The 72,089-nt window shown below is 34.8% G+C and overlaps 5 protein-coding genes and 1 long non-coding RNA gene across 6 annotated transcripts; 1 reads left to right on the forward strand and 5 right to left on the reverse strand.

The window, feature by feature from the left end:
* Positions 1-3,259: 3,259 nt before the first annotated feature.
* LOC145600085 (RNA-binding motif protein 25-like) lies at positions 3,260-10,869 on the reverse strand. Its single transcript, XM_081655935.1, has 7 exons — positions 10,123-10,869; positions 7,793-8,040; positions 7,509-7,661; positions 5,674-6,115; positions 4,872-5,546; positions 4,240-4,754; positions 3,260-3,815 (listed from the first exon to the last, which is right to left on the reverse strand). Exons 1-7 carry the CDS (start codon positions 10,739-10,741, stop codon positions 3,564-3,566), a joined length of 2,904 nt encoding a protein of 967 aa, XP_081512061.1. The 5' UTR covers positions 10,742-10,869; the 3' UTR covers positions 3,260-3,563.
* A 1,924-nt stretch (positions 10,870-12,793) lies between these two features.
* Positions 12,794-33,475, forward strand: LOC145601594 (ubiquitin-like-specific protease 1D). The gene is made up of 14 exons (XM_081657639.1): positions 12,794-13,324; positions 14,239-14,290; positions 16,259-16,359; positions 16,440-16,699; positions 17,819-17,864; positions 18,384-18,457; positions 18,567-18,599; positions 18,718-18,813; positions 20,491-20,593; positions 22,817-22,911; positions 26,532-26,654; positions 31,477-31,591; positions 32,601-32,708; positions 32,830-33,475. The coding sequence occupies exons 1-14, from the start codon at positions 12,932-12,934 to the stop codon at positions 33,004-33,006; spliced, it is 1,776 nt and encodes a 591-aa protein (XP_081513765.1). The 5' UTR covers positions 12,794-12,931; the 3' UTR covers positions 33,007-33,475.
* Positions 33,145-35,634, reverse strand: LOC145600740 (serine/threonine-protein kinase 52-like). Its single transcript, XM_081656610.1, has 7 exons — positions 35,508-35,634; positions 35,295-35,407; positions 34,701-34,843; positions 34,415-34,589; positions 34,183-34,293; positions 33,942-34,086; positions 33,145-33,422 (listed from the first exon to the last, which is right to left on the reverse strand). The coding sequence occupies exons 1-7, from the start codon at positions 35,632-35,634 to the stop codon at positions 33,145-33,147; spliced, it is 1,092 nt and encodes a 363-aa protein (XP_081512736.1).
* Positions 35,635-36,196: 562 nt separating this feature from the next.
* LOC145601097 (uncharacterized) lies at positions 36,197-48,529 on the reverse strand. Its single transcript, XM_081657032.1, has 27 exons — positions 48,268-48,529; positions 48,091-48,164; positions 46,840-46,942; positions 46,400-46,497; positions 46,099-46,229; positions 45,895-46,003; positions 45,258-45,449; positions 45,037-45,173; positions 44,560-44,791; positions 40,975-41,012; positions 40,858-40,880; positions 40,204-40,310; positions 40,084-40,135; positions 39,915-39,999; positions 39,696-39,786; positions 39,272-39,310; positions 39,089-39,156; positions 38,929-38,991; positions 38,663-38,718; positions 38,508-38,581; positions 38,306-38,398; positions 38,105-38,206; positions 37,926-38,006; positions 37,767-37,858; positions 37,653-37,668; positions 36,977-37,087; positions 36,197-36,890 (listed from the first exon to the last, which is right to left on the reverse strand). Exons 1-27 carry the CDS (start codon positions 48,476-48,478, stop codon positions 36,786-36,788), a joined length of 2,583 nt encoding a protein of 860 aa, XP_081513158.1. The 5' UTR covers positions 48,479-48,529; the 3' UTR covers positions 36,197-36,785.
* Positions 48,530-49,136: 607 nt separating this feature from the next.
* LOC145601730 (uncharacterized) lies at positions 49,137-55,989 on the reverse strand. Its single transcript, XM_081657796.1, has 2 exons — positions 54,039-55,989; positions 49,137-49,509 (listed from the first exon to the last, which is right to left on the reverse strand). Exons 1-2 carry the CDS (start codon positions 55,826-55,828, stop codon positions 49,503-49,505), a joined length of 1,797 nt encoding a protein of 598 aa, XP_081513922.1. The 5' UTR covers positions 55,829-55,989; the 3' UTR covers positions 49,137-49,502.
* Positions 55,990-61,194: 5,205 nt separating this feature from the next.
* LOC145601471 (uncharacterized) lies at positions 61,195-64,139 on the reverse strand. Its single transcript, XR_014104404.1, has 2 exons — positions 63,523-64,139; positions 61,195-63,415 (listed from the first exon to the last, which is right to left on the reverse strand). It is a non-coding gene; the product is annotated as an uncharacterized LOC145601471 (long non-coding RNA).
* Between the last annotated feature and the right edge of the window lie 7,950 nt (positions 64,140-72,089).

A 72,089-nucleotide genomic window follows, 5' to 3' on the forward strand; every position in this document is an offset into this window, starting at 1 on the left:
TCTTAGGATTACGGTCGTGATGTCTGTGTTGACAGGGTGACAAGGTCTTCTCTTTGACACAGTCTGGGTTGTCTAACTTTGTGCCTGGACGGGTTGTGGTTGATGCGGCTCATCGAAAACGAGTTAAGTACAAATCTAGTTGTCGGGCAATTGAATATGGCTTCCTTCCTTTTTACTTTCTCTTCACTTGTAGAATTAGAAAAGGAGGCGGTTGCATTGCTAAAGCGGATCCAGCGATTCTCGATGACTGAAGACATTAGGGCACGTGTTGCTACTCATATCTTCACTAGGATAGGATTTGCTAAGCTCGAGGAGTGGGGGCTAGATTGTATCTCGGAATCTCACTAATTTTTTGTAGGTTGTATGACATTGTTTATTTTTGAGATATAATAATTTTTTGTAAGTTGTATGACATTATCTATTATTATTATTTCTGTGTGTTGGATTCAACAGGAGCTTCTGGAAGTTATTGAGGCTTTGGTTGTGTGTCATATTCAGATGGTTCCAAGGTCTACGGCGGCTCAAATTCACTGTTTAGCAAGGATGGCGCGTCGGCGTGATTTACTTTGTTTCCATTTTAAGTGTGTTTGTTGTTTGTTTATAAGTTCTTTTGTAAAAAATAAAAAAAAAAAAAAAAAAAAAAAAAAAAAAAAAGAAATTAAAAAAAAAACGAATTTTTATAAAATGTGTAGCAATTTTTAAATAAAAAATTTAAAATTAAAATTGATAGTGTGATAGAGACGTGACTGTCCACGTAAACAAGCACGTTTTGATCATTTCACGAGAGAACTTGAATGATTTGAAACTACTCCATACTACTTACAAATTACCTTGATCATACCCTTATCAGTTATCACCTTATCCTATAGTTCATGAGGGTCCAGAAGGACTATAAGAGTATACGTGCATACATTTACGACTTTACGTACATTGATAGAAATAGTATTATACATATAATACTCCCACCATTCGTTTTTTCTTCCTCTAATAACTTAACGTCAAGCAAACTGCAAACTACAGCTCATTCAGAGGGAACTAACCTTGACAAACTGTCATCGTGCCCGGCCAGTTGCCCCCTTACCCGCCGCACCATGCCATGTACTCCCTTCGTCTCTTTATTAAAAGACAATTTCTAATATTCATTACTCACATAATGAAGAGAAATAAACTTCTAATTTAGGGACAGAGGATACAAGAGATGCCGAAAAGATGTACACAGAAGAAAACTTTCTAAAATAATACTTGCTCCGTTTCTTTATAATGGCAACACACACTTTATCACGGATTCATGGTATTTAAGAAAAGAGGACATCACATGTTATTATACGGTTAAAATGTTGTTAGGAGTATAATCAAGTGGGTCATCTGATTTAATTAAAGGTAATAATACAATTTTCACCATAAAAATCTTCTTTTTATGGTGTTAACTACGGTGACATTTCCATTTTACAGAAATAGAGGAAGTATATGTTATAGCACTAGTATTAAAAATCAGATAATATATAAGAAAACTTTCTAAAACTTTCTTGCATAGATGTTATTAATGCTATACGAAAACTAGTATTAAAAATCAAATAATTATATATATCTAAAATATAAAACAAATAAAACATAACACATATCTTTTTAATTGATTCAAAATGTAAATAATTATGATCCGAGCCCAACAAATCACGTTGTGTCCTTAAGTCAATTTGCTCCCTCTATGATACCCAAGGTTATTGACCAATTGTCTTCCCGGATAAAACGGGCCGGTTTCGTTTCTTATAAAATGGTATTGTAATTATATGAAACCAGCGAACAAACTAGATTAGAGTAACCGCAACTATATGCATGTATATTTAAAGAGAGTAATTAAAACTAATATTCAGTACTCATAAATCAGAACAACCAACAAATATTTATAAAAAAAAGAAACATGGATGAAAAGGTGCAAGTAATAAAATGACACAACTATTCATTATAACTAATGAAGAATTAATGAAATAACACAACTATTCACATTAACAATTACCAATGAGGGGGGAGGGTGGAAAACATGGGGCAGCTTCTTCAACTTTGCATTGTGAAGCATGGGCTTGCATGGAAGCGATGAAATGTGCCCTTTTATTATTGGACAATGAATATTGCCTTATCATCATAAACCAATAATTGAGATACATGTGCAATATAGAAAATTTAAATTTGTTTGACTATGGTAATTTGCATAAATCATATAGAATGTATCTTAAATTTAAAAATTCCAATTTTATGTACTAAAATAATTGGAGAACAAAATGTGTTAAAAATCCATTCAGATGAGAATAGAATAAATTTTGTTACCTACTTAATTAGATGTCTTTATATACTACCTGTGATATCTATTAAATTAATTGTTATCTGCAACTTTGTGATATTATTTGTGAGATATAAAAAATTCCAAATTTACAACGGAGTTATGATGTGTTAACTTGCTTCATTGCCAATAATTGCATGCATGGCAAAACTATAAATACCGGAAAATAAAGAAGAAAACATATACTTATGGACTACAGTGGAGACCATTAGGTCCATTACCATGGTTAGTTAGACATTGACACAGGACTTTTCTATTGTCTGACCTCATAACAAATGATATGAAATGTGAATCACATGGATGGAGATAATAGAATTAAGATTCTGTTTTCGGGTTTTGCTATTCTCCAGATCGAACTCCTAAGTGTGCAGTGTGCTGGCTTGGGGCTAAACAATCAATATTGCATTCTCTGCATCTGAATTAGTCTCTCTGAAGTCTGAACTTCTCAAAATCACAAATTACTAGTACTGGATTGCGCCATTTGAAGCCACTTTATAATCTGAAATCTCTGTTCTTGGTGTCCTTCAAATGACATTATAAAGTCCAGTTGATTGATGACCTACATATATTATTGATCATCTGATAAATATAATGGGATGACTCATTGGGTTGATTACTCGCGACTTCGCGAGTTTTAATTTCTTAGATTAATCATACAATTGTACTATATATCTTGACGGATATATGCCTGTAAATCTCAACTTTAATTCTTATTTTCTCAAGTTAACTACATTTCTAACTTAAAAATCAACAGGGTTTGGTAAATTAGTTATCAAAATGAGTTTGGTAAGGCTTATGCCTTCCAAAAGTCATTTGCTCATTGACTTTTCATCTTGAACTACGGGATTAGAGGGATTTTTCACCTTGTTTGTAAACCATACCCAAAGAATTTGATAAATGTGTTTACGAACAGTACAGCGTATATATGAACTATGGAAGTATGAAGGACACTCTAGTATTGCTTAGCTCAAAGTACAAGGAGATGTCGAAACAATGTACATAGAAGAAAACTTTCTTGCATATACAGTTCATGATACATTTTTGAAGACAAAAACAATGATAAATCTAGATTTCATTTAACTAATTTAAGTTGTAAACTACAAAAAGAAAAATAGAAAACATACAATAACAATAGAGCTTAAACAACACATTTCCCTACAATTTCTTTTACTATGGAAAAATTATAAAGGAGAAATTTGCCAGCAGGAACAAGAAGATCCAAAATGCTTCACGCTCCTGGCCTTGTTGTCAAACCTGTCTCCACCTTTTTTATTTCGAAGATAAGCATCCTCCACATCTTGAGGACAAACATTTCGGCTTCCTCATCCAAAATTCGCTGTAGCACGTCCAGCATTTTCTCAGCCTTAACATGTTCCCGGAATCTATCTACTATGAACTCCACCAAAGTGGTTTCTTCTTCTCCCAAAAACTCTGTAATCTTCTTGGAAATCCAGGGTCTCATTCTTTCATGCAACCGATTCTGAACATGTACATGAGTTAGTGTTAGTATTGTCTATGAGCACGCATTCAGTTGCCAACTAATAATCAAAAGAAATTTCCACCAAAACAAGATATCCAACTATGGCAAGGGTGATTTCTGTTAGGTCCATATGAGATGAGGGATTACATTTAGAATCAAATGCACGTGCTAAGTGCGAAACATACAGGCCACAGTTTTTGACTTTCTGGGGTATGAACAAAATATGCCAAAGGTATAAAGCATACAAAGTATACAAAAGAAGTAGGAACTAGTGAACCACACATGCTAAGAAATGAAGCACAGCAGTTTCCAAGATATGAACAAAGTATGCTAGTTATGAAGAATACAGCCTACATCTAGAGACAGAGAGCGCATAGTTGAGATTTATACTAAAAAAATATCCAGCAGAAAAGTTAAGACTTACCTCATCATACACGACCCAATTAATTTCATATGAGAACAAATCTTCTTTAGTCTTGGGAATCATATCAATCAATTGTTTAGCATCCAAAATCTCCCGACCTCGCGGAGCCTCGTCACCATCACGTTCATGTCCACGGTCCCGATGGCTTGACCTATCATGAGAACGCCGACTTCTATCCCTTTCTACATCAGACTTTGCTTCTCTTGGATTAATATGCTTACCAGATTCAGCAGAAGCAGATGAAATTGGAGGTGCCTCTCCATCATTTGTGTGTATGGCTTGAAGTTCTTCGGTAGAGTAATCAATTGGTACAAGAGGCCTCATTTTCTTTTCCTTTTGTGCATCATCATCCTCTTCCTCATGGAAGACAGACGGCACAGCTGTTCGTTTCCCTGAGCCCACCAAACCAAATCCAAGCTTTTTGGCTGGGGCATTACCCACATGCTTGACATCTGGTGTTGAGCCAGGTGCTATCGTAGGTTCGTCTGTACTGCCATTCTCAATGACCCCATCACCTATCAAAGAGAAGCCTAATAACAATTAAATTTGGAAATAAGAGTGGCATTGAGAAGCAGAAGCCGAGATCAATAATAAAACATAAAGATTAAGACTAATAATGTACAACCACTAACCAGTATGGCTTGCAGGAGCAGGGGCAGGGGCAGGAATGGCTTCAGAATCATGATCCTGTTCCATATCATCTTTGATCTCACTGGCAGTAACTTCAAGCAAGGGTGAAGCAGGTTTCTCACTTCCATTATCAACTGGAACAGAAGGAGGCTCCAGTGCCTGTTTTTCTTGTTGCCTCTGCTGCTCCTCTTCGGCTCTCTTCTTGGCCTCAACAATTTCTTCCTCTTCTTTGAGTTTGTCTGCCATATCATCCTCCTTCTCCCTCCGTCGTCGCCTCCTCTTATCCTCAATTTCAGACTTCCGTCTCCTTTTCCTAGAATCATCATCGCTTTCATCCTCTTGCTCAGCAACCAACCGCCTCCGTTCACGCTCCCTTTCTTTCTCCTTCTCCCTCTCACGCCTCCGCTCATATTCTCTCTCCTTTTCTCTAGTCTCCCATTCCTTAACGCGCTCTTTGTAAAACCGCTCAGCCTTTAGAATCTCCAAGTCTCTCTCCTTCTCTCTCCTTGCTCTTTCACGTTCTCGTTCTCTCTCCAATCTATCAAGCTCTCTCTCCTTGTCTCTTCGATCACGGTCACGACTCCTATTATCATACCTTCTACTTCTATCAGGTGACTCTGTTCCAGCTCTATTAGAAGGTTTAGACTCACTTGTCGTCTCATCGTCCATTTTATCTTCTGCAGTTACCTCAGAAAGGTCAGCATAGTTGAGAATACTGAACATACTAAACTTACATTGATTCCATAATAATGAAAGTGCATACATGACATCATCAAGTCACAATAAAACCTTACTTCTACTTACCGTTTTTCACAGGGTTAACATCAGAGTCTTTGTCCCCGGATTTAGCAGGCACATCGGAGTTCGAGTTGTTTGTACCATCAGCAACCTTCTGTGCTGGTGGCGGAGGAGGTGGTAGAGGTTTAGTCTTTATGCGCTCTTCTATCATATTAGTGAGCTTATCCAAAGCCTCTCGATCAACATCACGGTCCTCATCTGTAACAAGGCCAAAACTGGCCATATCATTTTCCTTGTTCTCAGTTTCATTTGCATCCTTCTTGGGTTCTTCTGCAGCAATTTTAGCAGGTTCTTCCTTCTCTTTAGTTTCACTCTTCTCAGCATCAGGTGCACTTTCTCCCTCTTTCTTGGCTTCCTCAACTTCATTCTCACTAGGTTTATTTAAGTTCTCCTTCTTCTTCTCCACATAACGTTCTAAATACTCTCTTGTTGCTTGATTAACATTCAGCTGTACAATGGCAAACACATTAAAATTCTGGTCAACTAAAAGCTAGGAACGTAGTAAACCAGAAAAAAGTCAAAACTGCAAACACAGAAAACTACAAAAAGTGGTTTGGACTTTTTTGTATTCAGTTTACAAAATAATGATGAATCTAATGACTGACTATTTTTTTTATTATATACTTCCTCCGTTTTCTTTTAGATGCAACACACCCTTTAGCGCGGTAATTAAGAAAGGTGGGGTTTACATGATATAATAAACTTTAAAATAGGATGAGTGGTTGTTAGGAGTGTAATTTAGTGGTCCATGTGTTTTAAATAAGGGAAATAGTATAGTTTTTCCCAAAGTAACTTTCCTTTTATAGTGTGTTGAAAGTATTGTGACATTTTCTTTTTAGGGAAGTGTTGCAAGTAAAAGAAAACGGAGGAAGTATACCATATGACGTTCAAAATTTTTAAAACACAAAAAACTGAAAACTACAATGATGCCAAACGGATACTCTGGAAAAATTATACTCATTTGGAAATCTAAATTAATTATATACAGATTCTACACATAAAATAAAGATTGCTTATATCACAGCAAAAACTTTTGCAGCAGATTCAGAATTTTCTGATACAGATTATAGCTTCAACAACCGCTTGTAATTCTATGTTCACTCATCAGAAAACCCTATTTCCCAAGAAGTGAAATGAAAAAAAAAAAAAAAAAAAAAAGGAAAAGAAAAGAGAAAAAGATACCCCAACTAATAACCATTCATAGTTGCCTGATCTTCTAACCTCAACCCCCACCCTGCAAACCCCAACCCAGAAAAGGCGAATTAATACATAAATGTGGTACATTTAAGCCTAATTTAGCAATGGTAAGCAATGAGTAACAAAACCCCTATCCCATACTAGTGAATCGAGTAACACTAAACCAAACTGTAATACACAAAGCCATCTTCCTGAAAATGACATTAGCTTGAAAATGAAATACTAGAAGTGAAATGCTCTGATTAGCTACACCTCTGTTTAGAAGTAATGGTAACCTCTGGCCAAAAAAATAAATAAAAAAGTTTGCACTTTACAACCCAGACAATTATATAACTATAATTTTCCATAACTGCTTACTAGTAGCTTAAGTAAAAAAATAAATAAAAACTTAACAGTACAAGATTGCTTCATTGCAGTTATAAAAATTAAAAATTAAAAATTTAAAAAAAAATTTAAAAAAAAAAAAAAAAGAGCCTTTCAGAAGCAAAACTCGGGAAAAAAACATTGGCATTACCAAGTACTCTGTATACGTAGTATAATAAACAAGAGATTGGACGACAGAAGCAAATTAGAAATTAAAATAATTATCAACATTTATAGATTCCTACTTCAAGAGATTTAATAACAAGCAAAACAGAACATACCACCAGCTCTTCACCGTCAACATTGCATTTACTTAGCAGTCGTAGAGCTCGGAGAACCCCTTCAGCAGATTCAAACTCACAGAAGCCAAATCTTCGTGGGGTTCCATCTGATGGATCCTGAGCACGCTTCCAACTCTTTATTGGTCCACATAGCTGAGGATATACAAAAAATCACAAAATCAACAATGGGACATAAATTTGAGATAAGAAAATTACAACATGACAGCATAGGAGAGATATGATACAAAATTTTAAAAAATTGCACCTTCCATAATTTTACATACCTCAAGGAGCGAACGAATAAAATCATTCTCTACTGAAGGAGCTATCTTGCCAACATAAACAGTAGTTTGTGGTTTCTCTGGCGGTAAAACAACTGGAACAACAGGAGGCCTAACAACTGGAAGAGTCACTGGTGGACGAAGTCCCAAAAAAGGAGGTCTTTGCAGTTGGGGAATCATGCCAACTGTAACTCCAGGACGAGCGAGAAAGGGAGGACGAGCCATCGGCGGATAAGGGTAGCGAACAACTCCTGTAGTATCATGTAAAAACCACATCTATGCAAACACATCAGCATAGGTTCGTAATTAAAATATCATCATAACACCAAATAAACAAAAACAAAAACATCACTACATTAAAAAAAGGGCAAAAAAACTTTCACAAACTTTAAAAATGTTACCACACATCACAAATAAGAGATATGGCAGCATAGCAGGGCAACTATGAGCAGCTGAACAAACCTGGTCAAGATTAACAAAACAATACAACGTTCATAATCAACAAGTCACCAAGCAAGCTTACCTTGCAATATCCAGTTCCAACAATAGTAGCCTTGACAAATAGCCAATGCACCAACTAACATGTTTCGCTAATGAGTAAAACAACAATATCACCATCCCAACTATACTCAAGGAATTGATGACATAAAGCCGTAATTTAGCTCGTCAACCTTTTTTTTATGTCAACTGTTAATCGCCCAATATGCATAATGAAATATAAATGGAAATAACAGACAGATAGGAAGGGAAAAATAAATAATGTTTAAAGATAATGATACCTTGCCAAACAAGGGCACCAAGAACTCAGCAGGCCTCATGATCTGCTCCGGAGACTCAAGAACCCAGGAAGGAAAGAATCCTTAAACTACCAAAAACACCCTACTCAATCGACATACAGCACCAGCCATTATATAGCAATGGAGTACTGCTGGATTTTGCAGTTTTAAGGCTTAACTAAATATATAATTGTCTTTAAAATATTTTCCAACTTTGAAATATAAATTGACAAAACTGAGGAAGTTACGGATATGTGCATACCAAAGTAGGAAGTTGCAGAAGGAGTCTCTAAACAACTGCAATAGGAAGCCTTCTGAGCTTTCTCACCGAATTCAACCAAGACACTGTAGGAGAAAACATCCCATCATCGTTACCCCGTCAACTAGTCAATATTTATTTTCAGAATTTTCTCCAATCTTCTCCCAACCAAACTCTTCCAGCAAAAGGCAAGTTAATAACCTCTTCTACTGTTAGAAAATCTATGCTTTGCTATTCAAATTAAAACTCATCTCAGCTATCTTAAAGATATTAAATAGCCGGACTTTCTAATACCCCATAAATTTTAAATCAATACCATCTCAATAGCTTCAGGCTTATTTATATTAGTCATATAACATTATACAATTAGCGGCAAACCTATGGCACAGAACAACATATTACACCTCCAAACACCCCCTCATAAACATATTGATCTTTAAGAAGCACAAACAAACTGCATAAAAACGCCACTCTTATATTAGTGTGACTTCAAAAAACTACAAGACAACAGCAACAAGGACTTGAAAGTCATTCTCCCAACAATAATAATATAGTATAATCCCATGTTTTAATAGTAATAGACTGATGGTACCTATGGTTGTGGACTTGTGGCGGTCTATGTTTATGATGATTCTCAAATGGCTATGGTGATAGTGTAATATAGGCTTGTGGTGGTTGGGAAGTAAGAAGTAAAAGGAAGAAGGAAAGCTCGCATTGCTCCAACAATAACCCAAATAAGAATCCCACCTAAGACGGGAATTGATGAAGGGTGGCAAAGAAGTACTCCTCAATTTGTAACTAATTCCTTAATACTTCCTCCTCAATTTAAACTAATTCCTTGATACTTCCTCCTCAAGCGAACTAATTCTTAAATAATTCCTAGATGGATGAAATTAAATCCTTAAAATTTTTCCTCAACAAAACCAATTTCTTAATATTTCTTCCTCGGGTGAAACTAACTTCTTGATCTTTCTTCCTCGAACCTCAATCAAGATGCAAAGCTGTCATCTTGATGCATACCGTCACCATAAGTTAGACTAAGCAAATGAGATAAACCTAAAAGATACCTATAATTACCAAGTAATGGTCCTTGCCGCTAAAGTGCTATAAATCAGTATCAATTCAACAAAACATCGATCACAGGATAGAGCACCATCAGAAAACACACACCATAAATCCTAATTCCAAAAAATAATTTCATCCCAAGTGCTACATTCTATCTTACCACAATTGCAATTCCAATCAAAACACCAAGATACAATAATTGAAATCATGAATAAAGAGAAAGGAAAACCCACCAGGAGGAAGAGATCCATGAGGAGGAGGATGCATATAACCATTAGGCATCGGCATATACGGCGGTCGCATCGGCTGCTGCCCAGGCATCATTGGCTGCTGCTGCTGCCCGGGCATCAATGGTTGCTGCTGTTGCCCAGGAATCACTGGTTGCTGCTGCTGCTGCCCAGGCATCAATGGTTGCTGCTGCGGCGGAGCAGAACTCACTCCAGGCGGTGGAACCCCATGATTTGGCTGCTGTTGATAACCCTGCATATTAGGGTTTTGAGGGATTGGAGTAAACTGAGGGACGTGCATCGGAGGAGGAGCACCAGCAGGCCGAAACGACGGCGGCGCAGCGTATGGGTTGATCGGCGGCGGCTGAAACGGCGGTGCAGAGGTCGGAGTCGGGGTTATGGCGGGCGGGCCGGGTGGCGGAGGCGTTGAAGATGGTGGTTGGGTTGAATTGGGTTGTGATTCGGAATTGGTAATGCTAGGGTTTGGATTAGGATTAGGGCTAAGGTTAGAATTAGGGCTAGGATTAGGGTTAGGGTTAGGATTAGAGATTGGGGATTGCGAAGGGGGAGGATTGGAGGATTCTTGAGTTGACGGAGATGGCGAAGGGTCCGCCATGGCAGCCATGGCTGCTGGTGTTGAGGTTTAAGAGGAGAGAGAGTGGGAAGAAAGTGTGTTTGGTTTTCTTGGTGCGCGTACTCCGACGAGAAATTAAGCTTTTCTTTTTTCTTTTCTTTTTTTAAGATTTCAGATAGATAGGGAGTACGAGTACAGGAGTATATAGAAAGAGAAGTTCTTTTTTAGTTATTTGTGGTTCGCCACAATAAGGAAAGTTATTGACTGAATTGAGCTGAACTGAGTTGAGCTGAACTGAATATTTTATATGAGAAATAAATTAATAACTAAACTGAATAGAAAATGATCTGTAGAAAACAGGCCCTTAGATTTGGTGGAAATTTGGTAGATATGGAGTGCAAGTAAAGGAGCATAAAGAAAAGGGAGTTCTTTATTTACTTGTAGACACTTTCGAGCCATTTATGGAAAAGCCGTAATAAGTAAAGTTAGATTTGGTGGTAATTTGGTAAAGATTTAGCCTTTAAGGGTTTAGATTTTCCTTGTCCTTTCCTCCTACTCTGTTTTTTTAATCCAGTCCGCAAACTTTATGTCTTTATCTGTTTAACCTAAGATGAGTTTTAATCGATAGGGCAATTCATCTTACTTACATAAAATTAAATTATTAAGGAAAAAAAAGCAATTTCCCCGGGGTTACGTTGCTAAATTTTCATGTTTTGTGCTAAGTCAAATTTTTAGGATAATTAATTTCCTCTATTTCATCTTTTTAATCTTAACCAAAGAATCACACAAAGTTGCATCTTTCATACAAATCACATTTCTCCATTTCTTTTGGTTAACCAAACAAGAATTAAGAGTAAGCCCCTTAAAACCTACACTTTAGAGCAATTTTGGTCTTTCTTATGCGCTTAGTTTTATGAGAAATTGGAGAAAATATTAAAATATGGAGATAGTAGGGTTTTTTTTTTTTTTTGAGAAGGAGATAGTAGGGTTGGAAGAATAGAAAATTGTATTAATAAAAGTAGTAGAGAGAATGGAAGGAGAAAGAATATGAAATTAATAAAATATTATTTATGTTGGGTCCACTAGCTGAGAAAAATTAATTAAATATTGGTAAAAGCTTTCAAAATAAGGAAATGAAGCAAATATTTAAAAACGACCGGAAATGAAAAGTGGAGCAAGTATTCAAAAACGGAGGGAGTATTGTTTATATAGATTTAGGTTTTTTTATTGAAATAAAATTAAAAATTTGTACTAGGCTAGCAATAATACTGTCATTTATGTATTGAGAGATGAGTCAATTTGTCATATATCAAATTCACATTGGAGTTTGTGCCAAGTAAAAACATATAGAGGAATACTGCATGGTACGAGTAGTCGAGTACGTAAGGTGTTTCTAAATTTTAAGTCCAATGGGCTACAAATTAATTAGGTTTTTTTTGTTGTTAATTTGCTTCATTGGATCTGACATAGAGGGGCCAAGCCCAGACCAACCCCTTGGAAGATCCGCCCCTGTATGCATGTACATAGCCTACTTATTAGTAATTTAGTATACCACTTTTTGAGCATATTTCATGATATGTTTAGTTATTTACTACTTTAATTCAATGAATTATCTTCTCGTAAAAATATCTTATTCTATTGGGTTAGATTCATTACGTTTGTGTGATACTTTTTACATCACATGCAAATAGGATTGTTATGTCCATAAGGACCATAACTACAAGAGTCTGAATTTATCACACTTGTAACGTTTTACCCTATACTCACTCAAGTAGCAATTTTGCCCTTAAACTGCTGTATTATCGGTTTTTCCCTTATATTGTGCTGTGTCGAGCAATTTTATTTTATTTTTATTATCATTATTTTTTTTTTACAAATGCCACTTAATTTCATGAATTACTTTGATGATAAACTTGAATTTTCTCGCTAGTAATAAATAAACATACATGGTAAAACTGTTTATCCGAATTTTAACATGTGCGAAAACCCGATCGACCCGGGCACAAAGCCTGGCCCCTCTTGCCCTTCCAAGCAAAGAAGAAAATTGAAGAGTAACGCCCGAAAAATTTAGAATGCCAAACAAACTAGGCTGTTTGGCTCCACTACCACAAGTCACCAACCTCTGTAAAACCCTTATTTGTTTTTATAGTACAAGTACAATATTCCCGCACCATTTTCTCTCTCCTCCATTTCCTTTGACCTCCTTCACTCTCACTACCCTCACTTCCTCAAGCTTCATCAATGGAGGTCGGAGAGAATCCTTCATCGGCGGCGACTGACACTCCTGTCGCTGTAAACTCCGGCGAGAAGCAGCGGTTGAAACTCAATTTCGTGGAACTTTTTGGCGATGATCATGATGAACCGACGCCGGAGATTAAGGTTGTTGCCACCGAAAAACGGCGGAAAAATCGGGAGAAGGAAAGGAAATCGGCGAATGATGATCCTCCTCCGGCGAATTCTCATGGTGGAGATGATTTTTCGTTAATGTCGGACATCGAATTGAGAAGTACAATTGAGAGGCAGACTAAAAATCTTGCTTTGGCGAGTAGGTTGCGTGATAAAGGTGAAAAGCTTAAGGCTAAATTGAAGTGTTTGGAGGAGGAATTGCAGCGCCGTGAGCTTCGTCAGAAAGAGGTTCATTTTCTGTTTATTTTGTGGAATTTAGGGTTTTATTTGTTGTTGTTGTTGCATATTTTAGTGTAATTGCTTATTTTGATGATGGTATACTTTATGAAAATTTGAGAAAGGAAATGCTAGTATGGTTATACTTGATTGTTGCATTGTTGGTTGATAATCGTTTTTATTTCGAGTTTTCGATTGCATGCATGTTGTGCAATCATAGGAGTAACTGTGAGGTGTGGATAGGATGGTTGTTTTTTGGGGGGTAAAGATTTTTTCGAAGGTCAGCAAATTCTGATTGGCAAGGTTTTGTATGTAAATACATCATTAGAATTTAGAATTGTGATAAAATACATTGAATTGATGGGAGGGTTCATTTTTTGCTTCTGGAGCTTGTATTGTGTGAGCTTCAATGCAGATTTTGTTTTGTTTTATTACTTCTCTGGAGCTCTAGCATTGTCTTGGCATGAACACAAACTGCATGATAAGCATTGTCCACAGTTTTTCTTTCGTTGTTACTGTTGTTATTTTTTGTTTGCGAGGACCGAAGAGAGCTGGGGAGGTAACATTACCTTGAGGGGGGTTATGCTATGCATTGACGTGATGACGTGTAGCTGCCTTAATGATTGTCATGCTGTATGTTTGTTTAATGAGTCTTAATTGTTATGAAGATAAGTAGCTTTTCCATTTGCACGAGAAGATTTTGAGAAAGCCTGTATGTTGGTGGCAAAGAATGGTTCTTATTATTTTGTATTTATTTTTGACATAATGACCAACTCATTAAGCATTACTTTATACCTTGAATATTTCTGGCTATGCTAAGCTGTGCTATTCTCAATATATTTGTGCCACAATGAAATATTGAACGAAGCATTTTCTTCATGGAAAAATTCAAGAGTGTTCGTTATTTTTTCTCTTAAAACTAACAGGTTGCTAATGGATTTGAGAAGCCAATGCATGCAGAGAGTTCACGTAACAATGGTGATGTCATTTTTCTTGCATCTCTTGCTTTTATGTATACTTGCAATGCCATCTGCACATTTTTGCATTGACTCTTGAGATACTGGAACCTTTTTCTGTCTTTATTGTAGTTAAGACGTGACATTTTATTGGTGATTTTCTCTTTTGGTTGAAACTAATCTGTCATACTTCTATTCTCATGCTAGAAGTATAGAAGATTTGACAGGTATACATGTAGTAAGATGAATTTGGATAATGTAGAAAAGCTGCAGAAATTTTGGGCTGATTCTCGAACACATTAGGGGACATTATTTCCCAAATTTGTTGTCTGAGCTATAGTTTTGGTTTCACCGCATGTGTTCGAATGTATATCCTCATTTCTTGTCATAGTCTTCTTAGAAAGATCTACTGATAATACAGAAATTTTTCTTTGATAGGAATATCATTCAGGGACCTTCATCTAAAGAGGCCCCTACATGATATGGAGTTCGAACAGCTTAATGTCTTAATTTTGTGTTTATCTGAGGCTGGTAAGTCCTGAATGTGGATAAAATATTCTTAGAGAGGATTCGATTGCAACTTTTTTCTTAAGGTTGTTAGTCATGTCACCTTAATGTCCCTCTTTTAAATGATGGGTGACCAATATTTTCAGGATGGTTAAGGTTCTTTTAAATTTTGTCCCCTAGAAATGAATGCTAAGGCAGGCTATTTTACTGAATATATAGTTGCTTTGGCATGCAGATAGCAGATCTTGTTTGCATTTCTTCTTTCTTGTAGATGCCTCAATTCCCGTGAGCATGTTGTTTGCGTTGCCTAAAAAAAGAACCTGTTTCCTTACCTTTGGCCATGAGACCTGTTTTACATTACTGAAAACAATGTATACATTGTGTACAATAGAGGTTTAATTGAGTTAGTTTAATAATTCAATTAAGGAGGAGAGGAAGAAATAACACTTTAAAGCTGGAGTTGAGGGAAAGTATCAGATTGATGCATAGAAAAAGGAACACTGGAATGGAAGTAAAATGCATTTTTTATAATGCAATATATGTAACTTTGAACTTAATAATTGTTCCTTAAACTCACTGATGTCTTATTTATAAAATGTTAGTTGTCGGGAAAAGGAACTACAGAATTACAATTATTTGACAAAACCAGTAATTTTTATTTATACACGTAAGATAATATAGATGGACATAGAGAAAGCATGTGCTGAATACCAAAATTTGAGAAATCTGATTCAATACTATTCATAGATGAGCGTAAAGGTAATATTTCTCTTATATAGTGATGGCAGATCTAAGGAATAAAATCGGCAAGATTGGGACATTTGGAATTTTGAATATGGAAAAATTATTGTGCATGAATTTTCACTTTAATGAAGAAAACTGTTACTTCACAGTTCACTCTCTGATGTTCCATCATTATTTACTAATGAGAGGGGATCGAGAGCATGTAAAGCATTAGCTGCATCAATTAAAAATAAGAAATCTATTACATAACAATGAGTTTGGTTTGGATTGGCAAAAGTGCAAACTTCTAGTTTTTTCTGTTCTCATGTGGAGACGTTGCCCATGTTGGAGCTGATGAATAGATGCTATTTTTATACATGTAATATCAATTGTTTATGAAAATAGCCACTATTGGAGGAATATATACAGAGCAGAGAAAAAAGTTATGAAAGAGAGGGAGAAGAGCAGAGAGTATGGATTAAAGGCAAGTGCATATAGTGAGTGGAAAAGTGAATGGTTTGTAGTAATTAACTAATTATTTTCTTTTCATCATTCTTAGACATATTATAGACAATGACTTGTATCCTTTTCGTGGTTTTAATTTTTCATTGTTTTGTCAAATAAAAAGTATCAACAAAAGAGGATTTTGGCTTTGTTGTAACATAGGTTAGACTACTCAAAATACACCTGTTGTGGCTCCTATCCCCTTCCTTTTTAGGTATCTTTGGAAGAGGACTAATCAAGGAAATGCCAATTATAGGTTTTTCACATGGATCCATGCAAGAAGCACCATCATCTGAATCCTCTACCTTCGCCACCTATTTTTTGAAGACGTTGGATAATCCGAAACTAGAACAGAATGTATTGCATCTATCTTACTATCTACTCTTTATAGTTCATTGATGATTACTGCTCCCATATTTAGTGTGAATGTTTTGCAGACCAGTAATCAAGCAAGCAGCGCATTTGTTCGTGAAATTTCTTGTCTGAACCCTTGCGACAAGTCTAAAAGGAAAGCAGCTGTAAAGTTACCACAAAGCAAAAGAGCCAAACCTGGGCTGTCTGCCAAAGATTTTTATGCATGGAAACCTAAGGATAAGTTTCCTTGCAATGGTGTAAAGAATGGAAAGCAGGCCAGTAGGGTTTCTTCTTTTGGCTCACTTCCTTTGCTAAATGAGAAGACAGCTGACACAAATAATAAGTATGCATATCTATTTTACTCCTCTAGCAATTTTCTCTTTTTCCTAATTTTGAAAGGCATAGGTATTACAGGATCTTTGGATCCAAAAAGGGTGAAGTTTCACCCCAATCTTTTGGTACTGCAGCTCCTGAATTTATCATAGTAAGGCCTAAGCGCCAAAAATGAGATGGACGCCTTATAACACTATGTCCTTTTTGTTTCTGGCTGATGCTGATGCTGCTGTTTTCTGCTCTTGTTTATTTGATTCAAATAGATTCTCTTATTTTCAGTTGCTTTCATTATGTCCATTTTTTGAGGTTGACTGTTACATTTTCTTGTCTTTTAGCAATTTCGTCTAACAATCATATCTATGATGGATATGCTTGACTTAGATTATATACAAAGTACATTTTAATTGTTCAATGTTGCTTTTATGGATATTATTTTTGGTGACCTAGTAGGGTTGTTAATAACATATAATAAGCTCAGATGGAAAGCTTTTGTTTTCTGTATGGCATTCTGTATATTCTGATGTCTTGGACACTCGTTTTACTGATTGCCAGCTTTTTAAAAAATAATCTTAGCACAATTGTCTTCACTTTGAAGTTTTTATTTTTATTTTTAACTTTTCTAATTTTTAATTTTTGATTTTTAATTTTTGTTTTTTGCGTACTATCTGTTTCACCTTGTATATCATTGCATTTGCTTGTCCTTATACTCAATGCTTGACTGGATTGAAAAGCATTCAACTTTGGAGTAGGAGCTTAGCTCATGCTATACTTCTAGGCTTGAATTTCTGATGGAAAGATATTTGGCATTGTGGAAATCAAGTGTACATACCATGTAACCATGCATTGAACCTATGCTCTTTTGCTCTGCTTTACACTGATATACTGGAAAATTGGGATTAACATGGATAAAAGCTGGAAGACAGGGTCATGCTTAATCTATTTTAGAACAAGATGGATAATTGTTCTGTTGTTTTTAAGCCTGCTTAAAAAAATATTGTGAGATTTCATGTACGTTTGTGGTTTTTTGTATCATATAATGTCTCTTGAAGTGTTCTTTTTGGTTGTTCAGATTAAGGTTTTTGCATATTTGACTGTTGACCAATTATTATGTCTCTAAACCTTCTTACAGTGAGGATTCTCAAGCTTTGAATACAAATGGCTCAATTAAGGATAAGGTAAATTAGATCTTTACCCCTCCAAATCCAACTAGTTTCAGGTGGAGATGATATGTATTCGACATTACAAGCTTCTAACTTGTTGCTTTTAGTCATCCAAACATCAAGTATGGGTTTGGTTGGTTCTAAACCCATACTCTATAGTCTATTCCAAGGTTGAACCAAATACACTCTACACACACATAGGGTCAAATGAGATATATTTATAAATGACAAGGATTGATATGCAAGATTTTAAATCTGAATGTGCATATTTATTTAACAAAATGTGCACAATCAATAATTTTCCAGTAAAAAGAAAAATAGTCTCACCTCAAAAAACGAAATACACACATTTGTTTAAAAATATGCCAATTGAATTAAAAAAATGCATATGTATCTTTCTCAATTTAATTATAATTGGCATAAGAGTAGAGGGCAGCCGTGTATGGGTCTGTTATTGGATCGGATCTTATATTGAGGCAGGAATAGGGAATAGTATCTGATTTATCTATATCTCTACATTTAAATCAAGTGCAGGCTGTTGTTTTGGTGGATGAGGAGGCACCCGAGCTTATTGAGAAAAAACAAAAAGCTAATGATCCAACGTCAATGTATGATGATCTTAGGCTCTAAGCTCATATATTTCTGGATCTGTATTTTCTCTTTCATATCAATTTTACACTGCTAATGCCGAAGTTATTCTTTTGTGCTTATTTACAGGCCTAATGATGGCAAGATCTACTATCCATCTAGGTATCAATGATCTCTAAATTATGTCATATTCTCACTTTTATTTTCTTGATGCATGCATACGTGAATCTCTTGTTGTTTACTTAATGTTTGTACTTTTTATTTATTTATTTTTATACAGGGAGGATCCTGAGTCTCTTGAAATCTTCCGCTCAGAATTAAAATGCCTAGAACCTGAAGAGTGCTTGACCTCCACTATCATGAACTTCTATATAAGGTATATATATTCTCACTTTGCTTTATAAAACAAATTTATTTTTTAGGTCAGGCGTGTGGCGTGTCTGTAACTCGTCTGGTTAATTAAAAACTCGGAGAGCCCTCAATGGACGACATAGAAGTTGGAAAATTGTATAATTTTAATATTGTATACCTTCAACCTCTTCAATATTTGATATACTTGGAAACTTTGGGAGCTACTGAGTTCCACGCGAGTAACAGAAAAACCGGTGATGAGGTTGAAGTTTGATACTTTGGCTCTGTCACGCACCACCAAGAGGTGGGACAGTTTGTTATTTTTTTTTTTTTTATTTATTTATTTTTATTTTTTACTTTGGACATCTTGATAATTACAAAGGCTTTGTGTTTCATTGAGATCTCACTGAGAAAGTGAAGTTTCTATCGATGAGGATTTGGCTTGCTGAAGATTAGCATACTGTTTATTAAGAATTTTAGGTTCTCAAATCAAGTCATGCTTACGAATACGCCCTCCGTCCCCGAAAAAGCCTCATTTGGCTTTTTCACAAGGTTTTGAGAAGGTGAAGTATATAAGTTATAGGGTTTAGTTGATTAAAGGTGAATATAGAAATAGGAAGATAATGGGGTTTAGTCGTATAAAATTGAATTAATAAATAGATAAAAGTGAAATGAGACTTTTATTTAGGGACAAAGGGAGTATGTGTGTTTTATTTTTTACCTAAAACACTGTTCTGTACATGGAAAATGATACTTCCATGCAATATGAATCTTAATGAGGGATACAAGTAACATTCCCAAAGACTTATTCACTTTGATCCCTCATCTATTCTTAATTCTCCTCAATAGTTGAATAAAAATGTTGATTGCTTGTGAGATCTTGTCTCCTCTGAATGTGAAGCCCTATATCCTTTGATTTGTGAGGCTTTAAATAGTTTTAGATAGGATTTCCATTGTGAGTACAGATATGATGGGATGTTCATGGTTTTCCTCTTGGAATTGAGCCTGATATCATGTGCTCCAATGTTGTGAAGCTGTAATAGGTGTGTATTTAAATTTGGCATTATGCTTTGCCTTACTAAGCTTCTGAGTCTTTTATCTGTGTAATGCTCATGTAAAAAATGTTTATTTGGATTTATTGTGGTTTTATGAATGTATCACTTGTGTAATGCTCTTGTGAGTAATGGTTTTTTTAAGGAGATCAAGAGAGATCCAATGTAATTATAGGCCATTGGAGGAGGTGCAGTTGTTCACTGAAGTATTGTTACTTTTTCTAATCTGATTGAGGTTCACTTGGAAAGATGGGATATGCAGGTCTGAGAACTATAAAAGTATTATCTGAAATGCATAAGGTAGAATTTTGTTGGTGGTTGGTGGAGTGGGAGAGAACTATTATGTTTGTACAAATATATTAGGTGATAGCTGATACTTTAGAGTTTGATGACAGAGTTTTGTGGTCCTAGTGGATGGAAGCTAGGTTGAGCTACAAGAATTAGCATTCCTCTTCTTTTTCTGCAATGATGTGAGCTGTATAAGTTAGTATCTATTCTATTGGAGAAATTGGATAAAACTACCTTGTGAACTGTAGCACCTTTTTCGCATAACTACCTTAAATACTAAATCTTAGTGATCCAGGATCTAAAGTAAATTATTTTTCTTTTGATTAGCCATTTGTTGTCTAACTTGCTATTCAATCTGCTAGATATCTCCAGAAGCTGTACTGTTCAACTGATTCGTCACAGCACAATTTCTACTTTTTCAATACATACTTTTACAGTAAGCTTCAAGAAGCTGTATCCTACCAGGTACCCCCCTATGCTCTATGGTCTCCTTGACCCTAGAGAAATTATGGGTTGAAATGTTCTTTTTGATTTGCATGTGATTTTCTTTGGTGACCTGTGCCTTTTGATACTTGACGAATGTCTTAAGATGTATTATCATAGCACTTTTTTTGATTGATTTTAGCTTTGTAAAATTATTCTTTCCTGCTGGTGATTTCCTGAGAAGTTGAAGGAAGTTGATGCTATCAGTATTGTCTGTTGAATATTGTTCATCTTCTCCCTGGTAGACATTGGAATAAATAGAAAACTTTAAAATGAACAGACATTGGTCAAGGTCCTAATCATCATGTTTTTTTATAAAAAACTATGTTCTAAGCTCGGCTAAGTTCATTCTATCTTATGTAGTATATGGTAAGGTCATTTATTAATATAGTATTAGCTTCCCAAACACACTGTTTTGAAACTTCATATTTTGGGTAGCTTCACTTGAGTAGGATTTCATTCCACATGTTGATGAATCACATGAATCATTCTTGCCCAGTGTTTAAGTACTGTGCTCTCCACTCACGTAAATCTCTTCAGTGTTTTGAACTTGTTTCTCATTCTTGTTCCAAATTGCTGTGATGCACAAACTACGAAAACCCTAGACAATACCATCTATATGATTGGTACTGCATAATTATTGATTGTTATAGCGGATAGCTGTTCAAACTGCTTATTGGTGTTTTACTAGCTATTTGTGAATAGATCATGATATGTATTTCTAATTAAGTTTGCTCAATTAGGTTTTGGTTAAAAAAAAGTAGTATAATGCAAATTGTTGTCAAGTAGCGGTAGTTGGGGGAGATAAGTATTTACCTTATGTAGCTTTTAAAGAAAATTTCCAGTTTTACTCCTTTGTTTTTTTTTTTTTTTTTTTTTTTTTGTTATTCCCACTTTCCATTTTTTGTCCATTCTTTTATGCTCTACGGCTCTACCTTTTTTACTTTATTCTATTTGAGGCATACCCCCTTTACCATCTTATCCCAGAATAATCACACATCTCCACACTCTGATTTTATTTTCCTCTTTTCTTCAACCCACTCGGCACCCACCTTTTTACACCCTCTCTCACGTTATCTTACTTTTACGTTCACTCACCATTTTTCAAAATGTTCTCAATCTATATATTTAACGGTTAGAACATAAAAGAACAGAAGTATTAACTGCCATCTTATTGAACAGTACATAACAAATTTAGACTTTTCTCGAGTTTGAACTAGGTCCAAAGATTAGCTGCTGTTTGAATAGCTCTTGTTTAACCATGCTTAAATTCGTTTCTGAAAAAAAAAAAAAAAAATTATCTGTTAATTTTTGTTTTGGATGTGAGTCAAATAAGATGCTGTGAGGTTTATCGTTGTGCTGGACCTGCCCTTCACATTGGTTGTCGATTTGTAATAACTGACGATATAGAAGCTTTGATCATTGTGTTGCTTGCTTTTTCTTATCGTGTCTCTGTTTCTCTGTCTAGCTATCTTCTTGTCCTAATTGTTATTGTTTTTTTGTCTTTTGTGGCTGGGAAAGAGAAGTCATTGGCAGATATTTATTACAAAGAAACTTGGGGTGTCGGTGATGTAGCTGTTTTGAATTGTTTCTTTTATAATCTGAAAACTCAGCAATAGCAATTGTGGTTATAAACTGTGACTTGCTTGATTTTCATTTTTTGTCATATGCTGCCACCAGTTTATAAAATAGCGCGTCTAAGAGGCAGCAGGGCTCCCATCCCTTAGTGTGCCCTGCCCTTTTACTATGTTGGTTGACACTCCAAATTCGAAAGGTTACATCCACCCCTGGCACTCAGCAGAAAATGGATGTCAAAATGCTCATAGCTTTTTTTTTTAATTGTAGTTTACTTCCCCCACCCCCTTATTTCTTCCAAGACAAAGTCTGAACATACATGGGAAGGGGAGGCCTGGAGGGGTGGATGCTTGATGTGAATTATTGTTAAATGTGTTTTTTTTAGCTATCGCCCTTTAATCAACCCCTTATACCGACAAACCGCATTCCACAGACCTATGTAATGCTGTTCTAGCATAGAAAAGCAAGAGAAGAAAAGGTAAATAGTTAAACAATAAATACGGCAGCATAATGCATGTTGTTAATTATTAGATGCTCAATATTGCCTTCTGCTTGTTTAGATTCTTGATTGAAATTTGTTCACATTCTATATTAAATGTAAGCTTGTTTCTTTCATGTAAATTGCCGAAGCGTGACAAGGAAGCTTTTTTCTTGAAGTTTAGAAGGTGGTGGAAAGGTGTCAATATATTTCAGAAGGCATATATATTTCTTCCCATAAATGAAGAGTAAGTTGAAATTTTCGGACATTTGAGTTGGAGTTATTTGTCTGGTTCACAGTTTCAATGTTAGTAGGTAAGGGCTAGTCCCAATTATTGTCTTGTTTCATTGGTGTTAGGTGTTACATTTGGATTGTGTTTACATGTATTACATCTTGTTCATTTTGAGTAACCTCTATGTCATTGCTCTTCCGTGAGGTTCCAATTAGCAACATGAAATTCATTTTTTACACTCTAACTTACATTCATTAAATATTTCCTGACATGAACGAAGATTGTAATTTGCACCAGTGGCCTTGTTAGAAGGGAGAAATTTTCATCAACAATCGTTTTGCTCTCCCAATATGGGTCATGCTGGCTATAAGCAAGGACCTTTTCCGTTTGGAAAGGGTTTTGTCTTTGGATAGAGCAAAATTTCTTTAACTGTTCATTGAAAAATATGTCTTGATGCTAGTATCATGACATCATGGTCTTGGGATTAACATATAGCTCAAATATAATGAACATTTAGCTTGAATATAATTAGCTTATAGTTTATATAACTCAAATAAATATGTTGATTCATGTATTTAAAATTCAACCCCATGCAAAACTTGAGTGATAGAACCATTGAATTTCTTGAAGGTTTGTTAAAAGTTTGAAGGTGAGGTTATTACAGTGAAGGAACTATCTGGGCGCCATAATTGAAAATTTAATGTGAAATTCTATATTTTTTTATGGTAGCCCTCAACTTTCAAAAATCCTATATGGTGGCATTGCAAAACTTTTATTCCTTAAAGTGACACCCTACTTTTTAATAATACACATTGTGACCTTATTAAGCTAATTTATGGCAAAACCATCATTAAACACCTGTTACTAACCCTGATATGTGATTTTACTAACCAGCCCCTCTAATTACATTCCCATTTCATTCTTTTCCTGTCATATCTTTTTCCTTCACACTTTTCCCTTTATAAGAATTAGGAATTAATAAGTTTATTACAACAAACTCCCAATCACCAGAACAATACTTGTTTGATATTTTTGCTGGATTCGTTCATCAAAATATGTACTCTGAAATTCTAAATATTTGAGTATGATACTGATAAAGAGGTTATACTGTAAGGAGAATTAAGTTACCCTATAAACTCCAATTTACCACTTTCTTTTTTTACAAAAATTTCTAACAGGGGACCAGTAATTATTTGAACAATAGCCTGACTAATCTAGGCACTCGTTTCAAATGCTTTGATCTCAAAATCTGAAATCTGTCCATTACCCAGAAAAATTTTAATTTTCCAGTGAATCCAATTGACACAGTGACCAAAAACTTGGACTTAATCCAAAAAATCATACATTCAAAAATGAAAGATTGAGATTAGAATGAGGGAGATGATTTAGGGGTGTGATGATTTTTAATTACTGATTTAACTAAGGATTTAGGTTAGTATATAGGTGATTAATGATGGGATAGCCTTCAAATTAGCTTTATTAGGTCATTATGTGTATTATTAAAAAGTAGTTCATCACTTCATGGAACAAAAGTTCTGCCGTGCCACCATATAGAATTTTAAAAAAACCGAGGGGTACCATGTAGAATTTCCCAAATTTAATTCCTTTATTTGGTACTTGGTTGTCCTATTCTCAGAAAAAATTGAAATTAGGTAATTGTTGTTTTTCATAAAAACAAGAAAAAGCTGAAAACTAAAAGGTAGTGGTTTAGAGGTTCACCATTGTCCAAAAAAGAATATTCCTACTCGTATGTTTTTATTTACTTAAGTAAGATGCCATCCTTCTCCACTGCCCCCATGCACCACCTTGTGCACTGCCTTGGTCACCTCCATCACCTTTGTCCACCGTTGCCACTCCAAGGTCAACATCAGTGTACTTCTTTTTGAATCATCAGGCATGTTGATCTTCTTCACAAAGAAGCTTTCAAAAGACTATTAATTATTTAGACGTGCAACCCTATTCTGAAAATATAAATTCAAACAGCTTGTGAGATACTTCTGTGAGAACAAATGAACAATGGACCCCCAAAGCAAGGAGTAGCTAGTGCTATTCATAGTGCTCTCTACCTTAATCAGGCTAAACAACTAATTACAAAGTAGAAATCCAGATTGATGATATTTCATTTAGATTAAGAGTTTGTGCATACTGTAAAACATATTTCTAAATTCAATTTTTTTTATTTTTTATTATTTATTTTTAATTTTTAATTTTATAGTTAAATTTAGTAGTTGAAAAGTTATTATTAGAATGACGAAAGAAGGGCGGCGGTAGTCATTGGGGGTAGTAGTGGTGGGCAGGGCAGTGGTGTTGGCCAATTGGGTTGCTGGGGTGGGGCCTCTGTGGGGAACAATGAAGGGGAAAGGAAGAATGTTTTATTTGGGTATTTAAATAATGTTCTTGTTTATATTTTTCTGGCAGTAGATTCTACCAGTGAGACATTTTTTATGGCTCGATGGTTGTGCGGATAACAATTTCCCAATTAAAAAATAATTCCTCATACTGTTATGAACTAGCATAACAGGACATAATCGATGGCAATATTAATACAAAGTAGATCGAAAGCGAATGTGATTAATATTTTGGAAAATAGAACAATATATTGATTGACACAAGCTTTTGAGACATTGAGTGGCTTGTTTCACTCCCAAGGCTAAAACAAAACTAATGTAACATTTCTGAATATTATTTTCTTTCCCTACTTTTCTTTTAAAGTAGCATTTCTGAGACCTTTATCTCTCCCTACCATCCTTCTTGTGTCGCATTATGATTCTCTTTTCTCTTATACACCCAGCTGTCTTTCTCCTCGGCATACTACTTGCAATATTAAATTGGACTACCAGTAATGCCCTTACCTCTTTTGCTGATTCATTCCATCACTGGCTGCTCAAACTGCCACCTTGTCCTCAAGCTGGAAAGTATACGGCACTCGATTCTTGGCCTCACCAACAATTATTCATATTTTAATTCTTGAACGAGCCAAAACTGAGAGCGAGCTGCCACCTGACTTGCTGTGCATCTTTGGTGAGAGTTAGTTCACTATTCAGATTCTTAATCACAGATGAAAAATACAACTTGTTAAGCAATAGTATTGATCTGGTGGAGAGGGTGGTATTAGATTGAGATGGAAATTGTGCTAGCTAGAGAGAAGTGAAAGAGAGTTTGGTGTGAAAGCTTAGATTGGGTTATTAAATGGTTGGGTGGTGTGGTGAGTTGAAGGCTGGGTCTTGAAATAACTGCTTGAACTGCTTCTAGTACACTACTATCTGTGATTGTAAAGGACAAACAAGTACACTACTATTGCATATCTTGTTTGGGAAGGATACTCTCAACCCTTGAGATTTTTAATCCTTATGTTTGATTAAAGAGGCTACAGAAATGTAGATAACTATGGGGGATTGTGAGGCTGTTAGAATACAAATATGTGTCCATGTGTTGTGGTGAGCTATATGATTTAATAATACGAAGATCTGACCAAAACTGCATGAATGTTTTAGCTAACATTACTTTTTTTTTGAGTTAATTGTTCGCTTCCAGTAAACTTGCTACCTCTGTTCAAGATATTGTTATATGATGTTGTCTTTGTAACTGGGATAAAGGCCCTCTAAATTTGATGCATAATTTCATCTTGTCCTCAGCAATCATTGGAGCTTGGCGATAATATGCATCCCTGACGAGGAATGTGATTCTGGATTGATGATACTTCATTTAGATTCATTGGGAGTGCACTCTAGCAGTTCGATTTTTGAAAACATCAAGTGGTGAGAGCACTCAACCTTAGCAGTGTGGCTTATAATTTGCCTTTTGGTTATTTACCTGTCTGTTTTCAAACATGTGACTCTATGTAGTTGCATGTTGATGAGAGACTTCATGGTGCTGACTTTTGTATCCTTGCCTATCTAGAGCTGTGGGGCTATTGGCGTATGAATTTGTCAGGCATGTGCCATTTGTAGAAGTTTAGATCAGTAAACTCAACTAGCTTTTGGTCCAAGAGATGTCTTGTGTGATGGCATGTAACATGACATTATAATTTAGATGCTAGATCTTTGAATACTCCCTCCGTTTTTTTTTTAAGTGACACACTTTCCTTAAACGACCGTTTTCTTTTGACACACTTCCTCTTTTAGAAATTCCTTACTTTTTAATAATATATCTTCACCCCACTATCTCTTACTTTATCATTTCTCACTCCTTTCATGGTCCCCACTTTCTCTCACATTCTTTTACTTTATCATTTCTCACTCCTCCAACCTACCCCACCAGGCCGTCTTAACCATATTAGGGCCTTGTTCTAAACTTAAAAATAGGCCCCATTAAAATTTATTTATTAGGTATAATTTCAATAATCATATTACAACATTTTTTTTTGACACAACATTTTATGTACTCCGTACAACATTTTAAACAGTACATATCCCAATTCAATTTCAAAAGAAAAAAATTTCTAGCCATTTTTGTAGCAAATTCATCAACAAGTCTACATACTGCACCTTCTCCAGATATAATTAAAAATAAAACTACATTAATATTTAATAATTAAACAAACAAAGCACCAAAAAAAACTACTATAATATTTAACAATTAGGTTAATAATTGAAAGTGAAAAGAGGATGGAAACAACTTAATAAAAGTTTACCGCAACTCCAATGGCCGAACTCACCGACTCATGGGAGTACCCATTAGGCCATTACAATAATTTTCTTAATTTCCAACTTTAAAAATCTCACATATTGGCAATGATAGCTAAATAACTCCTAGAAAATTTGAAATTCTATACATATTAGCCTTTGATATATGAAAATCAAGGGTTTTATTTGGTGGAAAACGAAGTAATTAATTCCTCCATGGGAAGTAATTCAGGTATTGAGAAAATCCTCCTCATAACTATTGTGATTGATAGAGGAAGGCAAGAAATTTATTTGGAAAAATGAAGAACTTGGGGTAAAACAAGAAAATTAATGATTAAAGAAGGAAGGTTTTAGATTTTTTAAGCAAACTGAAAACATTATATGAGGTAATTTGCTTGATTTGTGGGTGTAATTACATCGGGAAGAAGAATGGCCGATGGAAAGTTACTGACTTAATTCACGCTTGATTGAGCAGCGGCATTTTTTTTTTTTTTTTTTACTTAGGGTTGGGCTCCATGTATAAATGGGCCCTCAACAATTCGGGGCCATGTGCTAAGGGTCTGGTTGCACAGTACCCCACTAACATCTTATTTTATTAAAGTCAATAAAATCTCCTAAAACTCCGTGTCAGTCAAACTGTGTCACTTAAAAAAATAACGGAGGGAGTACAATTTTAGGTCATATTGAGATGAATGGTTTGATGATGATTAAATCATAATAGATGATGGGTTTATAATGTATTGTAATATCTTTTAACACTGTACAATACTCGTTGCCTAGATTTATTTGTTCTGGTTTAAACAAATATAGTCCCTTATCTTAAAGATAATTGATATTACATTATTATAGGTGGGTGTGATAAAAAAAGCAAGTATATGGTATAGATCATCTAGTAAGCTCTTAGATTGCAAGTCACAAATATACGCGGTTTAAGCCTTGGCAGACCCCTGTTTTTTAGGATTTTTTGACTTTTACCACAAAAAGAAATCAAAAAAATGTTTTTTCCTACCGAAACTTCTAAAACTTTTATTTTACCACCAAATAAAAAATTAAAAGTTGTTTTTTACCACATGTCGTCAAAAACCTTACGGAATTTTTTAAATTCTGCGATTTTCGTGTCAAACACATGCTCTTTAGGGGTTTTGGGGGGGGCACTTTGGTCCTACGATTCCAATTTGAGGTCAGAATTGACAAAAAATGATCGGAAATGCCTCGTTATGCGTGTTTAAAAAAACCTCGATTTGCGTGAACACGCAAAATTAGGCATTTCCGATCATTTTTTGTCAATTCTGACCTCAAATTGGATTTGTAGGGCCAAAGTGCCCCCTAAATCTATGAAAAACATCTTTTGCGCACGAAATTTGAAGAATTTTTTTTTAAACCGTTAGATTTAACGGTTTTCTTGACGTTTGGTGGTAAAAAACTATTTTTAGAAATTTTTTTGATGTTAAAATAAAAGTTTAAGAAGTTTTGGTGGTAACAAACAATTTTTTGATTTTTTTTGGTGGTAAAAAACTATTTTTAGAAATTTTTTTGATGTTAAAATAAAAGTTTAAGAAGTTTTGGTGGTAACAAACAATTTTTTGATTTTTTTTGGTGGTAAAAGTCAAAATTTCCTTTTTTTTTTTAATATTTTTTGTGTTATTATACTACCTCCGTTTCATATTAAGTGCAACAAAAGGGGTTGCGCAAGTCCCAAAAAAAATTTCTTAAGCAAGGATTAGAAAATAAAGGGCCATGTGATTTATTTTAGATGAGAGAGAAAGTGGGGAATGGATGTTTTTGTTTAAATGAAACCAAACAGTGCTGCCTCTCAGCAGCAACACTAGCCCACCACCACATTAACACCTCCAACACATTGTGCTGACTCTCAGCAGCAACACCAGCCCTGGTAGCCAGCACAACCACCACACCATGCACCCACGCCATCTTAACCGTAACCACCACAACCACTCAAAACCACCCCCACCCACCCTGCAGCCACCATAAACTCACCCGTCACCTATGTTACCCACTGCAAAGCTACCCCACACCCACCCCGTAACCAATACTGAACCTACTCGTCGTGGCACACCCTTCCCTGCAAGCACCCCCGAATGTATAAGCACCTTCTTAAAACAGCTAGATCTATGTATAATCTCCCTTTCTCTTTCTTCCTCCTGATTTTTTCACTTCAATGTCAAAACTCTCCTAAATTACCTCCCATCTTTCACTGCTTTTGCATTAGATCTGACTTGTCACTTACATTCCCTTCATCAGTTTCTTAGGGTTTCAATTTTGAAGAGGGGCGGCGACTTTGACAAGGGAGGAGAAGGTGGCACGAGGGGCGACAAATCGATTTGACGAGGGAGATAAGGTGAAGGGAGGAGACACTGAGCGGTGGTGGTGGTGTGGTGGTTGTGTGAGAACAGAGAAAAATGGTGGTGGCTGAGGTGGAGGAGAGAGAAAACATAGTGGTGTTAGTGGTGGATGTGGTTGTGAGGGAAGAGAGAGAATGTGGGTTAGGGTTTTAAGTAGGTTGATTAGTTAATAACATATGATTAAATGTGTTTAATGAAGTTAAGTGTATGTTTGTGATTTTATTTTAAAAAGTTTACTAAAATAGAAAGTTTTAGTTTGTTGCACATAATATGTAGCATTCATTTTTTGGAAAATGTTGCATATAATATGAATGGAGGTAGTATATGAGTAGTTCATTTGAGTCATGCCAGCTTTGTATAAGGGGGTGATATAGGGAGGAATGACATGTGCCCTTGTGTCTTAGAGATAGTATAATTCTTAGATATTCTTGCAGATATATTAATGCTCCAAAACTACTTGTAGAAAGAGTTCTATTGGAGAATAGTCAGAATACCATGATATAAAATTCTGATATTTTTAAAAAGAATTAGCAGTATTAGAGAGGTGATTATAAATTAAACAAATTAGTGCAAGCAGAATCACTAAGAATATTACAAGTCTTCAAATTGTAGTACTTCATCCCTATCTACCCATTACAATTTTAATGAGGAATGGAATGTAGGAATTTTAAGAGGTGGCATTTTATCAAAGGAAACTAGGAAGAAAAGATTGTGGAATCCAGAATAAAAGGAGAAGGGTAGGAAGTCTCTGATTATAGATGGAAAATGTCAAAAGGGTTAAGTTAGCAAATAGTTAGTACACACATTAGTAGGTGAGGCTGGGGAGGGATAGTAGTGGAGTTACGGTCACATTTGATGCCTTGTCCTAGAAAATTATATGGTTTAGTAGTGTAGGGTCAATCATTCAATCAATATTAGTCTATAGAGCTTCACAAATATTTAAGCATGTGGTTCTTTGTTAGCTATTGATTAGTCTGATGTACCTGTGGCTTTCCCCTTTGTTGAACTCTTGTACTTGTTTCACAATTATGATCATATCACGATCCAACTTTGCCCTAGAGATTTCCACTACCATGGGGTCAAAGTACCTTTTTTGCTCAATGAATACTCTTTTGTTCTTGGGTTATTGTTAAAGTTAACACCCTAGAGTTCTCTAGACATAAATTAGAATTAGTATTATCTAGCAACAATGTTATCATTCTAAGTTTCTAACCTTTTCACTATTATTTTTTTCTTTGGGGGAGAGGGAATCGGATGGGAAGCGGTTGATATTTCTAATAGTTTTTTGAAGGATGGCCTCCATCAGTCCTTGGTTTGGGACTTTGGTTGGAATAATATACTGTATTTCTTATATAATTAGAACCTTCATGTAGTGTGTTTTCAGAAGATACTTAAGGACTGCACAATTTGATTTCTGGGTGCCTTTTTGTTTTGGTAGCTCAAATTGGGGCCAAATTTATATGGCCTGAAGTTTTCCTATGATTTTTTTTTTTTATTTTTTTTTTTGCAAAAAGTGAATTCTGATATAGAAAATCAGTTAGTGTGCATACTCACATGCTTGCAAACGTGATTTTTATGCTATATGTTTTCTTCAGTTTGTTGATTAACGAGTGGAGGATTCTGAACAAAGATGATGATGTTGATACTGGCCCCATACCTGAGAGGATTTGGCAACATCTTCCTCGTAGAATTGAGAATAAATATATTATGGTAATTATGTTTCTGGCTATGGTATTACTTTCATTTATTTAATTTATTATTATTATAAAAAATAATTATTGTTATTGTTGGGACTTGGGAGCAGGTGTGTGTTTGCCTTTTCTTTTACACTGCTTTAGATACTCTTTTCTGTATTATGAAGTAATCAGTTATAATTGAAAATAATTCTTGTTCTCATTGGATTTCTTACCTCTATTATTGTTATTCAATTCTTGGCCATTATTCTGCTAATAAAGAATTTGAATCCATATTATAATTGCTCGTAAATAAGTCGTAATTTGACCTGTCAAGTCATTTAGATTGGGTTGGGGTTTGGTAATTTGGGTCAATATCATTTGCATATGGGCTTATTTCGTTTTAAAATGGGTAAATGCATGTTTGTGAATTAGTGATCCAAATTTTCAGTTTCAAGTCAACCATATAGACCAATAATGCCTCTTTTTCCCTTAAATCTGGATACAGTGTGAAGATTGTTTACATATATGTTTAAGAATTATACTCTGATTCTAGATATGATATGACATGATAAGTTGAAGTTTGAAAAATTCCGGTGATTTCTAACACTTTGGCCTTTTAGCAATTAGCTAAGCTGGCTCATTTTGCTGTTTGACGAGCTAAAAGCATGTACCTTATGCAGGTGTGTGGTAGATTTAGTGGTTGTTCTTATGCTCTTAGCATTCAGAATGACAGTGTTTTAGGCAGAACAGTTTTTTTAAAATTTTTGATGCCAATAACCATTGCTTAGAATTATTTATTTTCTTAGCTCGCGTGCTCTGGTTGGGTTTTATTTATTTATCTTTGTATAATTATTGTTTTTTAATCTAATTTTAATGAACTACAGTATCTGGTCATTCCAAAATAAGCTGTGCTGTATAACCTTAAATTATTGAATCATTTTGGTTGTGTCAACTTCTATCTTGACCCTCCTAGACTTAGTTGTCATTATTTATCTTGAACTTTGACATATCTTGTCTCTATCTGCCTCCTTCGATCCCAACAGGTTCCACGGCAGACTAATGATTACGATTGTGGCCTCTTTGTGTTATATTACATTGAGCGATTCATACTTGAAGCACCTAAAAGGCTTACGAGACAACTTTCAACTATGGTACTGTCTTTACATCTAGATACACTATTGATCATTCTGGGTTCAGTCTCACAGTTTTTTTTTTTTTCTTTTTCTCTTTTTTAATTTGTTCTATGTGCTCACTTGCCTTTTCTATTCTCAGTTTGGGAAGCACTGGTTCAAACCTCAAGAAGCCTCTAGTTTGAGAGGGAAAATAAAAAAGATACTCCAGGAGGAATTCAACGAGGAACCAAAACAGGATAGCTGGACCTGGGAACCTGTGTGTTTGCCTGCAAATGCTGAAACAACAAAATCCATAGACCGTGCTGAAGTTTCATGACAACTAAAGCTTAAAATATTGTTGCTGTGTCCCTATATTTGGTACAGATTAACTACTGCAGGTTAGAGCTTGGAGATCTTTCTCCCTACAATTTATAGTGGCAATGAGGCGCATAGGAGCTGCACGTACATTTCCTAGTTAGTTTTGTATAGATAGAAGTAGATTTGGAATCTTGTCATTATAATGTAGGAAGTTACTGGGCAGAATATCAAGCCTTTTTAGCCAACTTGCTATTCCTTTCTGATTACCAGGAAGTAGCTTCTTAAAGGTTTTCTCGTCCATTGTATAGAATGGGGTAGGATTTCTGTAACCAGCAATTGTGGCTTTTGAAAGCCTTCCCAACTTCATATTCACAAGGTGCAACATTTTGTAAAGAAGACAAGCAGCAAGTGGTAATAAAAATTTACTTCTTTGCTCTGCAGAATTGTACCATTTTACAGTGTGGTATGCCAGTATCTAGCTATTTGCTGTGTCGTTTTTGAGATTTTGGATTATGTTAAGGGACATTTGTCCTACAATTTGATGTGTACAATTTCTTTGTTGAAACTCTAATTTGCTCTCGCGCGCGCACACACACACACCCTCTTTTTCCTTTTTGGCTGAGAAAACTCCTGGTCTCGGGTTGGTATCTATGAGCTCATTTTATTCCCCTTTATGCACATGCCCCTGTTTTTAATAAATTTGAGGGAGAATGTATGTATGTAGTAAAACTGCTGAAATCACCTTGTCATTTCTTGGCAGATGCTTAGATACAACATATAACAGTGAAAATCAGTACATTAATGTCAGAAAATAAGGCATTTCAGCTTATCATATTAAGCTATGTATTAATCCATAAATATGCAGGAAGCATCAAGCCATAGTTTGGCTCGCTGGGTCTTAGTAGATTTGTGGAAAGAAGCACGAGCAATGAGCTTGATCAGTGTATTTCATACCGCTTCCTTTAAACCTATCTATACATTCCAAACTGGAAACTATATCTTTCATCTCCGGCCTCTTCATCGGGTTTGACGACCAACATCTTTTCATGATTTTAGCTAATGACTTCGGGCAACACTTGGGAATACCAGGTCTCAAGTCCTACAATTATCACATATTAATGTATATGGGTTTATTCTTGAAATCATTTTATAATATATACCTAATAGCTGATTAATAACATTAAAAGTTACGTACCTTACTAAACTTTGAAGGTGAATATGGCATCTCGCAACAATATATCTCCCATAAGCAAATTCCAAAGCTATACACATCACTTTTGGTGTCGTAAGATTTTCCCTTCAGTACCTGTAGAAAACAAAATCAATTAGGAAACTAATAAAAGGTGAAATGTCTTAAACACCGTTAATCAACAAACTTTTGTCAGTCCGACATAAATTGAGAACACAATCACTAGTTTTGCATTTACCTCAGGAGCCATATAGCCCAGCGTTCCAGTCTGTCCTATCATTTTCCCTTGTACCAAAGAGACAAGGCGAGCGACTCCAAAGTCAGCCATCTTTAAGTGACCTTTCTCATCGAGAAGCATGTTTTCAGTCTTCACATCTCCGTGCACAATCATTTTTGAGTGAAGATATGATAACCTAAAATACAATTAATATAAGAGCAACAGTCCATCAATGACATGCATTTAATTAACGACATAAGAAGTTATTTTGTACGTAAAATTAATTATGGTAATTAAGGAGTCTTACCCTTTTGCCAAATCCAACGCTAACATAACAACAATATTTAGAGAAAGTTTTGTCCTTGAATTCCTTTTTAAGTATGACTTGAGTGTGCCTCCCGGAAGATATTCTGAAAGCATGTAATATAGATCTCTTGATGCTCCTATGAACTGCGCCCAAAGAGATCAAAAGTTGAAGAATTTCATAAACTTCAATTTCTCTAGACAAAATCTACTAATCAACACTAATTATATTCATTATTCTCAACTCCACAGTATTATAGTTAATAATATTGTCTAATACGCATGCATGTTCTTCAACGAAAAAGAATATATGCGTGCATGTGCTTAAGATATACCTAGAAAGCCCTAATTTTAGACAATCACCAATAAGAGAAGAAAAATAAATAAATATAACATGAATAATCTAAACTTTTGACAGTAACTAAGATAATTCCAACTTTTATCAATTTCTTGAATTTACAACATTTCAAAGTTCAAAACCCCTTTCAATAATAAGACAATCACAATGTTAAGATTATTTCAAATTACAGGAATCAATTAATAAATCTCTAGAATTTCAATAAGATTAAAAATAAAAAATAATAAAGATTCAAGTTACCTTGATGATATTAGGATGATCCAAGTTACTCCACATTGAAACCTCCTGATCAAAAAGTTTTTTCACTGAATCTTTTACCCTTTGGCATACTTGTTCAACTACAAGTACTTTAACTATATTTCCTCACCAAAAAATAAAGAAAACAAAGGTTAATTTAGTTGGGTGCATAAAGAATGAAAAAATAAGAATAAAAATTGAATTGTATGTACTGACCTACAACTTCTTGGCCATAATAGGATGCTTTGAACACAGAACTAATAGAGCCTTGGCTAATCACACTCTTCACTTTTAACATACGTAAATCAATAGTTTCGGAGTCCAAAATTGTTGTAGCTTCCATTTTTCTACAGAAGCTATTAAAATTGGAGCTTGGTGTAGGTTTTTTTGTTATTATGGGCTGTATTCTAAAGATAATACCCTTAGGATTTGAAATAATTAACGAATTAGATTTTTCTAAGTTTTTGGTTGATATTTATTTTTGAAAAGATAGATTTGTTTTTAAATTCAAATCTATCAAAAGATAGATTTGTTTTTAAATTCAAATCTATCAAAAGATAGATTTGTTTTAGTTTAAGATAAATTAAGAAATCTTTTAGTTAATATGGTGTAATTGATAAGCAATATATACTTAGTCAAACCGATAAATATATATAATCACTTTAAAATTTTCAAATTGTTGTCAAAAAAAAAAAATAAATAAAATAAAACTTTCTAAATTTTAAAATTTACTGGGAAAAGTAGCATAAAGAAAAAATTGATAAAAATAGTTCTCTGAGTATATTTCTTAGAAAACCTAACAATCAGACATCTGTATGTACTTCACCTTGAAATACAGAGCAACATAGGAAATTGTTTAGAAACAGTGGGAGTTTGGGAACGCTTCGAAAACTCAGTATAATAAAACGGGAAACTCAATGATTTGCAACACTACACTGCACAATTTAGTGTAGAACTCCTTACTGTTGTTACCAATGGCTGCTAGATTGCATACAAACCACCAAATATACTTCAAAATTCGTATACGCTATAGTAGTCAAGTAGAGTATACATCTGGAGTTTTGGATTTGTACAAACATCAATTCTTCTTACAATAAGAATAATGAAGAATGTGCTGCCTATTCCAGACTTGTGATAGCGCTGCAAGAATCGTACTGACGGACAACACCAAACGGAGCCAAAAATGTGATGTCCAGTGCTTCAATCTCATCTTGTAAATTCAGTGAGTAGGTCTTCACTATGAGACCAAATTAAGCTCCCAAAAATCGCAGTGTCATTTACTGCTACTACTATTTTCTTACAAAAGTTACGAGACTAGAACTTTGCTGCGTCAGTGCGTCACCAATGTGCAGAGTACACAGATGTACAACACCAAGAACTCTCAGTCACGTGTTAAAACCCCTTCAGCTTAAACCAGTCTGCATATTACCTACAAAATATACTATGATATACATCTTGGTCTTCATGTATGTACACTTGACTAAGTTGACAGCTTCAGACTCTTCGCTGCTTCTTCTTCTGTGGTGTTCCATGTACTTGAGTTTTTCTCCCATATTTCTGCTGCTGAAAGTTCTCAAATGCTTCAGACACCACTGCAACCTGCATGAATTTTTTATTTATTTTATTTTAACTCGGTACAGGGTAAGGAATATTATTAATGGAAAAATAAGTCATTTTTTACGAACCAGTTCTGGCTTCTTAGAGTACACCCGGACTATCCTATCTAGACAGCATGAAGGCAGTAGCTGGCTGATGCTTTGATCGCTTATAGTGAAGTTCTGATCAACATCATAGTCCTGAAATACATCACACAAATGTTTGACAGCATATTCTGTAACAAGAAAATAATGCATAATAATAAGCATAGGAAATGTGCATGGTATAAACTGAATTTTTAGTTCCCCACATGCTCTGGCTTGCCCGATAAAACAGTACTACTTCCCTTTAGTTCAGCATCTTCAGACTTCAGCATATCAAGACAGCTATAACTCATTTGAAGCACCGAGGAAATAACGTCATCAATCAAAGATGGCTTAACAGAGAACTTTCAAACTCATCTTTCTTTGGTTCACTAAAAAAGTCGAGAAAAGGAAACAGGAGATGGAGAGAAAGCAATGGAAAGGACAAGAAAAATAACAAGGCATATGGTGGAAAATGAGGCAATTCTACCTCTGTAGGGAGAATCTTTTCCATCCTTTGTAAATCTATTTTCAAGAATTTTAATACAAGAAATTATCCTCTCTTATACTGACCAAACAAAGAAAAATACAAAACCAGCTTTCAAGGAAATGGACTTTTCCCCGAACTTAACACAGCAAAATGGAAATAAAAGCAAGATAGAAACAAAATTGATTTTCATACCTGAAAGAATTTGATGCTGGAGACAAAAGCAAAAGAAAAATGTTAGTGCGAATAAAGAATGTCACTAAGACCATTAAAGGTATTAACCAATTTTTATAGACCAATCTTATGTACCTTTTAAGTGGATTATTTTTGCCTTGTGTCAGGTCAATCTTGATATTGCTCACAGCAACATCATCTTCTTGTAAGGTCACCCCACCAGACACCTACAGGAAATACAATTTAGAGAGAAAACTAACATGAATAATCATGGCCAATGTTTTGTCCTTGTACCTGTGAACAAATAATATCTTTGGCAGTAACTTCCTTGAAGTGCTCAAGACCGTCTCTTGGAACAGTGAATTCGTTGCAGAACTATTTGAAACGAACAAAAAAAAAAACAAAAAGCATGAGGTTATTATCTACAAACTGTAATATATCACCCAATACCAAAATATAGACTGAACACAAACCTGATAGAGATCTCTCCTTCTTATCCGCAAAATTAAGTCTCTAGACTCTTTCAACTCTGGGTGAGGATCAGTTTCAATTCTTTTTATTATAGTGTCATCCAACTTTTCGCAAGCAGAATACAGAGTTAGTACAGCAGATATAGACGGGTTACAAGGGAGGAACTAAGGTATAAAACTATAGATAATGCAAGCACAATTTACCTTCCAAAATTCAGCAGGATCATGAATCTTAGAAGCAATTTGAAGATAATTATTTGCTTTCAGCAGTGCATCAACCACCATAAGCTCAACTGCCTGCAAAACATGTCTTCTGTCAAACACTACTGCAACATTTTATGCTCAGCACATCTTACTAGAATTATATCCAGTGCGAGTAGACATCACATTAGATTAAACAAAGCACCTTCACTTTTGCATGCGTATAGACTGTTCGATGCAGATCAGCACGGGTATTGAACAGCTTGTGGACAGTAAGATCTGGCAGAATTGTGAAACGAGAACATGAGAAGATAATAACGATGGAAGTTCAGTGAAGGAACATATGTAATTTGTACCGACATTCCTTGGCTCTGTAGCATATCTCATCATCCATTACTCTCATTGTTTGCAGCAACCTGCAAGCAAGAGGTCAAAATGTATGTCTCATGACTCAGGATTCTGCTGAATGTAAGTTATGAATATAGCACAGGAATATTCAGCTGTCAAATGACCTCCAGAGGAGAGCAATTGGATTGTGATGTAAGAAGCAACGAGTATGCCATTTTGAACATGCAGCTCGGCAAATTTCTAATAATGTTGCAGAAGAAACAGAATGTGATACATACCTTTCGAATTGAAAGCTGCAACCAAGTCCACAAGCTCGAGAATCACGAACTATGTAGTCAAATCTGTGTAAGATTTGGGAACAAAATTTAGGGACGTTCAATACCAGAAAGAAAACAGCGTTTACACCAAGTAAAAGTAAAATAAAAAAAAGCACATTACTTGTCAACATCGATTCCATTTCGTCCATTTGCAACAATATCATATAAGAACCTCTTCTCCTTCACACGCTGTGGCAATAAAGTAGATCAGAATGAAACTTTATCTTTTCAAAGATACATGATACAAATTTAGCGCACTAACTGAAAGTCATCAAAGCAAAACAATTATAATTCAATTTCTCACCTCTGCTGAACCATGCTCAGTACTGGAAACTATCATTTCCTATCAAAAGAGAAATGCTTTGGTAAAAAATTCATAGAGAAAGAAAGACTGTGAAAGCTAAAATAGCCTCTACCCTGCATTCCAGTCAAATGAAAATGAATTTTGGAATAAACATATAAGGATCATTCCAAGCTTCACAACGACAAAAATTTTAACTGGTCGACACAGTTAAGAGGAATCTCTTCTAACAAAACAACTATGACAGCTAAGGAATATTCCAGGAAATCAAGTTCCCCTCTAATAATGAAATCCCTATACATATGGCTTTGACATCAGAATATTTCTATACTCTGACAACATAATAGAAGATTACTAAGTTGCCATTACACCAGAAATCAAAAGGATGTACAGCAAGGAGAACAAGCTAGTTATAGTGCTTTCATACCTTCACTTTCTTTAACATGCCATCTTCCATCTCTATGTGATGCTCATCAACTATGTAGTCAACCAAGCGGTCAGACATATCCTCGTGAGACCTTCAAAAGTATCATTCAATACAATAAACATGTTCTTTAAAATAGAGCAATATATAACTTATAAAATAGAGCAACAGGAATGTCCTGACTTCAGAAAGTTTAAGAACACAATAGAGTTCAAAGAATACCATTTAGCACCATCAAGAACCTTGGGAAGGAACCCACTTTCAAACATGTGGCTGAATGGACCATGACCAACATCATGCAGTAGCCCTAAAAAAAACATTTTAAATTACTGCAATTACTGATTTTGAATCAAATTGAGGCAAAAGATATAGAAAAAGTTTATCAATTTACCAGCAATTTTTACAGACTGTACATCAAAAGGTTCAATTCCGAGCTCTGAACCCTACAAAAACACGCCTACATAAATAATCCTGATTCAATAAGATGCAAAAATTCATGCAAGTGCCTCACTTGGTATCTTTTAAGTTCATTAACAGCTTCACCAGCAAGATGATAGACTCCTAGCGAGTGCTCAAACCGAGAGTGTACAGCCCCAGGGAAAACCAGGTTTGTTACCCCTGAAAAAGTAAAAGCCATCAGACTTGAACAGTGTTTCACTTAGATATAGCATTGCTTAAGGCATTAAATAAAGAAAAAGTACATAAATAAACAAGCCCTCTTGTTAATCCAGACAAGTCTTAGTGTTGTGAAAAAAAAAACATATAAGACCATTCCTATTGCCTTAGTTACATTTGCAACAACCATCCTTTGAAATGAACCAAATTTGCGTTTTTTAAGGCTGAATGATACTAATTAACAGACAAAAAATAAAGATTAAAAAATGATCAGCATGACATTACGACTTGCCTGATGGAGGTAGGAAATGAACCAAATGATTATATCATTATAAATGCCACTATGACAGATATGCTAGCATACATCCAACAGACAATTATATAAAGACTTGCTGGCTTTACAGAAAAATAAGTTGATTATAATCACATGCCAGCAGGTTCCATAATTTAGCAAGCATATCAATGGACCACGATGTACTTAAATGAATTCTCGAACAAAGTCAAAAGGCAAAAACATAGAATAGAAAAAAACTACGAATTAAAAACTCACCAAGCTGCTTAAGATCACGAAGTCTGCAAAAACAAAGATTTAAGGGAGTAATTAGTCTAATGCCAAATTTAAACGCCAAAATGTCGAGAAAAACATTATAATTACAGTAACACTTGCCTCTGGAATTGTTCGGTATCTATGAACTTCAGTGCAAGCTGAAAACAACAATAAACATCTTAAATCTTAACAATAATTAGTTTGATTTTGACATTATTACAACCGAAAGCTACTTTTAATACAGAAACTCTACTCTGCTGACTTAGATAGTCAACTTATCAATGAAACCAAGTCAATTTGCGTTTAAAAGTACAAAAAGTAAAGGCGCTTATATAATTTGACATTTCGATTTGCCAAAATTAATCTTAAAACTCTGTTTAATAAGATTTTTAATCAAATTCATATTGCAATTTGCAGAAATTAACTTGTATAAGCATTTCATTATGGACGAATGAATGAACACCACATGTTCGATGAAAGTCGTATCGGAAAATTCGCTAATAATAGTAATAATCAACCAGATAAACAAAAATTTACTTGATTATACACTAAAGTACTAAACAACGCCTAATTACTTCGTCGAATTTTCAAAAATGCGACGAAAAAATATAGAAAATCGAAGGAGCACAAAAATTTCCGCAAATTCAAGATTTCGTCATTTCAACTCTAAATTTTCAAGAAGACTGCAATCACTTTCCGACTCTGTTTTCAGGTCTACTCTAATTTCAATTAACACTTAAATGTGCAAAAATTAACCAGAATTAACACCTAAATACTCAAAAATGCAGGAAACTCGAACACAAAAACATTTAAAAAAAAAACGCAAAAAAAAAAAGGAAAAACTACACAATTGTTTCCAAAATTCGCCGGAATTTCGACGCTTAATTCTGTGAAGTAAACTACTAGCACTCAAATTCAAACATCTAATTCAAAAAGCAACCAAAAAAATGAAAAATCTGGAAAAATGAGCATCAAAATTCTTCAACAAAACGAGCAATTAACAGTAGAAAAGATCAAAAGCAAAATACCGGATCAAGAAGAATGAATCCATGAACATTATCTTTGACATGCTTGGAATAACGACGACAATCGCTAGAATTGAGATTTTGCAGTTGCTCGACTCCACCAGCAACGATTTCTCCCATTTTTCTTCGAGCAGAAGGTTATTTGCAGAGTGAAAGAGAAATGAAGAGAGAGAAAGTAGAGAGAGAAAAGAGTAGCGTGCAAGGAAATTGGAGCAGCAAAATAAGCCTGCCTTTCTCTTTGTTTAGTGACAAACAGAGAATTTTGAGAGGAAATGGGTATATATATACGGGTATGCGTATTTATTAATTACAGGTTATATTTATTAAATTTATTGCTTTTAATGTTGGGTGATAGATATGAAAAGACTGTCGTTTCTCGATTAAGGTGGGGTTACATTTTTGTTTGATTGGTTAGAGGGTAGTAATTTGGGGAATGTGTTAAAGATTTCCACTTAAATACCAATTACCAAGTATTAAAAAAAACGTGCCCTCAAAAAAAAGTATTAAAAAAAACGTTTGATAGCAATTTAAAATGGCAAAAGCAATTGATTGATGCGTGATTTTATCATACATTTTTAACTTACTACTCCCCCCGTCCCTAAATTACATTTCTCCTTTCTATTTTTGGTATTCCAAAATTACATTCCTCCTTTCTATTTTTGGTAAGTTTTTTTTAGTAAATCAACTCTCTTTTTCTGTTTTATATTTAATGCTTTCTCACTCATCCTTACCTAATCTCACTCATAATGCTTGTGTCAAATTACAATGAATATGATTGGTTAAAAATTTTCAATTAGGAGCATGTGATTGGTCCTTTTTTTTTTCAAATGATTGATGACATGTCATGAGTAATAACTAATCTATCTTTGTACTTCCCATCACATTATCTAATTATTGTTATTTGTCTTATTCTTCTCTTCTTAATTCTCGTGTAAATTTTCAAAGAGGAATGTAATTTATGGACGGAGGGAGTACCTCCGTTACAGGTTATGTGCAACGATTTGACATAAATTAGAGAGGGAAAATGTCTAATCGTTGCACATAACTTGTAACAGAGGTAGTATTTAATTGGTAAAGAAAACCCTGATAAGATCTCGATTGCCCTCAGCACCCATGATTTTTAAGTTCAATATTTGCGAATCAGAGGGTATGAACCCACATGTAGGATTTGAGGTATTTAACTCACTTAGTGAGCCTTTGTTGGTAGCATGAAATATCAAATGGGGCAACTTAGCTTAAAATAAAAATATGTTATTTGTTATCTAGCTGAGCTTTGTATTTAGAGAAGGTATTGGGTGTTGCTTTGTCAGACTTTTGCTTGTGAGACGGTGTCGACTTTTGCTCATGGTCTTATGAAATAAATTAAAATAAGATGAATTAAATAAAATATTACGATATAAATTAAATCTCAATAAATGGACGCATTAATCTTCAAACATTTGTTTTCTTATTATTTCACCAAGTTTCAAAAACAAACCCTTATTATACTTTTCATCCATGAGGGTAATATTCATATGGAAATCCTTGTATAGTACAGTATATTATTCAAAAATGGAAATAATAACAATATAAAAATAATAGTGACAAAGACTATATAGTCTATAGTCTTAAGAAAATAAGCTTATATTAATTGACTTCTTTGTTTATTAATTTGTTGACATCATAAATTAATGTTGTAGGCGCCACACCCTGTATCTTTTGTCTAACTTTAGGGTGAGTAATCTATAGCCATGCTTAGACAAATGAGCAAAAACAGAACAGAAGTAATATAGACTATAGAACTATACAAAGTATGATTGAGTTTGACATTGTATTGTCCATTAATGTGTTGTCACATCACATGCAACTAGTTTCAACTTTGAAGTTGAACAATTTTTATTTTTAGCTTTGTGTGAACGATTGCTTTTAAAGTATTTGGCTTCAAATTTCTTGCTTCCCAAGTTTAAGAATAGCAGCACAGTGGCCTCTTTCTCTGTTATGTGCTCATTTTCTGTTCTTAGGAAAAAATAAGAAGCTACACAAATACAACAAGACAAAATGAATACTCCCCTACGTAGAATAGTAGAGTTTGTTTTGTTCAACTTAATTTTTATTCATTTCAAAAGAATACAGATACGGATGAATTTTAGATGAGTAATTTTTGATAATGTCTAATAAAGGGTGCCTAAGTTCAAATTATAATTAAAATACTTCAAATACTAAAATACGACAAGTTTATAAAAATATACACACTTTAGTATTCTATGTTGGCGTGTTCATTATTTGGTGCTCCCTTTATCCCTTAATGTTTTGCCTTTGTAAAAAAAAACATAATAAAAAAAACGTCTCCTACTCTTTCCGTGTTTGATTAATCACAATAATAACCATTGCACATAATTTTAGGAAAATAATAGGATAGAAATCAAAGTGAAAGTTTTATACACTCCTGTCCGATCCCGACTGTTCTTTGCATTTGGAGTCGGGGAGTAAACTAAGGAAAACATTTTTTACCTTTAAAATTTTGATATTTTCATTCATATGCTATAGCAGCACGATGAAAAGTAACAATAGCAATTAAAGGGTTGAATATACAAGCAAATGACCTAATAACATAAGACTACTCGTAGGTAAATCTGTCCTAAGTCAGGACTCAAGCGTTTAATACTTTTTCAAATTGAGGAGGGACTCGAAGCAAAGGGGCTTGAAAGTCCCCGACTTTTCCAAGTTGGCCACATGCAGCCATTTGATCATCACCCCTACTAAGGCGTAAGAAGACAGTGCAACCACCAGCTGCCAGAACATTCCGAAACTCAATCATCTTCTCCTCTTTGGTTGGCTTGAAGCGAGACCCGCTATGAGGATTAAACTGGATTAGGTTGATCTTGCATGGTATGTCTTGAACAAGACTAATTAGCCTCTTTGCATCCTCCATGCTGTAAACCATGAACAAGAAGCAATTCAGGAAGTAAATCGCAAAACAAATGTGTGGCGAAAAGCCTAGGAGTAAACAGAGGTAACAGCCCATAATCCCCCTCCCAATTGATCAGTAAACACAAAAAACACTCCTAGATAAGCAGGCAACTACTTAATTCACCCAAATTGGACTAACCTACTAGTATTTGACATTATACTAACTGTAGCAAGACCGCAAGAGGCTGTACAACACAAAAGAACTTACCTGTCATTGACTCCAGCAAGCATCACATATTCAAAGAGAACTTTGTAATTATGTCTATGTCGCAATTCGTCTCTAAGTGTTCCAAGAAGTAGTTCCAAGTTATACTTCCGGTTTATTGGCATGATCCAGTTCCTCACCTGAAAATGAGCGGTTAGCTATATCTTCCAGCTTTACGAGAATTACAAATGAAGAGGAAAGCACCTGGGGCTGTAGTATATTACCTCATCAGAAGTAGCATTCAAACTAACAGCAAGAGCACAATTGGATTCATGAAGAAAACGCTTCAATTGTGGGACCAGTCCACTGGTTGAAATTGTAACCTTCCGTGGACTGAAATGAAGTCCTTGGTCATCCACCATTACATCTGCTGCTTTCACAACATTGTCAATATTCTGAAGTGGTTCTCCCATGCCCTACAGATTATACATTTTTCACACAGTTAGTAAAAGAGCAACCAATTATCAGGCAACAAAACAATTTATATGCCGCATATACTACTTTTAGTCTAGTCATAGTCTTCGCAATAACCACTCAGTAGCAAGGGTGGTCAAGACATTTGACAGCCCACCCTCCCACCCTGCTTAAGGTGGGAGCTTCTTTAAGGCAATATTATCTTGTTGACTATTATAGTTACTGTGCAAGCCAAGATAAACTGTAAGCTTATCAAGCAAAACTAAACAGTGGCCAGTCTTACGTGTGACCAAAAAGATAAAAAACTAATTACACACAAATCTAAAATGGACAGCGTGATTCTCTCAGGCAGTGTTAGACAAAACAAAGTCTCATTATTGGCAAAAGGATAAAGAAAATTCTCTAAGCCACAAGCAATTACTTTTTCATCTAATATCAGACACTTACCATGAAAACAACATTGGTAATTGACCCAACTTCCTCTGTGAACAAACGTCGAGCAAATACAGCCTGTTCTACAATCTCAGCAGCAGTTAGGTGCCTCGTTAATCCCATCCTGCAAAGTAGAATTCTTAATGACTGCTGAGAGCAATATAGATGACAAAATGACATAAAACTAAAATTTAATTGAAGCTAATGATAGAACCTTACCTTCCAGTGAAGCAAAACTGACAATTCATGGCACAACCCACTTGACTTGAAACACACACTGTATTTCTTCCCCGATCACAAGGAATAATAACTGTTTCGATTACCAGTCCATCCTCCAAAGTAAATAATATCTGCAAGCTCCTGTGAAGTTCAGGATCATTGAGAAGATTTTCACATAAAACAAAAACAAACAATGGAAGGAAACACACTGAGAAATTTTATTTGCTCAACCAAAAAAAATAATGGTGATAGTATTCATAGTAATAGTAGCAATCGCACTAATAAGAAAGTTCCTTTTCACCTTTTTAGTTCCATCAGATGCAGAGCGAACCTCTTTCAGAGACAAGGCCCTAAAATCTGCATGAGCACTCAACATTTTTCTGAAATCTTTGTTTAGACCTATAAGATGGAAAATATATACATATATATCAACAAAGAGCTTGACAAGAAGAATCAAAATCTAACTACATCCATTCCATATATTAAGCGACATTTAAATTTGAGTTAGCTAACTTCCCATTCAATGCAACAAATTGTTGCTATGTTTACTTCAAATAAAGATCTTTTCAAAAGATGTCAACATATTTTTAGTTCATCTTACAATAAGACGATGAAAACCGACATATTGAATATGGCCAAATGTTTTAGTACAATTGAGGAACTTAATGTTATGTGGCTAGAGAAAATTAAATGGAATCTAATGGAACAAACAAAACCAGATTCAATGCGTAAGCTGATTACCTTCCAATTCATCACTACAATGAGCCCAAATGTTGTCACCATAGAGACGTTTCCACAACATCAGTGCCTGACCAGGCCTAAACCCATGTGATTGAACCCATTTCTGTCAAAAACAAATTTGAAATGAGAAGTCAACTAGAGATAATTCCACCAAAAGGCAACAAGTAGCAATCTGATCACAAATGTTTATCACAACATGGTGGACCTTCGAGCTTAGGCAATATGTACAAGGTTGATTCATATTTCACACAACATCACTTAGTCATTGACTCTTTGGATGCAGTGACTGCTAAATATTAGGACTAGAATTCCTCACACTAGAATCTACAATCCAAAAGTCCACATCTAAATCCAAGTCAATTAAACCCAAAACATTTAGAGCATGTTTAGTAAGGGTGTATTTTTTGGTTAAAAACGGATTCAATTAAACTATTACCATTACCAAGTGTTTGGTTTTCCATAGGTTAAACCAAACAAATGGAAACGTCAGAGTTATTTGATTCCTTCTCTCCATCTTACTTGTTTCTTTTCCATTCCATTTCCAATGTTTATACCAAACACCCTCTTATTCTTGTATCATTTCCTCTCTCATAGTTCAAGATTGACCATTAAAAAAAGACTTCCTAAAACCGCTCCCTGCTCATCAAGAATCATACTACATAGACGGCTATGAATGCAAATGCCATAAGTACACATATTGAAATTGTATAAAGGCTTCACAATGAAGGTATTCACTATCTCAATTCTCACCAAAACCTAAAGACAACTCGAGTATTAATATTACCGACTTGTGGTTGTTAAGTATAATATCAAATGTTCAGTCTCATATGAAGTGCTTATATGGTACTTCCTCCATCCCTAAATTAAAAGCCTCTTTTTCTTTATTATGTGAGTAATAAATGCTAGAAAGAGGCTTTGTATTAAGGGACGGAGGGAGTACTATAATTCGATAAGTCCAGGGTTAAAAGACCATCAAAAAGGACAACTCGGAAACCGAAAATCAGTGCTATTCTCAACTTCAATTTTTTGATTTGCAATGTCCAGTGGCATACACACAATCGTCACAAATGTATCCAGAATATAACAAAATTGTCTACTCCTTAGTCATTCTAATAATATCATATCATCCCGTCAAAAAAAAAAAAAAAAAAATAATATCATATCATAAATTCAAACAACAAAGAAATAACCATAAAACAAATTAAAATTACTACTTTTTTTTTCTAAATTTAACAAAATAAATCAACCTACTTCGAGCTCGTGATATCTCATGCCCTTGATCAAAGTCTTCGGCTTCACTTCATCAGATTTAATCTCAGAAGCTCCTACATCAAAAGAAAAAAAAAAAAAAAAATTAGCAATCATATTTTGTTTTTAAAAAAATTAAAAAAAATAATTCCAATGTTTTAGGAAATTAAAAAAAATTACCAGAAAAGTAATCATTTTGGAGAGGGTAGGAAGGAGAAGAAGCGGTGGCGGAAAGAGAGCGGCGGCGATGGTGGGAAGGGAGGAGAGAGAAGAGAATTGGAGATGATGATGATGGAAATTGAATGGTGGAGATTGAAGGAGGAGTAGAAGTGAGAAGTAGAGGATTAAAACCCAGAACTATACGCCTCATCCAAATGCAACTTCTCTCCATTTTTGTGTATTTTGATTTCTGATAACAAAGGAAGGAGAGATAAAGAGATCAGAGTAGGGTTAATCACTTCCAACTCTAATTATGATTACTGCTACCAGTTTAGCACCACCAGTAATTCAATTGGTTGATTAAGGACTCATACGACGTCGTTCACTCCATATAGTTTATAGAAATAATACTCCGTAGTCCGTTGTAAGAAGAAACCTTTGTCAAAAAATTAAAAAGAAAAATATTGCGGAAAAGATAATATTAATTATACCGATCTGTGCGTATCAAGTTTAGTTACAAATATCAATTTTATCATATTATAGGCTTTAATTAATTAAGTGGGTCAGTTGATAAGCCGGACTACAAGATTTATCACCTGTGTCAAATTATGCATATTTGATCAATTCACACGGATTTTATGGAAGTATGAGAGACAGATGGTGTAGCATCACTAGTCAGTAGTCACCACTTAAATGGTGTGTGGGATGCGCAAGTTATCCATTCTTAAGCCCGCTTTGATGATATTACTCAGTCATGGTGCTTCAAGATTAACTTGTGTATAATTAGCAAGTAATGACTTTCCAAGAGCTTCCATTTTCCCTGTATTTTCTGACAGTAAATACGTAAAATGAAGTAACAATGCCAACAACAGCAAACTTTGGAGCAGCAGTCAAAGAAAAAGATAGAGCAGCTTCTACTTCTAACAACTATTGTAAAATTCTTTCAAAAGGAATTGCTGACATGACAATTGTACATGAACTGGGGGTCTCCTATTGCAGATTAAAACGAAACAAAAAGGGTCAAAACCTTGAGGTATACAACATCAACTGTGCTTCGTACTCAGGTTAGTTTACATCAACATCAACATAAACGGTGAAACCAAGATAATATGTCGTTCTCTTGGTGCCGGATTCTTTTGTAGGCTCAGTTGCACTGATGCAGCAATTTTCAAACTTGGACAAATATACTGTTTGCTGTGCAGACCTGTGGCTAGAAAGCCAACATAGCGAAATTAGCAGTAGCAGTCTGAAAGTCTCTAGTCCCTGAAACATAAGATGCCAACATATTAGTTTTGGCCAACAAATTGATAAACTATTCAAAATATTTCAAGTTTAAATGTATTAGTGGCCTGTTTTGGAATTTTATATCCACACAGTAGCTGAATTATAAGGAAGTGAACCAGAAATATTATTTTACAAGCTAATCAAGCAACAAACCTAGGTCTGATCCCTAAAAACCCATGTCACACGAAGATGCCTACCAGTTCAGTTATCCTATTCACCTGTATCCTATTGTTGTTAATTTAAGCTATTCAAAACTATTCTACATCGATATCTCTCTCTCTCTCTCTCTCACTCACTCACACACACACACAAACACACACACGTTCCAGCAGGTTCTGATATTTAGGCTAAAAATAGTCATAATACTGGCAGATATTACATTCCTTTAAAGCCTAAGAAGTTCAGCATCAACAGAACAAGAGCTATTTTCTTTGAATCCTGCATAATCTATACGAATAGGCTGCAGCCGGCCAAGAACTTCCTCTTCAAGACATCAGCCCCGAAACTTCCCCACAACACACTATGTAAAATTTCTATATATAATCCATGGACATCATTTACATTCCTCCACGCTTCATATCTACCTCTATGATACACCTTTGACCTTCTAGAGGTAATGTCCATTGTCCATTCCCTATCACATAATATCCGTCACTACATAAGGAATCACCTTGCTCTCCAAATTCATTAAAGTATAAGCCATTACAGACAGTCCCATTCATTCTTCCATTAAAAAGAAGAAGAATTAGCATTGATTGAAGATGTCATCATATATCTAGCTAAATCCAACAGTAATAGTCAACCTTCACAAACACAGCCAGTCAGCAAAGTCTACAAGCCCAAGCAATAACAGCATAGCTGCTTCTGCACATAGAAGGTACGGATTGAACATAAAAATCCCTACTCTTCCCTGGAGGGGCTAATGCTCTTTGTTGTTGCCATTTTTCCATTCCCCAAAACACAACACACAACACACACACACACACACACACAGAGAGGAAGCCCATCCCATGGAGCTTGCATCTTTGAAATCTCTCATTAGAATACAGTGAGACCTCTAACAGCTTCAAGATGGATTCAAATGCTCTAGAAGAGTTGCATCATTTCTCACCAACTAGCCACAGTTAGATGTTCCAAATAAAATCGATTGTTCATCAACAGCAATAATGTAAAGGATAAGGTGTCAACTGTTACACATGTCTACTTCCTATATTGTAAATAACAGGATCAAAGAGAAAGAAGTGAAACGTAGGAGTATAAAAGTGGATGCAGCAGTGTGAGCACAAAATGGCTAGGCACATCTATAGTAGATGCATAAAATCACCAATAACTATCTAGTAGCTAGGATATAGATGCTTGAACGTGATTGTGCTGAGGTTCTAGAAGTACTTGTATTTTCTGCTAAATAATCAAGATTTCAAATCATCAACCCAGGTCTGATCCTTAGAACAACATTCCATAGGACTATAGGAGGATCCCTCAATCTTTCACCTACGAGCATTCTTAATTCCTTATGTTATACTCTCCGTTCTTTTTTGCCCTACCCACATTTTGTCCGTTCTTTTTTGTTCTCCTCCATTCCTGACATATTAAGTAAGCAGCACAAGGAATCACCTTGCTCCCCGAAATCAAATATGAAAGCCATTAGATTAATTCACATCCTCTCAGTAGCACAAGGACCTCAAATTAAAATACACATCCCCCTCCCCTTAAAACTTGTAGGCCTTACACATCAGGATAGCAACTAATAATATGCAGGACACCTTTCCCTTCAGCTTTGATAATACTCCTCGAAATTCATAGGGACTTAGCATCGAGATAATGGCTAATTCAGGACAGACAACACATTTCCCTTCAGCTCTAATCCTTCACCCCCCCCCCCCCCCCCTCTTTTCTCTTTTCCCAATTTACACGGATTTATACACCTAGGCAATGGCTAACAGCATGAAGCACCACACTATTCCCATCAGCTATGATTTAAACATATAACTTTTGGAGCTTCACATAATAGAGTCATCAAAAAAAATTCCGACTAGGTCATTACCATGAGTATTTCTCATTTTCATCACCTAAACTAAAATTTCACATGACAAAACACCATTACTACAAAAGTTTCAGCATTTTCAAAGTATCCGTACCACACACATGATATAATGATTTAAAAAACATACCAGGAAGAATGTTAAGAGCTTCATAGTTGAATGACAAAGACAGTAACCACGATCAGGGGCGAAGCCAAGAATAAAAATCTAAGGGGGCCAAGACTCAATTAAGTTAACAAAATAAATAAAAATTAAAAAGCGCTTAAGTGGGTAGTCAAACTTGAGACCTCTCTCACCATGCAAAACTCAAAGTACCAACTGAGCTACCATTGGCAACATGTATTAGCTAAATATTTACTATTTATTAGTTTCTTATGGGAGCCAGACTACAAAATACACATATCACCTGTTGGGCCCCTCCACCAGCCCCCCTCCCCCCCTCCCCCCGCGGCTCCGCCCCTGACCACGATCATATTTTCCATATTGATAGTAAAGTGTATGTTAAGATAGCAGGTCAGATATAAAGATCTATATGTTAAGATAATATATCTTATAGCATCTGTTTGCACTTCAGGTGGGTTGGGTTACCGCAGAAAATTAGTGTACTGTTACCAATTTTTAGTTATATGGTTTAAAATAACTCACATAGAATCCATCGACAGCTATAATACAAAGATATGAACTCAAGAAGCCTAGCTCAATGTTCTGACTATGTTGTTATGGGTACAGAATTGCCTCTTAAAGTTATCCCCAAGAATTATCCAAACACAGTACAACATTTTGATTCATCAATGTTTCATATATACCTCTAGTCCTCTACACCACTACACTACACCATTGGACTTCAAAGATTTCATTGTTACAGGATATTTGTGTCTACAAATATCTTTTTCTCCAAATCCATAGGTAAGCCTTAGAAGATGGTTTCATAGATTCAGTCACCCATTGCATAGCTGCTTCACCAAACCTCATTGATGGCATAAAATACTTATCGTATGTAAGTAAGAACCACTATCTACTTGGAAACCACAACCGAAAAGTAAACCCCTACCCCTACCCCCACCCCCACCCCCCCCCCCCCAAAGTCGAATCTAGACAAAGACTAAGAGCATGCAAGACAATACCATTCCCTATGATTTTATTTCTAACATAATTTCTGATTCTTTACAGACTAAAAATCACCAAGGATTTCCAGACAAAAGGCACCATAATGAAACACAATGACTAGTTAAGTACCAAATGCTGAGCACTACAAATTATCCTTACCATAGACAATGCAATGAAATATACCAGGAAAAAGACACATCTTAGAATACACACACACACACACACACACATCTTAGAGCATCTTAGAATAGAGGATCCTGATTTGAGCATCTTAGAATAGAGGATCCTGATTTGAAGTTTCTATATTATTGTATCCTTAAGAACTTCAAGGTGGGTTAAGGAACAGCAAAAGAGTTGCATCATCTTAAATTCTCACAAACTAGCCACGGTTAGGGGTTAATATGAAACTAATTGCTCATCCAGAGCAATGAAAAGGGGGATAAGGTGTCCAATGATACAATTTTCAATTTTTATTTTACCATAATAGATTAATAGCAAAGAAAAATAAGTAAATATATAGGTCCCAGATGGAGCAGATGTGAGCACAGGAAGGCTGTACACATCTGTAACGATGGGGCCGCCAACAATTTACCAGACTTGTAACTGTATCAGCTACTAATATTAAGCTCTGATACCTGACTTAAGTCTGATTGTAAAAACATAAATTAAACTATAGGATTATAATTATTCTTTGATAATAAGAAATTACAGACAAAGTAGTTCATTTAGTGATATATCTGTTAATAAGCAGTTTTCTCCACTTAACCCTATATTATTTTAACCCCCTAACAAATTCAGCAAACAAGATATAAGATTGTAATGCTGAAACTTAACATACCAATGATGAATTGGAATAATCTCCAAAAGGAAGCAATAAACATACTTTCTAAATAATCCCTACAAAAAGGTGCAGATGATGCAAATCATGCAATAGGCACAATAAGCAACAAATTATATAGAGGGCTCTAACAAGAACCGACCACCCCTTTCAGTGAACCATTAACTAAAAATGTTTCATACACAAACAATGAGTTCTATGTGCCTATGTGGAAGTGAAGAAGTTTGTAGGAGCAAGACAAACACTCAGCAAAAACACAACAAGCTGCAAGCAACAATCAGATTATTCTTTACACATGAATCATCAGTTTCAATTATACAATTATGATTATGATTATCTGTTTAAATGCTTCAACACATAACCACGTTTTATTTTAGGATTTAAGGTAGCATAAACAATCAGCTAAGTAGAACCAAGTAGAGCAAATCACTAATACCAACTGAATGAAAGCAACAACTAAATGGAGAGCAGGTATCAACTCAAAGAATATAATTTGCAAGATTAAGGATTGTACAACTCACCAATATTTGATCAGTCCATCCCAGCCACAAGTTGCCACTTTGCTTTGCTCCAAAGGATGCCACTCGCATCCAATACAAACTCCCTCGTGGCATTTCAATGTTCTGAAAACCTTACAAGTCTTCCAATCCCAAAACCACATCTTACCTTCACCATCTCCCGACATGACAAACCTACCATCAGGCGAGAAATTAACCTGACAAGCATACCCGGCAACTATATGCCCCGCAAACCTCTTCTTCTTATTAAGCTGAAACCTCTCCCTAGTACTATAAATCAAAATCTGATTATCCAAACTCTGGGCAGCCAACCAATTAGTATTAGGGTGCACAGATATAGCCGGCATTGAATGCATATGAGGCTCACTAATATATTTAATCACAACAGGAATTCCATACTCCCACACTCTAAGAGACTTATCATCACTAGAGGTGACAAACCTCCTATTATTATCAACAAACGTGATCGTATTAACCGCCCCTAAATGCTGATCATACTCTTGTGTAATTTCACCAGTATTCATATCCCATTGCACAATTTTCTTATCACTCATACCAGCTAAAAGCACATTCTGTTTATCATCATCAGGATTAAGCTTAACAACATAAGGAACTTTCCCAGTAGAAAAGGTAGAGATTACCTGACCAGTCTCGGTATCCCATAGCTTGATATTCTTATCATACCCAGCACTCAAAAACTTCGTCCCATCATTAGTAAAACAGATATCCCGAACCGCCTTCGAGTGCCCCATATAAGTCCTCATACACTTCCCCGAACCGAAAACATCCCAAATCTTAACCTTAGTATCCATTCCAGCTGACAGAATCAAATGCCCATACTTTGGGAAAAATCTAATAGCAGAAACACCCTTAGTATGCCCACTCCAAGTATGCACACATCGTTTCGGAATATAACAATGATCATTCGTCGCCTTAACATCTTTCGGAGGCGAAATCCACGGCCTACCCTGATAATCTTTCTCTTCTTTACCATGGAAAGTAGTCTTCTCAACAACAACTTCACCTTTCTCAACTTTCTCCCCTCTTTCTTCAGCCTTCTTCTTAGCATACTCCTCAGCATACTTCTTCTGCTCTTCTGTCAACTCCGTCGGCAACCCCTCCTTCTTCCCGGCCCACGGGCTCGTCTTGTTCTTCACCAACCACGAATCCGAAGCCGGGTTCTCCACCTCCGCCTTATCAACAACCTCATCTTCCTCCTCATTCTCCCTCTTCTTCTCTAAACGCCGTCGTTTCTGCTCACTTTGAGGAATATTATACACAGAAATCGCCCGATTCTTCTCCAAAGCGTCGAAATCACCCACATAATTGTTAACAGCGGAAGCAGAAGGATCAGCAGCATAACCATACTTGTGAAAAGTGTTGTACTGTTCATCAAACACGAAGGAATCAATGGCGGCATTTTCGACGAACCCTAATTTGTGATTGCGCAAACCTTGAGCAAGTCCGTCTTTAGCGTAGGGATGAGCAGGGCCGTAGATGGGGGCCCACAATTGGTCGTAAGTGGGGTTGTAGGAGACCAAATGTTGAGTTGGGTCTAAGGGTTTTGCGGCGGAGGAGACGGCGGAGGAGGTTGAGAGGAGAGAGAGTGCAGTGTCGTCTACTTTTGGGGCTGCGGATTTTGATGGGAGAGAGATGATTGAGGTTTCTTCTTCGTCTTCTTCTTCGTTTTGATTGTCAATTTGTTGGGTTTCTGGGTTGGTTTGGTGGGGTTGGGGTTGTTCGTCGTCGTCATCTTCTTCGGCGCCATTGGAGTAGCTTCGAAGGAGATCCATCGAAGAAGAAGATGAAGAAAAGGGGTTTGATTGATTTGGGGTGGAGAGACAGTGAGAGAGTGTTGGAGTGTGATTTGTGAATTGTGAATTGTGAATTGTGAATTGCGAATTGCGAAGTTTGAGATTGGTAAAAATTGAAAAATGGGGTTTATGAATGAAGAATGAATTGAGATTTGAGGAGAGAGGGAGACGAAGGTCAATTCTAAAAGGATTGGGTTTGGGTTTGGGTTTGGGTTTAAGGACAAAGGGACCTTTTGGTAAAGATGGGCAACGGGCCGTGCCGTGCCGCCGCGGGCCGTGCCTGGCTGTGCCGCGGTGGTGGGCGTGCCGTGCCGGCTCCGCGGCGGGCTGTGTCGTGCCGTGCCTAAATTTGGCACACCCAGCCCATGGCACGGCACGGCCCACCACCAACATCCCTTTCTAGAAGTCTTATCACACTTAGCCCCTTCTCCTTTGCTAACTCATTCCATTACTCTCTTTTATGGTTCAATATAATCTACTAACTATTACTAAAACAAAAAGTTGCTGACGTCATCCTCTCCTCAAATTGTATATGTGTCGCTATCTGATAGGTCCTAATTTGTACACATTTTAGGTGCTTATCTACACTCAATTGTTTATGGATTTAGAAGTCTAAGTTGTATTTTTACATTATTTGCTTAGGTTATGCTCTACTACTCTCCGTTTGTGTGTTTTGAGGAATTTCAGGTGATTTAGATGAAAATGGATTATGGTTAGCTAATCTTGAGTATAATAATAATGAAGTATGAAGCTACGTTGCTCTAGGATCTCATATCATGTCTTCGAGATGAAATAACGATAGAAAGAAGTAAGGGCGTTGATGAAAGACTTGGCAAATATGAGTCCCGTCCACTATTTTGATCATAACTTTTGATCTACAAATGATATTGGAGTGATTCAAATTGCATTGGAAAGTAGACTTCAAGAGCTTTCCAACGATATATTACACGCCTCAAAAAAAGATCTGAAGCTCAAGTTATGACCATTTTAAGAAGAGCTACGCGTGCAGCAGCGAGATACACGGTCGTGCCCTATGCTTACACGCCCGTGTGTGGACAATTCTTGGACGATTTAGCCCGAATTAGTTTCCTAATTCTATCTTAATTCCTAGCTTTATTATAAATACTCCTTGGCTTTATTATCCCATAACCCCATTAGTTTAGAACCCTAGTTTTCTCTCTAGTTTTATTTTATTAACTCAAGTATTATATTTTCTTCTTTTCTTTCCTTTATGTTTATTTGTTTTATTATGTTAGTGTAGATTATTAATCTAGGGTTAGGTTGAACCCTAGCGATGATTAATACTTGATTTGTTCTTTTAAATTCTCAATTAATTGTTATATTGTTCATGCTTAATTAATTGTGCTTATGCCAATACTAGATTAGAGATAATTGGTATTGTGATTATTCCTTTGTTTTAATCGCAACGAAAGTTGGGTTTTAACGGAATCGAATAGATTAATTAAGGGTTTGAAGTTCATCATGAAAATAGTTGAATGAATGATTAGGAAGTTAAGAGTATTGTGCTTAATGTCTCTAATTTGCATGATTCCATGAAAATAGGCTTGATTGTGATTGGAGAAGCCATTGATAACTCGAAAGAGACCTTTGGTATTATCTAGGGATTACTTTTCCTTGTGAACATGTAATTAATTGGTTGGGGTAAGAATTTGTCTTGCATTGATTATGCTAGTGGTGATACTTAATTCTAGATGTTTTTATTATTTGATTTTCTTGCTTTAGAAGTATAATATTTTCAGCCCTATTTTGATTGACTCGACTAGTTTTGATTCATAGTAATCCATTATTGATACTACCTTCTCTGTGGGATCGACCCTGACTTACCCTACTACGTAATTAGGAGGTTTAGTTAGGTATTAATTTTGTTAGGTGTGCAACCGCCAAAATGCACTTATGATGTCATATATAATTCTGGTTTTTTTTTTTCGAAAGAAAGGAATTAATGATTATTTTTTTATTCTTTTTATTTCAATCTTTTGACTGTGTCAATAAATAAATAATTTTTTTTTTGGTTGATAAAAATTGATATTGAACTTAAACTTTTTAGGTAATCCAGAACTATGAATTTATTTATTTTTAATGTTATTTGTATGTGTGTGTGTTTTTTTTTACTAAGGATTGTGCAAGCAACCTAGCTATAAAGTCATGTACTAATATCAATCTTGCTAATATGAATGTTTGTTATACAAAAATGAATTAATGTTATTGGTAAGTGTTATATTGTTTTGTATTTCCATAGTGCTTGTATTTATTTAAATTAGAATTGATAAGAGTATAAAAACAGAATCATGGACCTCAATCATTAGCTTATGTTTTTTGTTGAGTTGGTACTTCAACAAGGATCTTTAAATTACAAGCATTTTTATTTTGTATTTCAAACTCTTAGATGGAGTATATAAATTTGTATGCATATGCTTTGATTAGAACAAATTGACATTCATTTTTATATTTTGTTATAGCTCATGTAATTTATAATGATAGATATGTTTTTATAATTTAATTAATAAGTATACGAGAAAATATTTATAGAATAACCTATTTTATTTTGGTAATTTTTGCAATCCATGCATCACACTGGTCTAATCTAATTCACAAATAAATAAACGATATATATATATATTAAAAAACCAATATTATATTACGCATTATGAAACCGATTAGCACAATATTCCACCGAAGAATCCCAAAATTTCCATCCTTATACATAAATTTGTGATAAATATTGACTGTCAAATTGATCTACAAAAGAATGAATACCTAAAATTATAGTCTAAAGCTGTCAACATAAGCCAAATATAAAACAACATTTTGCATAAGCATAACCCACAAATCTGCCATTCAATTTCCAAAAACTAGAGCATTTGGAGACACCAAAATATATTCACCAAATCCTATATTTAACTATTCCATTATAACAAGTACAATTCAGCATTTAATAATTATTAAAATTCCAAAAAAATGAAAATGTAACAAAAACAAAATACCTGAAACACGTAAGCTAACAATATTGTCAAAATAAGCCAAATAAAAGTTCACAAATTTATAGCTAACTAAAGACCCTCCTATTATAAATCTATAAAAACCATTTTGGTAACATCAAATTGAAAATTCCATTCTCTGATCCCAAACATTTTCACATTTCAAGATAGTATTCTTCATAATATCATACTCAAGATCAACTTCAAATTTTTTTTTTTTGTTTTTGTTTTTGTTTTTTTTTTTTTTAAATTTTTTTTAAGAAAAATGCCTCCTTCAAATAATTAGCAGGCAATGTACGACAGGCACAGGAAGACAACAGGAGCCTGCTGCAGTGCTGCATTGGGACTGAAGAAATAGCAGGGGCATCTTGAACTGCTGCACTAATGGTCCTCCATTGTCCCGCATTAGCAATGTAACAAGTAAATTCATCACATCTTATGGATATTGATACTAGAGAAAATCCTATCAAACACAGAATACACATGAGATGCACCAAGTACAAGATTTAGGAAACTAAAAACTACTTCCCTATTCTATATGACACAAGATGGGACTACAACTTTTCTTATCTAAAATTAACTAAACATTTCGAGTTGGAAGCACACCTGCTTGATATCTTCATCAATGTACTGCAAAAAGGGTCTGGACCCTTTTTTTAGTCCCACATTGTTTATCTGCCCAGTATAATTGATATTTTATACTAATAGTCATTAAATGAATACTAATGAGATGTAGAGAAACATGATAAGTATACCTTTTTATTTCAAGCCATAGGTATACATAAAAAGAATTTTGAACAAGGACAGCATGGGTATATTAGACGACGCAAATCCACAGGCTTTGTGATTGAGCAAAGTCACACAGTAAATTTAATAATGCTAGCTAAAAAGTATAGGCTGAAGAAAGAAAGAAGAGCGGGAAGGAAACACTCTAACTTTCACAATATGGCCATACAAATGATAAAATGTGCTCAGCCAATTAATGAAGCAGCAATATATAGGTGTTAGGAAGCTGACGACCTTAAAAAACAAATAGTAAAGCATAAATATCGGGTAGGTGATTTTGAATTTGTGTGGATGTGTGACAGGGTGAGTGTGTGTGATTTTGAGTGGTATTCTCGTAATAGGGTTTTGAGAGGTAATCTGGTAATGGGATGGATATTTGTAACGCCAATGACAAGATTTTGGATAATTTAGGTGGTTTTCAGGAGATTCAAATAATGAAAATGTGGTCCAATGTAAGTAGTAAGTATCCATTTTGGACTTCACAAGCACAAATCATACACTAACAACCATTGTTTGTAATTAGCATCAATTTACTCCACTTACCCAATGAAATATTGAAACTATTTTCACATCAGAAAATGCCGAAGCAGTCCCCAAACCTGGCAACACAACAACGTTGGATACAAAATCTATCTACACGCACATAGAGCTGAACCATACAAACCTAGGATCTCAGGGAAGAAGACGCAGGATGGGGCAGTTCCACAAGCATAGAAAGGCCTCGACACTAGGTTCAATCTGACATTTTCATCACAAAGGTGGTGGAAGATAGATTAAAGGACACACACTAACAGAGAAGCCTGAACATGCAGCAGTATTCAGTGTTCATTTACACCCATATAATATCACCAAAGCATGTAAAAAATCTTAACACGTAGTATTTGGAGTAACAGGTGAGAGTTAACCTCTATTATAAGAGCAATAGCTAGCTGCAGACACACTCCTACCGGATGAACTTAATTTCATAAGGCAAAGAATAATAATTAAAGCCTCTAAGCTATTATGGCTATCCAAATGACCAATATTGTTTCATCAAATTCACTTGCTGATATCATACCAATAATCCTAAACATACACATCAATCTTATAGCAGTTCCATTTCTGCTTTCATCAGACCCTAAAATTAAATTACTACCTTTGTTACATATTATTTACAACGATGTGACATAAAGTAGAGAGAAAAAATGTCTAATCGTTGCAAATAATATGTAACGGAGGTAGTATAAAAATAAAATAACAACTGTAATTACAGACAATCAACAAAAATACATAAATAAGTCACTTTTAGCATTGCAAAATCAAACAACAAATGAAAATTAAGAATGAGGAGAAGGAAAGTTGGCACTAATAAAACTGCCATGTTAAAGATCACACCACAACATTAAGAAAAGAAAAAACTTAAAAAACAAACAAGCCTACTGCAACCCTCCTCCTTTATATCCAGGCTTGGGACTGGCAGTGAGCATCTCACTGGCGGAGTTAAAAATGTTTTTTTTTTTAACCTAAATCCAAAATATAGACACATGAAGATACCCAAAAGGAATAAAAAAAAGTGAGGCATAATAACAGAAATCTTCAGCAAACATCTTACTATCAATATCACAAAACAGTACAATCCACAACTTAATATTTTTTACAAAAAATATAAACATAGAAAAACTATACAATACTAAGTATTAGCTTCATGCCCAAGAATTTACTTGCTCAGCTAAAGGAAAAAAAAAAAACTACAACAGATGGGGAAACAAACATATTCTTTAACGAGTTAAATGCACCATTCTTATTAAAGCTAGCAACAAGTGTTCGACAACCCATAAGATCAACACAAAATCTGGAAGACAGATGCACAATTTGATGAAATGCACAAAAACCGAATCAACAACACTTAAACCACAATCAACATCCATGAAGCATCATCAAACGAGCATTAGCAAATGCATATCCACCTAGCAAAGTCGATGAAGTAACGAGAAAAGCAACTGTCTTTCAGGTGTCAACTCAAACCCAGACTTCATAGCAGACCAATGACATAGTAACAGTGCATACAGATCCATTAACTCAATCCCAAAAAAGACCACCGCAAGATCCACCATTTTCATAAAGTGCAACATCATAGGCATACATACTTCATATTAAACAAGCCACCCATACAAATTTAGATCTTCAGAGAAATTTTACCAAAAACTCCTCCCTTTTCAGCAGATATCCCTTGTACAATCATAAATCAACTTCCAAAAGAAAAGCAAAAGCCAGCACTTCATGCCTACAAACACACTGCTGCAGAAGTAACTAAGACAGCTGATAAAAGTAACTATATCAATAGCATGCACAATGAAGACAATACAGGAAAAGCAGACAGAAGTCCCAACATTAAATCAGAAGCAGAACTCTGTGCTTTTCCTCCTTCGAGCTGTAAAAGTCTTCATATCACAGATTCATATCCGCAATAAACAAACCAACACCCCAAGTCATTTTACTTTCCCCCAACTGAAAATAATAGAGAAATAAACCTTTCATGGACAAAATTCTTAACATGTATCCAACACATCTTCCAAAAATGCATGATTGCAACAACCTAAGGATATCCACCTTCACCTAAAACTTCCCGACAAATTTAAACCCAATTCAACAGAAAATACCCTGTTATCACCAAGCCCGTAAGATTAATTGAACATAAAAATATCATCATCGAATGTGAATTTCCAGGGGTTACACCAAATAGTCAAACACTAGGGCAACATAAACCCGAAATGTGCAAGCTCATTAGAAGTCATCAGCAAAAGTGCACAACGTTAGGCGAAACCCATTAACCCGAGTACAAGAAACCAAAATCTACAAGCACGCACCTAAAAAATGATGCATGCCATTGCGAACTCCAGCCACTGTAACACCAAAAGAAGCTGGCGAGAAACAAATCCAAGTAAAGGATTAGAAACTCACTACGTTTTTAAATGACAGGGGGCTATGTTGACACATAATGGCGCACTGCAAACTAGTTGACACTGTCAGGAACAAAGAATACATTCATGATAGAGCTCAGAAGAACTCCAACCTTCAATTTCATAAAATCCCAAGGCAATGCCAAACCAATGTCAGTACCACAGATCATCAAAGCTACAGCATTAAGCCAAGTATGCTGAAGCATAATGCATGAATAATAAAGTACAGTATTGTACACTAGGTAGTTGCACCAGAAGAGGATTGAGCAGCAAAAACAAGAAAAGGTGAAAGTTAAATCATAACTGCTTGGAAACATTCAGGAAGAGAACTCCATAACCTCAAAGAAATAATATTAAGCACAGTTATCCAATGTAATGTGAGGAGGTGAGTCACAGGAACAGAACATAAATATAAAATCACCAGAACCTGAAACAGAAGGGATGACAAAAGAGGAATATGGCCCATGCAGTTAGCTATATTTAAGAGAACACAATCCAAATCGAGAGTACTGCCTGCAAAAAAATCGATCACAAGATAATCTTTTAAATAGATAGAAACACAGAAATCTGCCACAGTATAAACAGCCAGGACAATGATACACATAAATTCAATACTTCGCTTGCCTTCAAATTAAGATGCCAACTTCTTTCAAGGTCAAAAATCAAAATCATAAGCAAGTGTTTTAACAGATGTAGTCTTACAACACATGCCGGAGATATGTCCATGATTAACTAAAAGGAAAACCATAACACCATTCCACTGCCAACTTACACATGCTGGAGATATGTACGTGATTAACTAAAAGGAAAACCATATCAACCATTTCACTGCCAACAAATTGCTGTAATAGAATTCCAATGACGTCAGTAAGAAGTCTAAAGTCAACATCAAAGCCCCCATTGAAAAACTACAGAATCCAAAATTAACTCAATAATTCATTGTAATTACCCAATAATCATAGAAGCAAGACACAGCTCTGCAAGGCCAACATGAAAGCAGCAGCAGGATAAGCAAGCCTCAGCAAAAATTTATGACTACAAGCAGCACAACAAGTGAACAGCAAAATGAAAGAACCACCTAACCTAAACAAGTTGAACAGCAAAATGAAAGAACCACCTAACCTAATCAAACAGCTCAATAGATCAATATAATATACCAAGAACCTATTTCCAACTCCTTCCAGCAGACCCAACCTACTTACAAAAGAACGACAAGGGGATTTTTGGCTACATCAAAATTGCTCATCCACCAATTCCCTATCCAGGAATAAAACAAAAAATTAAAAGCAGGTTTGGTTCAAACTAAAAAGAATTGAAGGTAAACTAACATCCTGCAAAGGGAACGAGTACTAATCAAAGTAATTAGTTTTTGCTGCCATTGTTTCAGTCAATGGCCCTGAACTGCAACTTACAAGAAGAGCAAACCTACCGGAACACCAATAATTCAACATCAAGAAGCAAAGGATGAGGAATAAATAATAAATAAATAAATAATAAATAATGAAAAATAAATAATAGATAATAAATAAAAAATAAATTAATAAATAATTAATAAATAATAAATTAATAAATAATAATTAAATAATAAATAAATAATTAAATAATAAATAAATAATTAAATAATAAATAAATAATAAATTAATAATAAATTAATAAATAATTAATAATAAATAAATAATAAATAATAAATTAATAAATAATAAATAAATAATAAATAATAAATTAATAAATAATAAATTAATAAGTTATATAAACAATAAACAATAAAATTAATTATATAAATAATAAATAGTAAATAATAAATAGTAAATAATAATTAATAATTGATAAATTATATAAATAATTAATAATTAAAAAATGGATAGTAGAAATTTGTAAACTCTTTTCTGCCATTAAGGAGCGATTGCGATAGTAAGACAATTGTTAATAGGAAGAATACAGGTTACCACAGATGTGAAGAAGGAATAAGATAATCCAAAACTTATGACTGTAAATCTGCAAGAATAAACAAACAACAAAATTCTCCACTTCCAACAATTACATGGAACTATGCAATAATAAAATTTAAAACTAAAAAAATAGAATTAAAAACAAAACAAAATAAAGGCAGACAGCCAAATTGAAATATTACCAATCATAAAAATCTTTTTAAGTATAACACCATCAGATTCTACCAAAAAGTGTAGTATCTGCAATAGAAACAAACCACAAAACTCTGCATTTATTAACACACGCACACACATACAAAAAAAGGGTAAACAGGAAAATTTATTATCATAAAATTCTTCAGTTGGACATTTACAAAACACTAATAAGATGTAAGCCAAGCAAATCTGTGTAGAATACAAAGAGTCAAGTAGTAAAGAAAAGGCATCAAGAAAAGTAACTACCTCTACACTTGGATACCTATATAAACCATCACCGACTGAGTACAGCCAAATGCTTCACAACAAACCAATTATAAACGAAACACATAACAAAAAATAGAATTAAGTTATAAAACAAAAATATATCACAAAAATATATCACCAAATATGTCATGAGGTCCCCAAACCAATAACATTATTCACACCCCCACCCCAAAGGAAAAAAAAAAAAAATTTAGAGCAAGCCAAAAGACATCGTGTACCACGAATAACACTACCGCCTTCAAAAGGAGGAGTCTACCTGAAAAACACTTAAAACCTGCAGTGCACTATACCACTTGACTTACACCTAATGCTTCACAATACAAGCTAATACCACGTAAGTTAAAATCAAAGAGAGACAATAAGCGCATATCACCACATCAGAATGCAGAAGTTAGAAATAGACAAAAAAAAATAAACAAAAAAAAAGTCAAAACAATGTTAGCATTCAAGAAATAAATCCAATACCACATCACTTGGAAAGAGTAGAAATCAATCTGTGTTATCACAAGCAAACGACAGGCACTTCTGAGATGCAAAATACTACACATCTTAAAACCATCAAAGCACAAGCAAAACCTGACTGCTTTTGTAAACTGTATCAAACCATCAATTCTACCAAATAGTGCAGTGTCTACAAGAAAAACAAACCAGAAAATTCTCCACTTCCAAGCTATCAACTCTTGAACTACATAGAGCTATGCAATTAAAAATATACAAAAAAAATAAAAATAAAAAATGACTCGAGCAAACAATTAAATGAATCATACCAAAATAATCAGTGATAAAGTTCTTTAGTCAGCCACAAACTATCACATACCTTCATCAACATTAGAAAACGAGTAATTCATGTTCATGAAGCATACTAAGAGTCACGAGGACATTAGCAGGCTAAGAAACTGCTTCTATAGTCTACACCTTAAATCATCTCCTTACCAACCATCACCGACCATGAGAACTGGCAAATACTTCACACCACAAGCTTGTTGCAAAAAAAATCACAATACAACAAATTTTAAAAGTAAATAAATAAATGATCGTGATAAGGATAAGCACACATACCAGAAAGCTGAAACTAATTCACTCACAAAAAGAAATACTTAACAAAGAATTTTCCTAATGTCGTACTAGCTGTAGAAAACACAGTAGAAATGAATCATTGTAATCTCCAGCAAACGTGCAACACTGAGGCGATATCTATCACAACCAAAAAACAACTCAAGACATTACCCCATGATAAATAAATACCTAAAGAAGACAACTGGTATAAAGTTGTTAAGGAAAGGTTTCTTAGCTTGTCTCAGAAATTTGAAGTGCAATTTTTGTGGCCATGTGATCTTTGATATAGTGGACCAAAGAGATTCCATGACTTGATTTTAAGTAAATAACAAATAACAACAAAATCTCAAGGAGAAGCACTACCTGGATAGCACTTACATACCTGCAGTGCACTACACCACCTTGGACCAAATGCTTCATAGAAGAAACAATTGACACAATAATCAACAAATAAAAATTCCATATAAGCATCAAGAAATAAACCCAATACCAGCAGAAGGAATGCAATTATGAAATGCAAACATCACACCATCAAAATTAGAACCACAACTTAACTGTTTGATCACTAACCACACACCATCATCAGCTGTTTCAACAAGAAATCGATCTACCAATACAATGTATCGAAATATTATAGTGCAAACCTCTAACCAAATTGCAACACAAACAATCACCAATAATTCAACCACCAAGAAGCAACTACATGACCAAACAGAACACAGTCACCAACAATAAGCAAACAATTGAGCATATCGCAACAACGAACTTGATCACTAATATTTTAACCGCAAAGAAGCAAGTCGAGACAAAGAAAATACCAACAACAAACGATTAACGATGAAGATTACAAACCTCAAACTCCAATCAAATACCCAACCATTCAATCCTCATTGGCGCAATGAAAAACTTTCTTTGCATGGTTCAGTTATCAGGTAGTCAACCAAATTAGTCACTGAAAAGCACTAAGTAATAATAATATTCCTAACAATTAATCAATAATACAATATTACAAAGTCCAACTACTATATAATAAAATTTGTTATATAATAATTTAAACTTTTACCCAAATTTTTTGGTTAATAAAGGTTTGAGGGTAATTTTTGGTAATTGTCTTTCACAGCAACAGCTTGATTATCCGAAAACTGCAAAATTTTATAAAACAAGAGACAACACAGGAATAGTCAAAACTAAAAATCGAAACCACTCTAGAGATCAAACACCAATCCAGCAAACCTTTATGAACATCTTCGTCATGCGAAACTTCAAAAATTAAACCAAAAACCCCAAATTTGAAGAAATATTTTTAATCAATCAGCGCAATGATCAAACCTCAATTAACTTAATCGTTTTTATTCAGCCAACTTGATCACCCAATTAATGAACCGCTAATAAGCAACTGCAAGCTCAACAAGAATCAAACCAAAAGATACCCTAATTCGAAAAAGTTTGTTAATCAATTAACTAAACTGGGCAAGCATAAAATAGCTCAAAACCTCTTTGATGATCAAACCAAACCAGACAAAATCAAACCTGACAAAATCAATTAACTAAACTGAGCAAACCTGATCAATGATTATTCAACAGCCAATATGCAACTGCATGCTCAACACAAATCAAACCAGACAAAATCAATCAGCTCAAATGATCAAGCGTCAAATAGCACAAACCTCTTTGATGATCAACAAAATCAACAAACCTCCTACATGAATAATGATTATTCAACTTCCAATAAGCATGCTCTACAAAAATCAAACCAAAAAACTCTAATTCCAAAAAAATGGTTACCCAAAAGCAATCCTAATCAAGCATCAATAAGCGCAAACCTTTGACAAAATTTGGCAACAAAATCAACAAAAAAACACTTGATCACTGATGATTCAAACACCAAGAAGCAACTGGATGCTACTGATCATAAAAAAGAAAAAAACATAACTTGGAGAAATTCATAGAAATTAAATATCAAACATTAAAATAAATCAAACCCCAAATTCTTCAGAGGAATTAAATTTGAAAGATCACAACTTCCAGTCTTCCACAGATATGATATTATACTGACCAATCCATAAGGAGCAGCAAATTAGGTCGATGATCACACAAGAACAGAAGACATAACAGCAACAGCATACTGCAAACAGAATTCCAATGAAGTTGACAAACATCAGAGTCCCACATCTAAACTCAAGGAACCAAAGAACATTAACCACACCATCATCAAATGGTCAATGAGTAATCAATCTACAAGTATACAATGACACCCAACTACTGTACACAATCAGGCCCATCACTTCATCATGACATGAGTAAACTAATTCACAAGACTTTGGGTGGCCAAAAAAATTAAGCTAAACATACACAAAACATCTGCAAGAGCTAAAGAGACTACAAGCAGAATAAAGAAGCCAAAACCTTTAAGCAAATCATGAAACCACATCAGCACAAACCTTATAGAAAATTACAACACCAACTTGATCATCAATAATTAAACTGTCAAGAAATAACCACATGACCAAATAAAAAGAAATATCCAGTAATAAGCAAACCTTTATAGCAAATAACCATCACCTACTTGATCACCAATAATTTAACAGCAAAGAAGCAAGTCAAGTCAAAGGAAATTCCACCAATAAATTAACAGATTAAAAAGAATTCAAACCTCAAACTTCAATCACATACCCAACCATTCTGTCATCAACGCAATTCCACCAATAAATTAACAGATTAAAAAGAATTCAAACCTCAAACTTCAATCACATACCCAACCATTCTGTCATCAACGCAAGGCCAATTTTTCTTCACAAGTCTCGGTGTCAGGATAGTTAGGCATTTTAGTCACTAAAAAGCACCACTAATAATAATAATATTCGTAAAAATTAATCACTAATCAGAAATTAATTAATACCAAGTCAAACTACTACAAAATAAGATTAGTTATATATAAATTTATACATTTACCCAATATTTTTTTGGTCAAGATAGGTTTGTGGATAATTTTTGGTGATAACTGGTGATATTCCCAGCTTAATTGTCCAAAAACTGCAAAAGTAGCTGCCCAAAACTCTGGAACACTTTTAAGCAACAAAGAACAGTGCAGCAACAGACAAAATATCAAATCAAAACAGCTCTAGAGATCAAATACCTGCAAGCCTTTCTGATAATCAAAAATCAAACCACACCCTTGTAGTCAATCAGCGCGATAGATCAAACCTCAATTACACAAACCTTTTTATTCAGCCAAATTAATCACCAATTATTCAACAGCCAACTGCATGCTTAACAAGAATCAAACCAAAAAATACCCTAATTTGAAAATATTTGGTAATCAATCAACTCAACTTGAAGCATCAAATTGCGCAAAACCTTTATATTCAGCCAACTTGATCATCGTTTATTCAACAGCCAATAAGCAACTGCATGCTCAAAAAGAATCAAACCAAAAAAAAAAAAAATCGAATTCGAAAAAATTGGTAAATCAATCAACTCAAATGATCAAGCATATCAAATAGCGCAAACCTATTCAATGATCAACGAAATCAACAAACAATATACTTGAATAACGATTATTAAACTTCCAATCACAACTACATGCTCTACAAAAATCAAACTAAAGAGCCCTAATTCAAAAAAATTGGTTACCTACAATCAACAATAAGCACAAACCTTTGAAGAAATTCGGCAATGAAATCAACAAATAACCTACTTGACAATTTGAACACTAAGCATAAACCTACACAAAACATCTGCAGCTAAAGCAACAACAAGCAAAAAAAAGAAGTCAAAACCTTTAAGCAAATCATGACACCAAATTAGCACAAACCTTTTTACAGTAGTACAACTTGATCACCAATAATTCAACTGCCAAGAAGCAACCACATCACCAAACAAATAGCAATCTCCAACAATAAGCAACCTACTTGATCACTAATAATTTAACAGCAAACCACAATCAAATACCCAACCATTGAGTCGTCCTCGCAATGTAAAATTTTTCCTAGTAAGTCTTGGTATCAGCCAGTTAACCAAATTAGTTACTAAGCAATAATAATAATAATCTTAGGAATTAATCAGTAATCAATAATCAATAATAAAATCAATATCAAATCCAACTACTTCAAAATCAATTTTGTTATGTAGAAATTTATACTTTTACCCAAATTATATAGGTTTGTGGATAATTTTTGGTGATAATTGGTAGTGTTTCTGGTAGTATTTCACAGCAACAGCTAGAGAGTCCGAAAATCTGCAAAATATTATGCGACAAGAAACACCAATAATTCGGAACCAGTCAAAACGGCAAATCAACACAGCTCTAGAGGAGACTAAACACCAATCCTGCAAACCTTTAAGATGATATCGGGAAACGAAATCAACAACAATTCAACCAATAACCACAAATTCGAAAAATTGATAATCAATTAGCGCAATAAATCAAACCACAATTGATAACCCAAACCTTAATACTCAGGCAAATTGATCACCGACAAGTCAAGAGTGAATACGCAACTGCATGCTCAACAAAAATCAAACCCAAATATAACCTAATTCGAAAAAATTGGTAATCAATCAACTCAACAGACCAACCAATAAGCGCAAACCTTTATGACGATCTTTGGAAACGAAATCAACCAGCAACCTAATTGAAGACTGATCTATCAACTTCCAATTAAGCAATTTCATGCTCTACAAAAATCAAACCAAAAACCCTAATTCGAAAAACTTGGTAACCAATCAGCACCCCTGATCAAGCATCAAAATAAGCGCAAACCTTTGACGAAATTCGGCAATGAAATCAACAAAAAATAACCTAATTGATCACCAAAAAATCAACCTCCAAGAAGCAACTGCAGGATCATAATCATAGAAAAGAAACGACCGAATTCATAAATAATCGTAGAAATTGATAATTAAAATTGAATTGAATCAAATCAAATCAAACTCAAATTCTTCAGCGCAATTAAATCCTCAACTACACGATCACAAATCCCGTAAATATTATACCGATCAATCCAAAAGAAGCAAAGCAACAATCAACAAAGAAAACGATCAAAACCCTAAAATCATCAAACCAATTGAATGAATTAAACAGAATGCCGATCACAAATTATGCAAGACGATAAACGCAAAACGCAAAAACAGCGACGAAGACGAAGAAAAAAAGCGTAGAAAGACAAACAGAAAAAGCAAAATACAGAGCATAAAAAGATAAAAAATATTTGGTAATCAATTAACTCAACTGACCAAGCATCAAATAGCGCAGAACCTTAATATTCAGCCAACTTGTCACCGATTATTCAACAGCCAATAAGCAACTGCATGCTCACCAAGAATCAAACCAAACAAACCAAATTCGAAATTTTTTTGGTAATCAATAAACTCAAATGATCAAGCATATCAAATAGCGCAAACCTCTTTGATGATCAACGAAATCAACAAACAACTTACTTGCATAATTCAACTTCCAAAACGCAATTGCATGTTGTACAAAAATCAAACCAAAGAACCCTAATTCACAAAATTTGGTTACCCATCAGCACGCATGGTCAAGCATCAATAAGCACATACCTTCAAAGAAATTCGGATATGAAATCAACAAATAACCTACTTGACGATTCAAAACTAAAAAGCAATTCAGCATGAACATACCCCCAAAACATCCGCAAGAGCTAAAGTGACAACAAACTAAATAAAGAAGTCAAAACCTTTAAGCAAATCATGACATCAACCTAATCACCAAACAAATAGAAGTCTCTAGCAATATCAGCAATAACAGCAAATAATTTAACTGCAAACAAGCAAGGAAAGACAGCTAAATTCCAATAATAAATCAACCTCAAACCTCAATCGTATACCCCACCATTGAATCCTCATCGCAATGTAATTTTTTCCTTGTAAGTTTCAGTATCAGCCCAAATTAGTCACTAAGCAATAATGAAATTCTTAAAAATTAATCAGTAATCAGTAATCAATAATTTAATTAATAACAAGTCCAACTACTCCATAATCAAATTTGATATATAAAAATCTATACTTTTACCCAATTGATTTTGGTTAC

This window comes from Chenopodium album, chromosome 21 (assembly GCF_948465745.1).
Source record: "Chenopodium album chromosome 21, dcCheAlbu1.1, whole genome shotgun sequence".
Taxonomy (NCBI): Eukaryota; Viridiplantae; Streptophyta; class Magnoliopsida; order Caryophyllales; family Amaranthaceae; genus Chenopodium; species Chenopodium album.

Bases quoted from the DNA above. Each gene is read 5' to 3' on its own strand.
- LOC145600085 (XM_081655935.1), bottom strand. From the start codon at position 10,741: ATGGCTGCCATGGCGGACCCTTCGCCATCTCCGTCAACTCAAGAATCC. The intron at 8,041-10,122 runs GTGGGTTTTCCT...ATGATACTACAG, and splicing joins TCATGGATCTCTTCCTCCTG to GAGTTGTTCGCTACCCTTAT. The intron at 7,662-7,792 runs GTATGTAAAATT...GTATATCCTCAG, and splicing joins TTATTCGTTCGCTCCTTGAG to CTATGTGGACCAATAAAGAG.
- LOC145601594 (XM_081657639.1), top strand. From the start codon at position 12,932: ATGGAGGTCGGAGAGAATCCTTCATCGGCGGCGACTGACACTCCTGTC. The intron at 22,912-26,531 runs GTAAGTTGAAAT...TCTTGTCCTCAG, and splicing joins TTTCTTCCCATAAATGAAGA to CAATCATTGGAGCTTGGCGA. The intron at 31,592-32,600 runs GTAATTATGTTT...CGATCCCAACAG, and splicing joins TTGAGAATAAATATATTATG to GTTCCACGGCAGACTAATGA.
- LOC145601097 (XM_081657032.1), bottom strand. From the start codon at position 48,478: ATGGAGAGAAGTTGCATTTGGATGAGGCGTATAGTTCTGGGTTTTAAT. The intron at 46,498-46,839 runs GTAATCAGCTTA...TCCATCTTATAG, and splicing joins TTGTAGTGATGAATTGGAAG to GTCTAAACAAAGATTTCAGA. The intron at 39,311-39,695 runs GTATGAAAGCAC...CTCTTTTGATAG, and splicing joins GCATGTTAAAGAAAGTGAAG to GAAATGATAGTTTCCAGTAC.
- LOC145600740 (XM_081656610.1), bottom strand. From the start codon at position 35,634: ATGGAAGCTACAACAATTTTGGACTCCGAAACTATTGATTTACGTATG. The intron at 34,844-35,294 runs GTAACTTGAATC...CTTTGGGCGCAG, and splicing joins ATCATCCTAATATCATCAAG to TTCATAGGAGCATCAAGAGA. The intron at 34,087-34,182 runs GTACGTAACTTT...TGATAATTGTAG, and splicing joins CACCTTCAAAGTTTAGTAAG to GACTTGAGACCTGGTATTCC.
- LOC145601730 (XM_081657796.1), bottom strand. From the start codon at position 55,828: ATGGATCTCCTTCGAAGCTACTCCAATGGCGCCGAAGAAGATGACGAC.